The sequence below is a fragment of the Aegilops tauschii genome, chromosome 2 (genome assembly GCF_002575655.3).
Source record: "Aegilops tauschii subsp. strangulata cultivar AL8/78 chromosome 2, Aet v6.0, whole genome shotgun sequence".
NCBI lineage: Eukaryota > Viridiplantae > Streptophyta > Magnoliopsida > Poales > Poaceae > Aegilops > Aegilops tauschii.
The window spans coordinates 650,649,059-650,719,822 of record NC_053036.3 but is presented as its reverse complement, the minus strand read 5'-3'; the positions used below and the strand labels follow the sequence as shown (position 1 = coordinate 650,719,822).

At 48.6% G+C, this 70,764-nt stretch overlaps 6 protein-coding genes and 1 pseudogene across 6 annotated transcripts; 4 read left to right on the top strand and 3 right to left on the bottom strand.

Moving 5' to 3' along the window:
• Nucleotides 1-1,525: 1,525 nt before the first annotated feature.
• LOC141041454 (uncharacterized) lies at nt 1,526-3,121 on the bottom strand. Its single transcript, XM_073507605.1, has one exon. It carries the CDS (start codon nt 3,119-3,121, stop codon nt 1,526-1,528), a length of 1,596 nt encoding a protein of 531 aa, XP_073363706.1.
• A 13,759-nt stretch (nt 3,122-16,880) lies between these two features.
• Nucleotides 16,881-17,665, bottom strand: LOC109775199 (small ribosomal subunit protein uS17c). The gene has a single exon (XM_020333951.3). It carries the CDS (start codon nt 17,535-17,537, stop codon nt 17,103-17,105), a length of 435 nt encoding a protein of 144 aa, XP_020189540.1. The 5' UTR covers nt 17,538-17,665; the 3' UTR covers nt 16,881-17,102.
• A 13,892-nt stretch (nt 17,666-31,557) lies between these two features.
• Nucleotides 31,558-32,757, top strand: LOC109749597 (F-box protein At2g17036-like). The gene has a single exon (XM_020308544.1). The coding sequence runs from the start codon at nt 31,558-31,560 to the stop codon at nt 32,755-32,757; it is 1,200 nt and encodes a 399-aa protein (XP_020164133.1).
• Nucleotides 32,758-35,070: 2,313 nt separating this feature from the next.
• On the top strand, nt 35,071-41,309 carry LOC141041453 (putative disease resistance protein RGA3; annotated as a pseudogene).
• A 2,905-nt stretch (nt 41,310-44,214) lies between these two features.
• On the top strand, nt 44,215-45,399 carry LOC109749598 (uncharacterized). The gene has a single exon (XM_020308545.1). It carries the CDS (start codon nt 44,215-44,217, stop codon nt 45,397-45,399), a length of 1,185 nt encoding a protein of 394 aa, XP_020164134.1.
• A 2,192-nt stretch (nt 45,400-47,591) lies between these two features.
• LOC141041452 (uncharacterized) lies at nt 47,592-49,262 on the top strand. The gene is made up of 3 exons (XM_073507604.1): nt 47,592-47,650; nt 48,399-48,859; nt 48,919-49,262. The coding sequence occupies exons 1-3, from the start codon at nt 47,592-47,594 to the stop codon at nt 49,260-49,262; spliced, it is 864 nt and encodes a 287-aa protein (XP_073363705.1).
• A 3,345-nt stretch (nt 49,263-52,607) lies between these two features.
• Nucleotides 52,608-67,699, bottom strand: LOC109749599 (putative cysteine-rich receptor-like protein kinase 20). The gene is given in 9 exon segments (XM_073507603.1): nt 52,608-53,140; nt 53,569-53,725; nt 53,879-54,116; nt 54,215-54,425; nt 54,504-54,691; nt 54,787-54,897; nt 55,044-55,461; nt 56,788-57,229; nt 67,578-67,699. Coding segments are annotated over 9 exon segments (2,235 nt in total). The 3' UTR covers nt 52,608-52,792.
• Between the last annotated feature and the right edge of the window lie 3,065 nt (nt 67,700-70,764).

Sequence of the window (70,764 nt, the reverse complement as noted above, 5' to 3'; positions counted from 1 at the left end):
AAAAATTACATCCAGATCCGTATGTTTAAACGTGAATATGACAGTCTTGGCCCACTTGTCAGGTGCCACATTGGCATGCATGGAGACGGCGCGCACCTGATGACCGCTAGTCTTGTATCATAACCAAACACCATGTTCTGCTGTTCTGCAGCTAGCTGTTGGTGAAGTGTGATTTTCTCACAAAATAAGACATCAGGACGCTATCATAAACAAACATGCATAATCCTAATGTTGCATGCAAAGCCGTGTTTTTCTCTCCTGAATCAACTGCTTCCCTGAGATATAGATTGCGAGACACGTGCAGGACTTCTATACCCGAGCTGAGGTAACCTGGGGCATTTTGAAGCGCAAGAAAAGATCTGAACACAACGGAGTTGGTAATGCATCGAGACCCTTAAGCCTTCGCTTATAGGAGGTTATCCCAACATTTTCGGGAACTGGGGGAACAAGATAAACATCCGAGCATTTAACCCTGTGAGGCATAGATGTAAGCAATTTGTACTTTGTGCAGCCAGCCACATTCTGCCCATCTGAGATGTTCTGGGGTCAAGGCATCAGCAGGAAGGTAGGACGCAGTGACCAGAGGGAAATCACATGAGCTCCGTCCATTCTTCTGCAAAGTGATTTGTTAAGTGAAACTCTGGCAAACCAACTGTTGCGCTCAGGAAGGTAGGATGCGTGCAGTGACGGCATCCTCTCAAGTAAGCCTCCTCACTGACGCATACTTGAAAGGCCAACTGTCATTTCTGTTGAATTCCATATCGTTTTCGCGTGCCGACTTTAAATACTCAGCAGTGTGCTCTTGACATTCGGTCTTGATTTATTTCAGGGTTATGCATGGGAATGCTGGTTAACTGGTTAGCATTGTGTTTATCAGAGGAGAACTGGAGCAACTGTGCCGCAACCGGAGTCCCTTCTTCTTCGTGGTCGGTGCAGTTCATGTCTGGAATTCGAGCTTCTTCTGCTCTCTGCACCACGCACGCATGGTCATACAATACCAGTTGACGCAGGACCAAGTTAACCAGACACTTGAATCGGGCACAGCACTATCTATTTCTGTGAATACTAGGATGTACTGTGATGAACAAGCACAATTGTGCACTTAAATACTACTGTACGTCACGTATCACCATCCTTTTTCTCTTTCAAAGCGCTCTTGCGCACTTAAGATCACAAGGATGGCTCTTCTGGTATATGGAAGACACGAAACTACATCCATCGAACTCTTTGTAATATTAGCAGATGGGCAATTGTTTTTTTGCTGCTTGTCTGCTTGTGTGCTCGGGACAATAGTACTCAGAGAAAAATGCAATCAATTACACAATTATTTGTTATACAGTTAAATTCTTGCTGCATGATGCCGAAAAGGAAATAAATCCCAACGCAAATCCGGGTGATAGTATTGAATTTCATACAAACGGGAAGCAGAAGCATATTACAAGAAAGCAGCAAATGGGAAGGGAAAGCAGCAGCGGAGCATACATCATATGCTCGCTGCCGCGAAGGACATCACTGGCGATGGAGTTCATGGCTCCTGCAACTGATCAGATTCATGGTTGCTCACATGTTTGAGGACGTAACTTCTGAAGTACTCCACCACAAGGGCAGCCACGGTGAGGAGTTCGCCACCGTTGCTGAGCTGCTTGGCATGAGAATACCCGCTGCATCTGTACCCGGTATAGCATAACATCTCTGTCCACACTTCCGCGAGCATCTTCAGCACATCAGTGGGTTGGCCAAGCTTTGCAACACTCAGCTCGCGAGCAAGCTCACATGCTGCAGCCAGTGTTTCATTATCGCGAATGTGTTGCACCTTCTGACTATCCGCTATATTTACCATATTTACCGACGTAAAATAGTCTGGGCTCTGTTTGGTCGACAAGTCTAGCAATCTACTAGTCAATTCACGGGTTGTGCTGTATTTGAGACCGGTGAGACAATAGCACATTTCAACATACTTAGTGCGGCCGACGGAGTCCGGCAGCATGTGGGGGCGTGCTGCAAGTAGGAAAACTATGTAATCGGACATTGCCTTGATTGCCTCGGCAAGGCGACGGACATCATCATCTTTGGACCACAGATCTCTATGCGTACGGAGGTAGATGTCCGTGGCGATGTGCCACATGAGGATACTCTTATCCAAATCCCCCATGACCCGCTCCAGTTTGATGCCCAAATGCGGCCATTTAATTAAGGCCGCTCTGCCCCGTGAATTGGTGATATGATCCGGCCCCTCCTCCTTCGCCCTAGAGTAGCCGACTTCATAGGGGCTCGGCTTACTCTCGAGAACTTGTTTCACCACTAGGTCCTTGATGGTTGTGGAGACAGTGATGGAGCTTGAGTATACCATTTTGTTCCACCAGTCCTCGATCCACATCCAGCTTGCAATCCTGCTTCCTTGGCTGGCCCTGCTGTGAACACACAAATCAATTAGGTTGTGTTGTCCCATAGAGTTTGACCACCACCATCTTGAATCATCCCTCTTCGGAAGCACGAACCGACGGATAGACGCGATTGCATGGGCAAGCAAACCCCACATTTTCATTATTTCCCCCCTGACTTCATCATAGGACAACTTCCCTAGGATCACAGTTGGCCATCTCGACAACATGGCCCTTAGCACTGATACCATCTCCAGTGTAACAGCCCCACCTAAGAGAACATATGTGATGACAATGTCTGCTCTGCTATGGTGGTGGTCACCCGCAGATAAATCTGACCTATGGAATAGCACGAACGCAATGACTATAAACACAGACGAAATGACGCGTATGCAGAGCCCATACCATGTGTGCATCACCTCGGCCTTGCTGTACACAACATCGTGCATTAGGCTGAGCTGCATCTCCACCACCTTTAACAGTTTATCAGAGGGGATGGGATGTTTGTACTGACCTAGGTGTACCACTATTCTGGGCAATGGTCCCTGCAAGAGATCCTTCGGAATATCCAACAAGAGGTGGGCTATCCGCAGCAAACCCTCGGTGTCCCCCCAATCCGTAGGAGGTCCTTCTGAAGAATCTGTCCTGTTATCGAAGGTCTGGTACGTGTGTCCTGATGCGCTAGTGCCGGCACGCTTCAGCGCCCACACCCTCTCGCCGTACTTGATAACGCCCACCATAAATATGAGGGCTGCGGCATTCTAGATCCGTGCATGGGTGCCGACGACAACGGACTCATAGAGGACATAGGCGGCCGCAGCGACCTGCACGGCGAGTACCTGTAGGTGCCGCAACCAGAGCCGATTGTCCTCAATGGCGTATGCGGTGATGTTGTCCTGCCCACCAAGGTGTATTAGCAGGAATGGTGCCCAGAAAGCCATCAGCTCGTGGTCTTCTGACCTGCTCGTCACAGACAAGTGACCTAGGGTGTATATTGCTATTGAATCAGCCAAGATGAACGCTGACCAAATAAAGGCCCTTAGCACGCCAGAGTCTATGCGCCGACGGAACTCCGCCAGGACGAGAAGCACTAGCTGCATTGCGAAGCTCAGAAGCACTAGCTGCACGCCAGGATTTTGGAAGATGGTCGACCATGCATGTTTGGTCCATGACTTTAAGTACATGGCAACACTGTATGCCATCCTGCTCATTTTCTTGCAGATGCAACTCTATATTTCCTTATGCTCATCCACATCTACCCTGTATTCAGACCTATCAAATTCCTCACCCGGGAAAGGTTTCCACTCCTCTTTTGTTGGATCATAAATCCTCTTTAAAAAATACTGCCTCCCTTTAGCCAGGCCAGAGCATCTGTAGTATGTCTGGATCCGTAGCTCAGCTAGAATCTCTTGAAAATTTCATTCGTGTATATTTCACTTGCTTGTGTTTCATTTGGAAACCTTGTCACTCGTGAAGGTGTCTTTTCTTGTCAAGCGTAGCAAGGCTATTTTGCTGAATGATGTGATACGCAGCAACAAATCTTGTTATAGTGTCCTTGTGATCAACATAATTTTTCCACATCGAATTGGTACTTTCACTACATGTCGTTGTTACGAGAAAGGGTAGAAGCAGTCCTTGAAGTAGGCTGGCACCCAGAATGTTCGGAGTTCCCATAGGGTGTTCAAGTGTTTGTTACCTTCTGCCTTGTGCACACAAATTGCTCCTTTCCAACAACGCTCAAACTCCTCTGGATCTAGTGATTTTTTTACGATAAGAAACAGTTCATCAGACATCCCTGGGTGTTGCGCAAACACTGTTGCGTTATTTTCCTTCAAGTTCTTCCTGATATGCCACCAGCAGAACCTGTGCCTCGTTTTCGGGAGAGCTTCCTCTATTGCCGTCTTCATTGCCTTATCCTGGTATGTTATTATGTACATCGGTTCTTTACCTCCCATTGCATCAACAAATGTGCTTAGCAGCCACTTGAATGATCCTATTTTCTCGTCCTTTAGAAGGCCCATTCCAAACAGGACAGTCGACCCATGGTTGTCGACACCTATAATTGGTGCAAATGGTAAGCCATATATGTTTGTAACACGTGCCTTGAGAAGCCCCACGTCCGTGCCTCTAGTGTCTTTACGTCCCGTCCCTCCGGTGCCTGCGTCCATGTCTGAGCCTCTAGGAACTTCACAACCATGCCTCTGAGAGAGTGAGAATTCGAATCCATGCCACTGCTACCACACTCTTGTGCCTCTACAGACTTCACAACCCGTGCGTCCAGAGAGTCAACGCACGTGCCTCGAGAAGCCGCACGTTCGTGTCTGTCGTGACTTTACGTCCGTGCGTCCGTTGCTTGCGTCCACGTGCCTCACGTCACACAAGACCGGGCCTCTACTGAGTTCAAAACAGTGCCTCTCTAAGAGAGTATTCAGAGCCATTCCTCTGCTACCACACTTTTGTGCGTCTATAGGGTTTGCACCTGTGCTTCCAGAGGGTCGACACACGTTCCTTGAGAAGCCCCACGTCTGTGCCTGTAGTTGCTTTACGCCCCATGCCTCTGGTGCCTGCGTCCATGTCCGAGCCCCTAGGAACTTCACAACCATGCCTCTGAGAGAGTGAGAATTTGAATCCATGCCTCTGCTACCATACTCTTGTGCCTCTACGGACTTCACAACCCGTGCATCCAGAGAGTCGACGCACGTGCCTCAAGAAGCCGCACGTTCATGTCTGTCGTGACTTTACGTCCGTGCGTCCGTTGCCTGCATCCATGTGCCTCATGTCACACACGCCCGTGCCTCTACGCACTTTCACAACCATGCTTTTTCTAAGAGAGTATTCAGACCCATGCCTCTGCCACCATGCTTTTGTGCCTCTACAGGGTTCGCACCTGTGCGTCCATAGGGTCGACACATGTGCCTCGAGAAGCCCCATGTCCGTGCCTGCAATAGCTGTACATCCGTACGCCATGTCCGATCCTCCAGGAACTTCACAACCATGCCTCTGAGAGTGAGAATTCGAATCCATGCCTCTGCTACCACACTCATGTGCCTCTACGGACTTCACAATCCGTGCATCCAGAGAGTCGACACACGTACCTCGAGAAGACGCACGTTCGTGTCTGTCGTGACTTTATGTCCATGCGTCCGTTGCCTGCATCCACGTACCTCATGTCACACAGGACCGTGCCTCTACAGACTTCACAAGCGAGCCTCTCTAAGAGAGTATTCGGACCCATGCCTCTGCTACCACACTTTTGTGCGTCTACGGGGTTCGCACCTGTGCTTCTAGAGGGTCGACACACATGCCTTGAGAAGCCCCACGTCCGTGCCTGTAGTTGCTTTACGTCCCGTGCCTCCGGTGCCTACGTCCATGTCTGAGCCTCTAGGAACTTCACAACCATGCCTCTGAGAGAGTGAGAATTCGAATCCATGCCTCTGCTACCACACTCTTGTGCCTCTACGGACTTCACAACCCGTGCATCCAGAGAGTTGATGCACGTGCCTCAAGAAGCCCCATAAATGGAGGGGTTGTGATTTTCTAATATTATAAAATCCTACAAAAATCTGAAACAATTTACAACCCATAGATCTTCATAAACCAGCGTGTGATCCCATATCCTGTACACCAATGTCATGATCAATCTTACGATCTTATACCCCAATCACAATACATCCACTGCTCATAAAGAATCATAACCAAAAATAGTAAAATAAGAAAAATGAAGATGAAATGGCATTAGATGGTTTGGTAGCTACATAAATCTTAGTAGCATGTACTAAACATAGCACCAGCAGACCATCTGATTACTAGTGCTAAAGTCCCTGTATAGTAGCACTTCAGCCATTACAGCTAGCTGTAGCGTTTATACTCAAGTAACATTCTGCCATTTAAGATGGGAGGGGCGGGGGTGTCTAAATATGACCATATTCGCTACGTGCACTCAAACAACTGTCCACGGGTAGAGGAGCCGCTGTATACTCAGATCTGATACGAGTCACTGGTCACGTGCCCCATATATAGCTAGCTATGTTTTCTGCCACCCTCGTGCTTTTTTTAGGGGAAAGACAGTAGGAGAGGCTCCTACTGTTTTGTATATATATCACAAGGGTGTTTACACGTGTTACATCATTTGTATCACCCCCCCCATCACAACCATCTCATGTGTGTGGGGGGGGGGGCTGGCCTCAGCTAATAACTAGTTACAAAGGTGTGGGTCTTTAGACAGCGAGGCCTTAAACGAGGCTGTTACAGATGGTGGTAATACTTCCAGCTTGCTCCTCACGCACCCTATAACGCAGGAGATCAAAGTCCCCCAAGAACCTCTGTAGCCAGCTTGCTTGGGAGGGTGTGACCCCCCTGAAATGTTTATTATTCCTTTCTTTCCAAAGGCTCCAGGAGGCAGTGAAGAAGATTTCAACAAACAAAGGTCTGCGAGAGGTGTCTCGGGCACGGAGGACCACATCAAGGCGCGAGGGTAGAGCTGGCCAGTCAATATGAAGTTTGCTCCAGCAGGCTCGACTAAAGTGGCAGGTAAAAATCATATGGTCGATCGTCTCTTCGATGTTTTGCCCACAAAGTAGACAGCTGAGATCATCTCCAATGTTGTAGTGCCTTCGTTTGAGCATATTTCGAGTGTTTAGCCTGTCATGCAGAAGCAACCACCCAAACACTTTGATCTTCATGGTGCATTTTGAGCTCCAGAGTAGTCGGAATAAGGGGTGGGCTTGCAACTCCCGAAAGCAGAATTGTAGTAATCCGCAGCTTTGAAGTCAGGTTTCCCCCAGATATAGTGCCAGATGTCATTGCTGGTTGTCGAGGGCTGCAGTCTGGCGATCGTTTGGATGTCGCGCACCTCCTCATAGGCTTCTGGTGAGAGCGGAAGGTGGAAGGTTTCGTGCAGTGATGGGCTCTCCAAGAAGTTTTTCACAGAGGCATCTTCATGCAAAACGTAAGAGAACGCTCTGGGATGGGAGGTTTCGAGTGCCTCATCGAGCCATAAATCCTTCCAGGCAAGAGCTGTCGTACCATCGACTACCTGGACATGACTCACCCCTCGGTATTTAGGAGTGAGCTTGAGAACATCGTGCCACCAAAAGGACCCCACTGCGTCAGATGCATGTGGGATTTTATCAGAGTAGTAGGTGCTCCAGAGAAGCTGTACCCATGGGACATCTTTTTTATTGTAGAATTTGTGTAAGAATTTGAGGAGCAGGGCTTCGTTTTGGATGGAGAGATTGATCACTCCGAGACCACCTTGTTTTTTGGGTCTGCACACCAAATCCCAGGACGCCAGAGAGTTGCACTTGTCTCCTTGCTCGGTCTTCTTCGTCCAGAGACACCTTCATCTGATTTTGTCAATCATCTCCAAGATCTTTGGGTACACTTTGAGTGTACATAGGGCATAGATGAGCAAAGAGGTAACCAAAGCATTCAGCCAGGATAGTTTGCCTCCATACGACATCATGGAGATGGTGGCGGTGAGGTGTCGTTCAGTACTGCAGACAAGAGGCATGAGATCATCGACAGTGGGCTTAGAGATGCCCATGGGCAGACCCAGGTACGTAAAGGGCATAGAGCCGACGTTGCATCCAAAGATGTGGGCTAGATCAGTTGTCGTTGCGGGGTCAAGATTGATGGGAATCAAGGTGGACTTGTGGAAATTGACCTTAAGCCCAATGGAAGTAGCATAATCAGAGAGGATCTGCTTGATTAGAGCGGCTTGTCTGGGGCAGGCAGGCAAGGCTAGGATCGTGTCGTTGGCGTATTGTATGACGGGGTAATCAGTTTGACCCGTGCAAGGGAAAGGCAGTTCCATCAAACCCCGGCGGAAGGCGTCGTTAATTGCCGCTTGAAGTAGGTCAGCTGCCAGGACAAACAGAAGCGGGGAGAGGGGATCCCCCTGGCGGACTCCACACTTGCAGAGAAACTGTCGACCAGGGACACCGTTAAGTAAGACTGAAGAGCCGCCCGAGGAGAATATGCATTCAATCCAGTTGATCCATTTATCATTGAAGCCCATGCATCTCATTATGTTAATCATAGGCGTGTGTCCAATCGTGTCGAATGCTTTGGCAAAGTCAAGCTTCAGAAGAACTATTTGCTTCCGCGATGCTTGGCATTGGTGTATGTATTGATATGCCCAGGCCATGCAATCTTGGATGGTCTGGCCCTTGATGAAACCATATTGGTTACGATGGATGAGTTCCAGTATAACCTTTTGGAGGCGATCGGCCAATAGCTTAGTGATTAGCTTGAGACAGCAGTTAAGGAGGGTGATTGGGCGATAGTCGTTGACAGTTTCAGGTGAATTGACCTTCGGGATGAGTGTGATGAGCCCATCATTGATGCTTGTAAGATCTAGATCGCCAGCATGGAATTGGTCACAAAGGGCATAGAAATCATGCCTAATTATGGGCCAGCAAGCTTTAAGGAAAGCCCCGCTGAAGCCATCCGGGCCAGGTGCACGGTCAGAGGGCATCTCTTTCATTACCGCATCAATTTCTTCATGTGTGAAGGGTGCCGTTAGGTGATCCAAATTGTCAGCGCATTGAATGAGAGCAGGCAGATCAAATTTCATTTCAGTGGGTGATGTTGTCCCAAGACGAGTTTTATAAGTTTGGAACAAAAGCGCTTCTTTGCTTGGGTGATCATCAACTTGGGTACCATCACTGTCTTGAAAGCAAGCAGTGTTGTTCTTGCGGTAACGCTTAGTAGCAATTGCTTGAAAAAAATTCGTGTTTTCATCGCCAAATTTGACCCAACGAATTGTACACCGTTTTTTCCAGTATTGTTTCTGATATTGAAGAAGCCGGAGCAGGTGCTTCTTGAGTATGCGTCTGAAGTTGGATTCGGGAGTAGAAAGGGTTCTTTTATTTTCAAGTTCATCCACGTCAGCTAGGACTCTATTGCATTTATCAATGGCAACCGATAGGCAGGAGATTGATTTACTCCAAGTTTTGAGAGCATGCCTGAGTGCTTTGAACTTGCGGCAAAGAATTGTAGCAACATTTTGTGATCTCACCGGTTTGTCCCATGTATTTTTGACAATATCCATGAAGCCAGGGTGTTGTATCCAGTAAGACTCGAACCTGAATAATTTGCAGCGTGGAATCTTGGTCTCGATCGAGACAACGCAAGGGATGTGGTCCGAAACTGGTTTTCCAAGCGGCTTGACTAGAGTTTTAGGGTAAGCATTTGTCCAGTGGATCGACGTAAAGAACCAGTACAATTATTCTAAGAGCGGGTCATGTTGCATGTTGCTCCAGGTGTAGGTGCGTCCTTTAACAGGTAACTCAATGAGGTTTTCGTGTCGGATGATGTCATTAAATGTGAACATATCCTGAGTGCTACCGCCAGGTTTATTACGATTGTCAGGTGCTCTGATGTAGTTGAAATCGCCCAAAAGCAGCCAGTCTTGGTTATGTGGGATGTCCAGATCGTATAACCAATTAGTGTACGTGACACGATCGTCCCCTGTGCAAGGTCCGTAAATATTAGCTAGGGTCCACGACTGTGCTGATTTCGTACTGGAAAAGTATACTACAAGCGCATAAACGTCAGAGAACACAACAGTGCCAGTAAACATCGAACTTTTCCAGATGGTAATAAGACCCCCCGAGGCACCACGAGAAGGAACGTAAGCGAAACGATCAAATTGTCGCGGACAACAAGACTTAATAAACGCAAGATCAAAAGCAGTCTTCTTAGTCTCTTGCAAGCAAATAATAGAGCAACCACTAGAGAGCACGGCATTATGAAGCGCTAATTGTTTCGGTTCAGAGTTCAGACCTCGTATGTTCCAGGAGAGAACATTCCAGCTCCGCAAAAGAGTCATTTAAGGACGGGTGGCATTAAGCTGAAGGAGGAGTAGCGTCAACTCCTGCGTTCTCCTGCTGAGGGGCGCCTGAAGAAGGATTGCTGGAAGTAACCGGTGCCGCTAGAAGAGCATCTTCAGAAAGTTCAGCCACTGGGACCGCACACTGGTTTGCGCCAATATCTTGCAGCACATGGATGGGTGTAGGCGGAGGGATTGCAGTGTTATCAGTACCTGGCTGAATGACAGAGGAGGATGAACCCATGGAGGGAGTGATCCTGGGAAGAACCTTGGAGGTAGTTGTGCGTCTGTCAGAGTTGTGATTTACACGAAAACCATTGTACTTGTTGTTCCTTGTGCTACGCCTGACTTCGGTGGTTATAATGGGTGCAGCAGCTTTGGGACGACGGCCCCTAATCACCAGAGGGCCAGCAGAGCCAGAGATGGTCTCAACTGCAGCCAGACCCAGGCCCTCCTGAGGCAGGCCAGTAGCATGGCCAGACAAGTTGTCTGCACTTCTAGCAGGTGAGGTGAGAGCAGGCTGGTCAGGCTGAGTATCAGCAGAGAGGCTCATATCAGATGCAATGTCCAAAGTAGTGAGCCCAGTGGCAGCCAGAGAGCTTGGTAGAGAGTCCATCAGAGCTACTTCAAGTGTTGGAGCTAGAGGTGTATCAATTTCAGGTTGCAGCTCTTCAGTGATCACAGAGGAGGTTGGCTGGTGTGCAAAGTGGATTCCAGTGCTGTGAGAGGACACCAAAATAGAAATTTCTGCAGTGTTGTTCCTCATGCCATACCCACTGGACCAGGGGCCAATAGTGGAGATCTGAGGTCTCAGGGCCTCAAAGATAAACGTGTTTAAGCGCTGCCTGGGAATGGGGTCAGATATCAGCAGAGATAGAAGCTCATTTCCATCGGCCGACAGCCCAAACTGGATGCCTTTATGCATAGTGACTGAGACTGTCAGAGATTCATTAGGCATTGGGGGATCCATGTGTTGCACAGGCAGAGGTGACACAATAAGAACTGCAGTGTTATCAGAGCTGCTGTCATCAGCGGCAGAGAAAGAGTCATTCCAAGCTTGTGTGGGACTGTCAGAAATGTTGTCTTCAGGAACCAGACCGTGCTGAACCGTTAAACCTTGAGCAGCCAACCAAGCATGATAGTTGACCAGATACGGAGGGAGCACAGGTAACGGAGCAGCAGGGGGGCTTGCCAATCATCCCAGGCAGCTTGAGGAGGTCCATCGACGTCTGCATTGTCGCCATGAAAGCCAGCAGGAGGTGCAGCATTCTAGACTAGCCAATTGTGGACCTGCTGTTGGTAGAGCTGTTCTGCAGTAAGGTCCGGGCCAAAGATAGGGTGTGGGTTACCGTCTGGTGGTGGTGGTTCCTCACCAGGCGGCAGAACCTCAGGCAAAAGGCCATTCCAGTCATTGCTCCTGAGAATAGTAATCTATACAGTCCAGCAGTCCCTGGCTCCACCCAATTGCCAGACAACAAAGCTCTTTGGGATCAGCTTGAGGCGGATGACACGAGCTTTCAGAAGAATATAGCGTCTGTCTTGACGTGGGTTGTACCAGGAGACCAGAGAGCCGTAGCCACCAAGGGCTTTTGTGAGGTAATAATCCGTGTGATAATCATACGGAAATCCAAAAAACATAAGCCACACCTCAGGCCCAAAGGAAGTAGTGCGTCTATTCAGAGCCTCATTGTGGGGGACAAAAGAGATGAGCAGATCTTCATCCTCTAACTCGATGGGGGTGGCAACAGCGGTATCCCGCATGAACGAATCCATAAAACCAAAAATGCCAATGCCAAATGGATGATCGCTAACTTCAGTAGTTAAGAGCTGACATTCATGGAGCAGACCTACAATCGTGGTGCGGATAGCAGCTCGGCGATGAAGAGGAACATAGGCGCTCATCTCCGCGATGGCCAAGAAGTCATGGTTGAGCAGCGGGATTGGGCCAACCACCATGCCGCTGCGCACCAGCCGATCAGCAGGCCCAGGCTCGACAACGAACCCCGGTGGGAGGAACGGCACCGGATTCAGCGGGTAGTTCGCCATGGCTAGAGCGCTCGGGAGCGGTGTGGTTTGCTTAGAGAGCTGTAATGGCGATGGGACAGGACTGGGCGGCGTCTTTTGGGGAACTGGAGCGGGAGACGGAGCGTGAGGGGTAGGAAAGGAAAGCCCAGATGTCTTGGGAATCCATTTCCACTTTTGTGCATATCGCCTCTTGTGACAAGATTTAGCCACGTGTCCATAGAAGGCACAAACGGTGCATCGGACGGTGACCGTGGTCTTCCGCTGTCTACGATCATGGATGGAAGGAGCAGAAGATCTGGCCAATTTGATTTGACTGAGATTCGGCCGAGCCTCTTTAGAAATGGGCTGATGGTTGCCAAAATGTGTGCAGTTTGTTGCCTTATGATCTGGTCCCGAGCATTTAAGGCAAATTAGCCGGGCTTGGCACGTAGATTTGTTATGCCCCCATTGCAAGCATCTGGAACATAAAGTGGCCCATTGAGCAGATAATGAAATAATCTCGTCCAGAGAATAGTGGGCCTGGGCCAAATCTGCTTTCTGACGGGCCGTAAGCATGGGCGGCCAAACTGAGTGGGGGAGCATACCGGAAGGCCGATTTCAAAAAAGTCTGTGGCAGGGGCGGATAAGGCACATTTAACGGACATTTAAATCCTCCCAAATTAATGTAATTGTAAAGCTGTTGCTCCTCTAATTTTGCCCCGGACAAAAAAAGCTCCATCAAAGCAATACGATCAATGCTGTCAGGGGCGGAGTTAGGGGGATCATGGCTGCTTGAGTCACTAACCATTGGAGAAAAAGATCCAAACTGAATTTGAATATTCTTGGTGGAATCATGCACGATCAACTCCCCAGGCAAGGTGGAGGAAGAAGCCTCATGAGCATTGTTATCCGAGAAAATCATGGAGGAGATAGGTTTTAAACTACTCATAGTGCAGCTCGTGGACGAGGGAGGAATGGCCTTGGTATGATGTAAAAACCTCAAATCAGATTTGATAGCCAAGGGTTTACGGGCAGCAATATCAGTCAATTCCGTGTCTGCATGCCAACTAGTGGCCAGAATTGGAGCTTTAGCGAATCTCCCGTTAAACAGGTGGAAATGGCAAACAAAATCCGGCCAAATTCGGTCTTTGAGCTTGTAAATGAAATGTCCCACTTTGTTGTTTGCCACCGAAAACCGAAAAGAGCGAGAGTTGATTTGAACCACATTGAAACCCGAGCAAACACCCATTACAACATTGCAGAGCGATGCCAACAGAATCCACCGAGAGGGGGAAGGAGGCCGAAGAGAATGAGACCACCAAAAAGAACTCCTTGGCGTCTCTAGATGGTGAGAAATGAACTGTGGATCCAAACCTTCTTCTCACCTGATCTGCAAGGGCAATGCCCGGTGCAAAATCCCAATGTAGCAAGCCCTCCATGGGTGAGGGAGCTAGAGATCGCCATGGTTGGTGCGGTGGAGGGGGGAGAGGTGGAGGAGTGGGGAGCCATTTGATGATTGTTTTGAGATCCCACCCTCGTGCTTCGTCACTAGCCATTTCATTTCTTCCTCAACCTACTCACGGGGTACCGAGAAGGCTGGCAAGCGTGGCGACTCGATCGAGCTCGTCAAGCTCTTCTTCGCATGCACTGCGTTGTTCGGGGTGTAATTTGTGTGTGCGATTGAGATGTCTGTGTTGGCGCCTTACTCTCAGGTGCGAATAATCTAGGCCACATAGTGAGTAAAAAGAAATTAAATACTTATACTAAATTTCTATACTTTTATTATTTAATAGATGTTAATAACAATGTTATTTATGCCACATGTGTAATATATATAGTTTCAAAAAATCAAAAAATCCTATCCATGGTGCTAAATATGAACCATATATGTATTGAAAGTTATGTTACTTTTTATATTTTTGTTGACTTAAAATACATATTTGAACCAAATCCCCATAAATGTGAGAAAAATAAGAAAACATTAAATTGCATGCTTTCGTGGATAATTTGTGATACTCCACGAACATAGTGTATATATCTCTGTGTATCCTTAAATATGTCGGAAGAGCTCTTTAAAGAGTATGGACATAGAAATATCCTAACAGGGTTTCTAGTTCATGATTATTTGTATGCAGACTTTCTTTCCTCTCTCGTAAGGCGACTAGGGAAAGCGTTCCTCCCCTAGATCTCCACCACCGAGTCTGTGCATTCACCTCTCCACCGGCGCTTCTTCTTCGATTCAGTCCTCCAGACGCCGATCCTACTCAAGTTTGTCTATTGGGACGGATTAGACGGAGCTCTAGTGTATATTCCTCTGAGCTCCTCAGGGCGGCGAGGTTAGGGTTTCTTGCCGTGCGTATGCGATGGTGGTATTTTGTGTCAGGTTCTTCTAATCTATTCAAGGATTCAACAACGACAATAGCGGCTCCGGGGCGCTGGTCCTTTGGGGAACGTGCACGAAGACTTCCCGATTATCATCGACAAGGTCCGGCCGGCTCCGGTATGGGAGCGGCGGCGGCGGCTCGTTCTGGTGGCGGCATTGGTCGTTCGGTGATCCATGGACCTCGATGTAATTTTTCTTATGTTTGAGGTGTTTTGTACTTGAGGTGAATCTTTATAATAGATTGATCCTTTTTGCAAAAAAATATAAAAATGAAATAATAAATGTAGAGTATATAAAATTTACAAGGTGCCTGTGAGCGAATCATTAGCGGTGACGTTTTACCTATTTATTTGTCGTCAAATGTGTCTAGCATGTTAGGGAGGCTTCAACAATCCATTAATAAATGTACACGTACTATATTTGGAATTGAAATTGAATCACTCACATTTGTGGCTCATGCCCACTATATCACTATGTGGAGCTGCCTCACCACCACCTGCAAGGATGACCAACTATTTTGGCTAACAACTTGTGGCTAAACTTACTGCACGTACCATTACCAAGTTTTGCCCTCCACTGCTTTATTCATGGTGCTGCAAATGTTCTGGAGAGGGGAGAAACCCCTAAATCCATGCCCACTATATCACTATCGTCCGACTTGCTTGTCACGCACAAGCTAGCGGCTCAGGGTGTATATCGTTGTTGATCAAAACTTATGGAGCTTCATTTTTGAGAGAACCAATTGGCATTCTACTATAAAACAGAGGGGGTAACTAAAAGCGGGAGCTCTGCTGACCGATATATAAGAAATAAAGCCAAGTAGGAGGCCAGAAAGAATAAAGCAGTAACATTTGCCATGGATGTTCTTGCACATACTAACCAAACGAAGCAGCAACATTTTCCTACAAAAAATGCAGCAGCATCAGAGGAATATGTCACTAATGAATCAGAGGAGACAGTCATCCTGGAATGATCATTTGCAGTGTATGGAGACTCCCAGAAGCTGGAAGATACTCCACTGCAGAAACAGGGTAAACATTTCGGTGCCTTACTCTCCAAGACACACTATAGATGCAAGCAGTCTGTAGCGACATCCAAGATGCTTGAGCTGTAGGCACCAGCAAAAGTGAGATAGAGAGCACTTGCACTGGAGACTAACTGAGGCAAGTTCATGTCAGTATGGCATAGGAGGTTCTGCACTATTAGGATGTATGCATTGGACTGAATCCGAAGTAATGTTTCCGGATTACTATTAGGAAGGATGTACTACTGCAATGCAAGCAATCTTGGCCCATTTTGACATGGTTAATAGAAACTGTTGTTGATTTGTCAAGTTTATATTTCAACTTTGAACACACATATTTGGCAATACTCCATTGGACTGAATCCCAAGTAGTGTCTCCGTAAATTACTAGTAGGAAGAATGAGGATGTACTACTGCAATGCAAGCAATTCTCCACCATTCAAAGTCTGGTTCAACTCTGAACACACATACTATTTCACAGGAAAGTCTGTCATAAAAGACACATTGGAGCAACAGAGCATCCTTCAGAGACTGTAATGCTATCAAATGTGCAATCTGTTTGTTTGGTTGTTCATCAGTCATCATCGCTGTGCTAGTGATTACGACAACAGTAATACTCCAAAAACGCAATCAAGAACTCCTAGAAGATTAATTTTTGCTGCAGGAAGAAGAAAAATTTACAAATTTTGGAGCTAAGTGAAACATAACGGTATTGGAGTTCAGTCTACAGGGGAGCAAGAACAGTAATAGCGAAGGGAGCGGGAGCGGCAATTAATCAACAGAAACCTTGTATTTTCTGAAGAGATATTGGGAATGTGGTATTTGGAACCTGTATGCACTAATTAATACCGGTTAAATTAAATAAAAGCGGGAGCTCTGCTGATCAATGTAAAAGGAAGAAAGAAAGCCAAGGCAGGAGGCCAAAAGGAACAAAGCAGGAGCTCCTAGCATCGTTCAGATGAATGCTGTTTCTATCATGGATGTCCAGACAAACAAGTTCATGTATGTCCCCCGGAATGCTCATTAGCTGCGCCGTAAAAGATGTTTGAGCTGGAGGCATCAGATGCGAGCTACAACAAACTGCAGTTGAAACAAACTGAAGCAAGTTCATGTCAGTCTCGCATTGGAGCTTCCTTCCGCTGGTACTGCTAAGGATGTATGCATTGGAGCAACAGAGCATTCTTCAGATACTCTGTGACAAAAGCAAGTGTGCAATCTTTTGTTTGTTCATCAATCACATCACTCTGCTGGGGATTATAACAACAAATAATACTCCAAAAATGCAACCAAGTATAGTATACAATAAATTCTTGCTGCAGGAAGAAGAAGAAAAAGTACAAGTTTCAGAGCCGAGTGGTACCGAATAATATCGCCGTTCATTCAGTCTACAGGGGAGCAAGAACAACAGCAATAGCAAAGGGAACGACGATTAATTAACAGAGAAGAGAATGGGGGAAACAAAAGCAAGAAGCATCACTAGGCAGCAGCGGTCTCTTCGGCGGCGGCGGAGTCGTCGCCGGACTGGGACTCGAGCGGGGGGAGGAGCTGGGCCTTGCGGCGGGTGTCGCGGGGCGGGACGGGGACGGCGAGGAAGTGCTTGGTCTTGGAGATGGGGCGGGAGCGGACGAGCTCGACGAAGTCGCCGACCTTGAACTGGTTGTTGGGGTCGTGCGCCTGGTACTTCTTCTTGATCTTCTCCCGGCGGTGGTACTTGGGGTGCTGCTTCAGCCGCGCCACCTCCACCCCCACCGTCTTGTTCGCCTTGGTCGTCACCACCCGCCCCGTCAGCTGCTTCGCCGCCTCGATCCTCAGCACCAGCCCCGCCGCCGGCCGCGCCGTCGACCCCGCATTGGGGCCCGGCGAGAGGTGGAGCTGGGTGAACGGGGACGCGAAGGAGGAGCCCAGCAGCATCTTCTTCGTCTTCCTTCTCTCGCTCGCGGAGGTGGGATTGGGGACGGGATAGGATAAAGATAAGGTTTTTTTTGCTCGGGGTTTCTTTCCAGGCCTGGCCTAGCTGCTAGCTCTCCACTCTACTTATATTTGCGCCTCCGGTACACGTGTACAAGACAGATGAAGTGTTTTATTTGTGGTCTATTTTTTGTTTTATTTTTTTTCTTGCTGCTGTATTATATATTTGAAGGAGTTTAGATGTGACATTCTTAAAAAACATCTAGATGTAAATTAGACAAACTGATAACAAAAATCAGCGAAAAAAGAAGAAAACAGGAGTTCTAAGAGCAACTCCAACGGGCCGACCCAAACGAACGACGATTTTGTCCCTTTTTTGTCCATTTGGGTCGGCCCGGCGGACAGCAACGTTCGATTCCGCGTTTGGGTCGGCGCATGCGCCCAACGCTGGCCCGACCCATTTTGACGGCGTGAGAAAAAAATATTTAAAAATTAAAACAATCATTAATTAAACATTAAAACCAGCCATGAAGGTTGGCGAGAGTCCATGCGTCGACATTACATTAATTCAACATTAAAAGAAACTTAAAACAACGAGGCGGCGCGCTGCCCTAGGCGTCCTCATCGTCGACGTCGGGGCCGGTGAGGTCGTTGAGCATCGGTGCAGGGCCGGCCCAGGGGAACGCCGTGTTCCAGACGGCGGCGATGTCGGCCGCGGGCTGTGCCGCCGCGGCCTGTCGCGCCTCCTCAGCCTCGCGCTCCTCCTCCTCGGCCCCGTGCTCGAGCAGCTCGAGGTGCTTGCCAGCGCTCCTCAGCCATCCGTCGCTGGCGCCAGTTCTCGAGGTAGGCCGCCTCCTACTCCTTCGTCGCCCCGAGCCAAATCGGCGGCGCGCTCACCCACGCACGCACTACTCCGGTCCAAGAGTAGCGCTCGACGGGGGCCGGCTCCTCCTCGGCCTTGACTGTGGATGGGGGCGCCACCGGCGGCACGACGCAGTCGCCTGCCGCAGACAGCGCCATGGCCTCCGCCACGGCGGCCTCGTACGCCGCCTCCTGCTCCTCGTCGCCCCGAGCCAGATCAGCGGCGCGCTCACCCACTCGCGCAATACTCCGGTCCAAGAGTAGCGCTCGACGCGGGCCGGCTCCTCCTCGGCCTTGACTATGGACGCGGGGGGGGGGGGGGGGGGTACCGGCGGCAGGACGCAGTCGCCCGCGGCGGACAGTGTCATGGCCTCCCCCATGGCCGCCTCGTACGCCGCCTCCTCTTCCAGCCCACGCCGCTCCTCTTCCTCGCTCTCCCGGAGGACAGCCGCCATGGGTCGCCTGGTAGGCGACCTCTGCTTCCTGGTCCTCATGATGGACGACGAGGGGGGCGGTGGCGAGCTGCGGGCGACTTCGCGGACGCCGCGCCGCCTGGCCTCCTTGTGCTCGAAGGCAAACCAACGAGCTCAGTTGGGCGAGTCGAGGGCGTACGTGGCGTTGCTGCGCTGCTCCGGCGTTAGCATGGCCCGCCGCCACCGCACCTCCTCGGCGTGCGCCCTAGCCGACCTTGACACGGCCGGCACCGGGATCCTCTCCGGATCCAGATGCCAGTCGTGCGGCCGGGTGGCATCGGGGTACGTGAGAGGGAAGCGGTGGTGCTAGTGCCACTCCGCCTGGTGCACTGGCACGTTGACGCGCTGCCTCGGCCGGCTAGGTGGTGCTTGCGGAGGCGGGGGGGAGGGGGGAGGGTGGCAGGGGCCTTGCCCTTGGCTTTGCCAGCGCTGGAGCCGGAGAAGAACTCCATCTTTGCTTGGCTAGAGGTGGCTTGGGTTGCCGCCGACGGGGGTGCAGAGGATGGCGAGATGGGGACAAGGGGGCTTATGGAAATGGATGAGGACGGCCTCCCCGCACGCTCGGCTTAAAAAAGGATGACCACCGTCGCTGACGCGTGGGGACCGAGGTAGGCGGTCGTCATAAATAAAACTGACCAAACTAGCCGCGGGGTAGTTGGACGGCCGCCAGATGAGGACACGACGGACATCGAAAAGGCGCGCGAGGCGTCCGCTTCGCGTCCGCGCCGACACATTCGAATGCAGACGGACGTTTTGGTTCGCTGCGCTGGAGTTACTCTAAACAAGAGCAATTTTTATGAGAGGTTGACGACATAATTACACCAACATTCCTTGTACTGTCCAGCATGTAACAACTTGGTCCTGGAACTCACGTAGTGCTCCACTACGGTCCTGCCTATGTCTCCCGCTACTTCATGTACTTCCTCTGTTTAGGTGTGTAAGTCATCTTACGTTGTGCACCGCGACCAAGGCGGAGAGGAAAACGAGAAAACTTAATGTCTTTTTGCTAATTAATAGCATTGCATGCAATGAACTAACCACTGCATGTCATGTTTGGTAGTCTCAAGTCATTGAAATCATGCACGGCATTATTGGTTGATATGGTCACAAAACAAGAAACAAGGAGGGAGTTAATATACCGTGCCTAAGTGTTTTGGGATTATTTGGTTTTCGTAAGGTGACTTACACACCTAGACGGAGGGAGTAATAAAACCAATTGATGGTGGTGCAAATGGCGATCGCTGGCGACGGACACCTCATCACATGCACACTATTTGAGGGGCCAATCGGGATCGAGCCTGGAGAGGAAAAGATCTCTCGTTTCCTTCCCCACGAAGGTTTCCAACAGACGCGACCCCTCTCTCTCTTTCCTTTCCTCTCCTCGAAAGAAGTCCACATAACCCCCTGAGGTTTCCGAAACCGGCTAATCCACCCCCTCAACTCTAAAACCGGTTAATTAGCCCCCTGACGTCTCTAATACCAGCCAGGACACCCCCTAATCCCAATTAGAGTGATTTTTTGCCGGTGGTTTTGCTTGCGTGGCCCTGAACCATTGCCACGTCGGCTTGGTGGAAGGCGCGAAGAGATACGAGGACGCGCGTGAAGTTTTACTCAATCCCCAATCCGGTATGCGCAATCCCTAGTTCCCCTCTTCCTTCTCCCCTGTTCGCCGCCATGGCCGCCAGATGAGTCTCGTCCTCCTCTGTTCTGTAGTTCCTTCCTTTTCCTGTGTGTCTCCATGGCCGCCCCACCTACGTAATTCCTGCTCCCTCGATCCCCCATTCTCCAGCGCCCTGGACGAGGACCGCCCTCGTCATGGCTCAATGGAGCAGCGGCTGCTTGTCTTGGAGTTCCTGTTTGACTCGTCGTCTAGCCGTAGCGGGCCGCCGATCCCCTATAGTTCTTGTTCATCTCTTCCTGTTCTTCAGGTAAGAAGTGGATGCTGGTTTCGTGAGAAAAGAAAAATGGATGTTGGTGTATAGGTTATCTTTTTACCCAGAATATGTACCGATTATTATCAATTTGCCAACACAATTGATTCTTTGATTCACTTGCTGTTGCTATTGCACGTAGCTTAGCATCAGACTGAATTTTTAGTATAGCCAAGACAACTTCAGAGCTCCAATCTGAATATCGTTGTGAAGTAATACTCGCAAGTTAATATAAATTTCTCATTCACCCAGTTAATTTCGCATTCCTAACCTATTCTATTATATATTTTGGGACATGCTAATGACTTAATTTTGTATTGGTGCATATGAATTTTTTCTGACTTCGATCGGAGGCTCTAAGCACCAAACTTGCAGGAGGCACTACATTTGCGAACGACGACACCAGGTTAATGAAGTTCTTCCTTCTCATTCGGTATTTATTTTGCTGCTTGTTAATGTGGTGTCTTTCTGCATTTTTTGGGACTAGAGGAATGAACAACTTCATCATCTTATAAGAGCATTGGAGCAAGAGAGAGCAATGCACAAGAAAGAGCATGATAGATCAATGTTGCAGTTGCATCAGAGATTGTCAGCTGTATATGAAGATATGAAAGTGAAGAAAAAAAAGGGACATGTGCCTTTATCATGATATTGTGGGTTGTTTCTTTAGTTTTAGATTTTGTTGCTGGTATGGTCGTCTCAGTCTAGTTGAGAAGAGAGAATTCAGATAATGCAATTTTTTAAGGGAATGTACTTGTAGCTCTGCAATCTGTTGCATACGCAAGGATATATGTAATCTGAAAGCAAGCTTTTCTTGCTGTCATGAATGAAAGCTTTTATTAACTGAAAGTACTATGTTATTGCAACTATCATGGTTGCAAATTTGCAGCATTTTGTTTACATTCAGCATCACTCTTACAAATTGGCAATAGCATAATTAAGAAACAAGACATGCCCAGAATTCTCTGTACAGTTTCAGCTTAACTTCAAAGGAACACATTTTTCTGAACGCAATAAGGAACATATCACAGAATACCCAGTCATGCCCCACATCAGAAAACAGTACATGTATCAGATAATAGGGAAGAAGTACTAGCTTTACATAATATAGCATGAACCAGAAAATGCATAACAGTCAACCATGCACCACAAGTTTATTTATATCTCATTGTAGCTAAATAACTAGAAGTTTAGTTATTGCCATGTAACCACCACTGGAATCTTGATTGGTTTGGCATTGGCTGAGATGTCGCCCTAGGTGCTGGTTGATAAGAAGATGAAAGAACATGCGGTGCCCCCATGTTTGGTTTTGGTAATTGATGACAATCTCTATGGACTAATGGTTGCCTTGAGTTATATTTGAAGGATTTGTCCATAGGCATTTCTTGAAGTCCATGTGTTGGTTTCAAGGAGTTTATCCAAAGATTGGTCATGTGAGAGTTGAGCTTATTGCAAGCATGTCTTGAAGAAGAAGATTGTGTGATCATTCATGTTTACCTTCAAGACATCATCCAAATGAAGAGAGTTGGAAAGAGTCAATGCTGATTAAGACTAAGTCAAGAGTGAATCAAGTTGATCAACACACAAAGCGCACAAGATGTACCGAGGGATCAAGCGATCCCATGGTATGGTAAGCATTGTCAATTACGCTTTGTGTACTAACCCATGGTCTTCGTGAGAGTTCTTTGTGGGGTTAGGTTGCGGTGTGCAAGTTCAAGTGAAGCGGGCAAGTTCAAGTAAAGCATCACGAAGAGATCAAATGCTTGAAGCCATTGTGGTGACAATGGACTTGTGAAGATGTGCGGAAGGGTGGCTCACCCATAGTGGAATATGGGGGAGCAATCAACTAGTCTTTATCGAGCCAACGCAATCAAGAAAGGTGGTCCATCTTGAGGGAGTCAAGATCGTCATCATCTAGCTCAAGTGGACCATGTGCAAGGCAAAGGTTTGCTCTTGATAGGTTTTCTATTTTACCGATCTCATGATGGTAGTTGGGAGACCGGGTTATAGGATCGATTGCCGTACTATCAAGGGGGGCTCTCGATGAGTAGCTTGCTTGTATCGTTCATAGAGAGCTCAAACCATTGCATCCTCGCATCATCTTTATTGGTTCTTGTTTGGTTATTCTCTTTGTGAGTTTTGGAGCTTATGGTCATCTTGATGACAAGCTCGAGTTCATCGAAAACGGAGTTCACTCGCATCTTCTATGATGTTTTCGATGTTGGAAGGTTATGCCGGTTCTTCTCGGTTGGAGGTTTTACTCCTGTTTTGATGCTACTCGTCGTCTTGTATCCAACAAGCTTGAGTTTGCTCAATTCGGAGCTCATATGCAGAAGTTATGGCAGTTTTGGTTTCCCGTGGAGTATTCTTGTTTTCGTGGAAGTGGCTTTAGGATGGTCCCAGCGGTAGTACCGCGGTACCCAACGGTAGTACCGCTTAGGGGTCACAAGCGGCAGTACCGCTGGTGGGTCCTCAGCAGTAGTACCGCTACGGTACCAGGCCCCTACCGCGTCGACTCAAGGGGTCATTTTTCGTGTCGGATAGTGCGGTACTTCGCAGCGGCAGTAGGGCGGCAGTACCGCTCACGAGCGGTAGTACCGCCCAACCACCGCGGCAGTACCGCTCGGGTCTGTCACTCTCCTGCCCTCCAGACTCCACGGTAGTACCGCCCGGGGGAGCGGTAGTACCGCTGTGATCAGCGGTAGTACCGCTGCCTCCTGCAGTAGTACCGCCCTCTGCGGGGCTGTTTCGGGGGTAACGGTTGGATTGTTCCCCCCACTATATAAGGGGTCTTCTTCCCCATTCTACCTTATCTTTTGAGCTCATGTTCTTCCCCCATTGTTGACCTTCTTCGAGCTTGCTAACACTCAATCCCTCCATGGATTCTTGCTAGTTTTTGAGGGAAAAGAGAGAGGAGATCTAGATCCACATTTCCACCAATCACTTTCTCCTCTATGTGAGGGGAACCCCTTGGATCTAGATCTTGGAGTTCTTGGTGTTCTCCTTCTTGTTCTTCCTCTCATTTTCCTCCCTAGCATTAGTTGCTTTGGTGGGATTTGAGAGAGAAGGACTTGGGCACTCCGTGTGCCCTTGCCATTGCATTTGGTGCATCGGTTTGAGTTCTCCACGGTGATACGTGGAAGTTACAAGTTGAGAAGCTTATTACTCTTGGGTGCTTGGTACCCTTGAGCTTGTTCCTTTTGGGTGCTTGGGCGCCCTAGACGGTTGGTGGTGTTCGGAGCTCAATCATTGTGGTGTAAAGCTCCGGGCAAGCGTCGGGGTCTCCAATTAGGTTGTGGAGATCGCCCCGAGCAATTTGACGGGTTCCGGTGACCGCCCCCAAGGGTTGCCAAAGTGTACGGGTTCGGTGACCACCCCCAAGGGTTGCCATTTGTACGGGTTCGGTGACCGCCCTCAAGGGTCCCTTAGTGGAATCACGGCATCTTGCATTGTGTGAGGGCGTGAGGAGATTACGGTGGCCCTAGTGGCTTCTTGGGGAGCATTGTGCCTCCACACCGCTCCAAACGGAGATTAGCATCCGCAAGGGTGTGAACTTCGGGATACATCATCGTCTCCGCGTGCCTCGGTTATCTCTTACCCGAGCCCTTTACTTATGCACTTTACTTTGTGATAGCCTTATTGTTTCTTGTCATATATCTTGCTATCACCTAGTTGTTTATCTTGCTTAGCATAAGTTGTTGGTGCACATAGGTGAGCCTAGTTGTTGTAGGTTTTTTGCTTGACAAATTAACCGCTAGGTTTATTCCGCATTTGTTCAAGCCTAAACCGTAATTATTTTAAATCGCCTATTCACCCCCCCCCCTTAGGCGACATCCACGATCTTTCAAAAGATGTTCCAGATGTTGGTTGAGATGATTGTGTCGGTGATTTCCTTCTGTTCTTTGCTCTCTCATAGAAAGGTGAAGTGGAAGGACTATTTTGCGCACCAGAGGCCTTCTTCTTCCTCTTTGGTGTCTTAGATGCTGGAGGAACTTCTTGTGTTGATGGGCCAGGAGCCGAACTTTGTTGTGTTGATGGAACATGAGCTTGCTGTATTGAAAAACAGTTAAGATTAGAAAATTTGCACATGTCAGGAAAAAATATGCAAGAAAAAGAAGATAGAAAGGGGCACCTCTGTTCTTGCTTGCTTGGCCTTTCTCCTTGTAGCTGCTCTTGTGAAGTTGGCATGCTCTTTATTACCAGTAGTATTGTTATTCATACATTTTCTTTTGTTGTGACCCTGAGTTCCACAACTTGAATATGTCACCTGAGTGCCTGCTCTTGACATTTTTGATGGGTTCCTAGGTTTCTCTCCTTCCTCCTGCCTTCTCTTTGTCTGGGGCCTGCCAGTCTGGTGTTCTTTTCTTAGGTGGAAGAGGTCTAGGTTTTTCAGAAATTGGCCAATCTTCTGGTCCATTGACAGGCTGAAGAACATGATCATAAATTCTGTTGTACTCAACAATAGAGTAGCAAGGTGAAATGTAGAGATCCAAATCTCTAGGCTTGGCACTAGGCTCTTTTGGCATGTTAGCATAAAGATCTATAACACCAACATCAGTTACACGTTTGACCATTTGAAGGACTGATTCTTCATCATCCATAATAACCAGAGCACCTTTGCCATGTAAAGGAAACATCCAATGCAAAGTTGTGGCATTTAGTACCTCATCAGAACAAGAAACATGATCTGCAAGGTGTTTCTTCAAATCTTGTAGACACAATTTGTCATACTCAATTGTGGACATTCCTGACCTTCCATCCAAATATTTCCACTGAATTCCATCATGATGTAATTCGCCTCGGAAATGAAACCGAACGGATAGGTAATTGAGTGGTTTCATATCTGAAAAACAATAACAAAAAAACATATATAAGCGATCTGCACATATATAAGATTGAATCTCTATGCAATCAAACCATCACAAACTAGGATTTGCTTCTGAATGTTTACAAATTTCTGAACTCACATAACAATGTTAATATGAAGAGTTCATTATATTTAAAATTTTAAAATGCCCAGGTCCTGTTAACGCTAAAGGTATGCAACCTGGAATACACATGACATTTAGCAAAAGTTGTTTAGTTCCAGCAGGTGTCCGAAAGGGCCCTACTGATTGTGGTGCAGCTAATTAATGGCTACTGCACTCTAAAAAAAATTAATGGCTACTGTAGTCGGCAGGCCAGTTGTTTAATTATGATGATCACACAAGTAAAAGAAAGCTAGGATGTAATACTACGACTAGTGCTGCGGGTAAGCTGTATTGACATCCTAGCTGTATTCTTACTCCAATCAAAATCGTTGGATTTCAGTTCGATCTTCTGAATTTGACTAGAACTACTAAAAAAATCTTTACAACCTGGACTGTTCAAACGTATAAGGATAACACCATACGCACGGTATTCACATTAACTGAACAGCCACTTGTCCGGTGCAGGTATGGTGCGTTAGTACTAATAATGGTCGGCCTGTTTCAATGAGTAAGTGCAATCGTGCTGCTCGTCAGTCAAAAGGAAGGAAAAGTGCATCATTGCAGCGCAGGTGTGCAAGCTTCAACACATGGTCCTCATAGAGAAGGACGTGTGTACTGCCATGGACGAGCAGAGCGCCTCACCTGGAGTAATCGGGGAGATTGGTATTCACCTGCTTGTCGTCAAGCCGCCTCCTGCAAGCGTGATCACCCTAACAAACAAGAACAAAGGACCTCAAACCCAGCACCAAACCCCTCTCCGATCTTACAAAAAACCCGACTTTGACACACAAGCACTAGAGTCGTCGAAAGGGACTGACCTGCTCGTCACCCGCCGCCTCCCGTCAAGCGCCGAACATAACGTCTTGCCCTGCCGCCGCGTCGTCGAAAGGAAAGAACGGAGAATGAGGCCAAAACAATAGGACGGGCAGTTAAGTCTGAGACCCACGCCACCAAGCCGACGTGGCAATGGTCCAGGGCCACGCAAGCAAAACCACCGGCAAAAACCACTCTAATTGGGATTAGGGGGTGTCCTGGCTGGTATTAGAGACCTCAGGGGGCTAATTAACCGGTTTTAGAGTTGAGGGGGTGGATTAGCCGGTTTCGGAAACCTCAGGGGGTTATGTGGACTTCTTTCCCTCTCCTCCAACCCCCGCCTCTTCCCTGCTGCTCCGCCGCCGCCTCTTTCTCCGCCAAATATACCGCGTGCCGCCGCTCATGCCCGTGCCCTCTTCATATCCCGTCCCGAGCTCCACCTCGTCCTGCCTCATATCCCCCGGATCTCGGGAGCACACGAGAGGGAGGCGAGGTGCCTGTTGCTGGGAGAGGGGCGATGAGGAGTCTCGACCCTTGGATCTTTCCGTCTCGCGGGGCCAGGCCTCCCGTCCGCGCCGCGACGCCGCCGGCATGGAGGCTATGGCTCGGACAGCTGTCGCAGTGTCGGGTGCGCCGGCGAGGTATCTGGGTACGCGCGATGGGCGTGACCTCTCTCGGCTCCCCGCCCTCGTCCGTGACAACGAGGACCAAGATGCATTTACGGTGCTGTCTGGTGCGTCCTCGGGTTTGGTTGATCGAGGCTAGGTATGCTCCTGAGGCTGATGGATGGATGGATGTGTGCACGCATGTATTTAGTATGTACTACGCACGCATGGAATATCAGGGTCATGTTGCTGAGTGGGCAAAGACCAGGGGTACAACCTCCTTTTCGGTAAAAAATGAGGGGCGATAATGATGACTCTGGCTGAAATAAGCATGGCTTGAGCAATCAAGACTGCTGTAGCCTGTTCAACTCATCGGTGATGTTGGATGTTCTGCACCTCGGATGGTCATTCTGACGAGTATAACCAGGGCAGTTCGTCTACATTGCGATGGGTATGTTATGCAGCAAGAGATGTGAGTGTTGGGCTTGAAGATCAAAGACAAAACTGAGCCCTCTTTTGCTATGCTACAAATACATAAATTTTCCTCATCTATTATACAGTCTTCTTCTTTCTTTTCTATTCCTCTGTTGTGTTGATGTGAGTGAAGATCCATGCATCTGAACTTGGGATTTATGTCCTTTTTTGGTGATGAACACAGCCACCCTAAGCTTACATGAATTGATTCATTTTCCATGACGCCGCCGGCGGCAACGCCACGGCTTCCGCTTCTCACCCTACAAATGTCGTGCCAAAAGGGAAGTTATTTTCATCTGTGTCTGTTGAAGCATAATAGACTGATAACCCACCGTCCGAACTAAAGCCTTGGATCCAGCCTGCTGCTACTGTCGGCCGGCCCCGACCACCGCAAGTACCTCGTGGCAGCACCCTGCGGGCGGCTGATGGCCGTGCTCAAGGAGACCGCGGGTGACCGGATGTTGCCGTCCTTCATGGTGCAGGTCCTCGGCGCGGGCGCACAGGAGTGGAAGGAGACGGACGACATCAGCGACGCTGCGATGTTCGTCGGGACGAAGGGTTTGTTGTGTGTGTCGACGAGTGAGCACCCGGAGCTCAGGGCGGGCTGCATTTACTACAACTACACCGCCGACAGCCACGTCGTGGTGTTGAGCCTCAAGGGGGGCACGGTGGAGCAAGTCGAGGGCCTTGGGACGCACCGGAGCTGGCCGCCGCTGGAGTGGTTCACGCCTTGGCCTTGCATCCCACGATAGGTAGATGACATGATTGATTCCATAGCTTTTTGGGGTGGGTTAAATTGCAAGGTTGAAATTTATGTGCATTACAGATTTACTGTACAGTACAGATGATTCAGAATATTGGCAGCTTCTTTTTTGCCTTCAAATTGCAAGATAGCAAAGGTGGCCATTTTAGGTTACTTTTAAAGTCTCTGAATTAATTTGATGTTTTTTTCTAACCATGCAGGAGAGCTGCATGTACTTTATTAATAAAGGTATCAAAAAGTACATATCTCGAGCGATACAATAAAATAACACGATGAATCCCCACAAAAGTACAGCCCCAATTTAATTACACTAAACTGAAACAACCCAAACTCGCTTCTACCCACCGCACATCCTAGCAATGATTTTGATGATTCCAATATTTCTGAGACCATGCAAGTACACGCTGCGTATCTTAATTTGCAAAGAGAACTTAGGAAAGAACACAGATTTTTGTAATGGACAAATGGTGTACTCAACTTGTGTGCATGCGTGTGATTCTTGTGCATTCACAAATGACGAACCAGATATTATTGGCAACTGGAAGCATGTTCGGTACGTTGAAATTTCCAGAGCTTGTCCTTTGAAGAGGATTCTTTGGACTTTCCGTTGGCTTATCATCTGCAGATTTTATATGCCACGAAATGCAACCTAGAAAGCTTGTTTCCTGTCCCGCTTTTACTTTTCTGTTGTTCGAAATTCCCTATGGACTGTAAATTAGTCATGTATTATATGTAGCAACAATCCCACTTAAATCAATATAGGTAAAGTACGCTGGACTTACTGATTGAAGACACCTACATGCATGCATTGTATATCTTGTTTGTGCTGGTTAGTGCCAATGTTTAGTCCGTATAGAATCTTGATCTATTCATATTTCCCAAAAATAAATTTGTGATGCTTACAATAGTTCTATGCAGGCGACATTTTCAAATAAAAAAGCGCCCCTCCTCTAAACAAACTTTTGCCTGCAAATGAACAATACATTTTTAAACAAAATTTGTGATGCTTACAATAGTACTCCCTCTGTTCCAAATTACTCGTCGTAGAAATGGATGTATCTAGAGCTAAAATACATCTAGATACATCCATACGTGCGACAAGTAATTCGGAACGGAGGGAGTACTATACATGGACGAATGATACAAGGAGATAGGGTGGCCCTCAAACAACACCGATCCCAGGAAAACCAGATCACACAGGACGCACGCGACTACACTACTGACATAGAATACATGATGATCTAAGAACAACCCCACGATAAGCCCTATAACACCTAAGCTCCACGACAACACCCCTAGGAGGGAGAATGGCGCTAAGCATCGCCATTGTTGAGTTCGCACAAGACAGAGATTTTCACCCGAAATCAGAGAGTGAGCACCATGACGATGTCTTCAAGCAGATAACAGCGCGCGCGAGCGTCGCCGTCATCGGTGACAGAGCACGGAAATTTCGATCGGCAGCTCCCCCGCGTCCCCACGAGGTATCCAGGGCCAGCGCGAGGAGAACATAAATCCATATATGAATGGGGGCATCGACACCGTTAGAGATAGAGAGCACGCGCGAGCCACCCGCTGCACCACCCATCGTCGCCCACATGACTAAGAGGGAAGGCCTTCACCGCCGCCAAGGTGCCCGCCGGAGAGCCAACCATGCGGACCACCATTGGGGGCAGTCACCCCGGTATCCATGTTCAAGACTCCAACAACCGCCCACAACACGGTGCACCAGCCCCGGTAGGAGGAGTAAAAGGTGGCAACTTTCGCTCCTAGCCCCGACATCAGCCACAGAGTCTGGGTTGACGCCTTCACGGTAGGAGGCATCATGGCCTGCGTCTCCAGCCGGTACCGATAGACCAGGGGAGTCACTACCGACGACGGCCGTCGTCGAGCACGCTTGCACGACGCCATGATCGCGACCCTTGACGCCGATCTTCCCGATAGTGTAATGGAGTCCCCACCACCACCAACGCCCACCATACCCACGAGTAGAGGAACCTTAATGCCCACGACACCTCCCGGATCAAGCCAAAGCGTACCTACCCGGACTACGAACTCCGACTCGCCTCGGACCCTGTCCAGATACGCCCGAGCACAAGCCTTGACTCGCAGCCACGCCGCCAGTCTAGAACCAGGTGAAGTAGGCCTGCTGCACCTCCACCCAGGCCACCGGCGGGGGCACGACACCCAACTGCAAACGCCGCCGCCCCATCGATCTGCACCACCCGCACCCCCGTACGAGGTCGCCACAGCTGCAGACGCAGCCGGGCCACCCCACCAAGGCACACGCCCCCACGCCAGCTACCTCCAGTAGCCAAGACCACCAGCGATGGCCGGCCCACGCCACCCACGGGCAGCTGTCCACAGGAGCCAACGAGCCAGATCCAGGCCGGGAAACCCACCGTTGTGACCCCGCGCAGGCACGCTCCGCCGCACCCCCGACGTGCAGCCACCCGCGCCGCCGCACTAGAACACCATCGCCTGGCCGCCCCGGTCACAGTCGCGCCGTGCCGCCCTGCGAAACCGCGCGCCTCCGCTCGATGCTGCTGTCCCGCGCCAACCCACCGCGATGAGGTCATTTGTTAAGCAAGCAACTGTTCCGACTACTCTCCTCTTTTGTTAAGCAAAAACACTTGTACCCCTTGATTATCGAAAGGAATCATGTTGATGACATTCCCGATTTCTATTGCTACTCGAGTACCACTCTTAGGGCACATTTCTCTGCAGGAGATTTCAGAACTAAATGAACCCAACAGTTTTGATTTGCAACTTCCTTCTTGCCTTTAAAATTACTACTCCCTAAAGTTCCATAATTATTGTCGTGGTTTTAGTTCGTATTGAGTTGCATTCAATAATGTCGGCATTCTTTCTAAATTGGTAGTGGTACGTTTCAAATTTACAGTGTGTTAGTACGAAATTAACAGTGTATATTGTTGTGAAAAAATCCCATAATTTGTTTTTGTTTGCAGGAAAGCTTATATTTACAGCATAAGTTGGTTTGCAGGGTCCAGACTTGGCCGTGGTCGCAGTTTCAGTTTCAAGGGAGTCGTTAAAAAAAGGTCGGTGCTTTTGGGTTTTTCTTCTTCATAACGATAACGAGGAGAGGCGATCCGATCTGATCCGATCCCTGCGGGCAATGCAGTGCGGCGAAACCAATCAGCAATGCCCGCCGCCGCCGCCAGGCGCCAGCCTCCCGCCGGACATGCTGGCCAACATTCACGGCCGGCTGAGCCTCCTCGACCGCCTGTCCTTCGCCGCCGTCTTCCACACCTCGCGCGCCGCGTTCAGGCCGGAGGCGCCGTGGCTCGTCCTGCCCGGCGACACCCGAGAGACCGCCACACTCTTCTCCCTCTCTGACCGCGGTGCCGCCACCGCGCGCGCGCAGTGGGCCGACCACGTCGTCCTGGGATCCACCTCCCGCTGCTGGCTCGTCACCGCCGACGACGAGGCCCGGCTACGCCTCGTCAACCCGGTCACCGGGGAGCGGTGCGCGCTCCCGGCCATCACCACCATCCCCGGCCTCATCGAGAAGTGGGGTGGCTTCACGATGGTCGATCAAAAAGAGTTCCTCAGGGGTCCCCCATACCCCGGCGGGGGCGACCGCCGGCCAGTTGGGACGTATACGATTCGTGCCGACCTGATGCGTCACTTTTTCTATCGAAAGGTCGTTGTCTCTGATTGCGCCGCCATGCTGATCACCACACCGCAACTCGGCGTCCCGGCCTTCGCCACGGCGGAGGGCGGCGAGTGGAGGCTGGCGCCCTCGCGCGACGGCGTCGAGGACGCCATACACTACAACGGCAAGTTCTACTCCATCACCTACAAGAGCGGCGTGGAGGTGTGGGAGCAAAGCCCCGATGCCACCGGCATGTTCACCAGCGCGGTGGTCGCGCCAAGGCTGCCCAATGCGGATGGTGATCCGTGGTCATGCCGCAAGTACCTCGTCGCGGCGCCGGGCGGGAGGCTGATGGTGGTGCTCGAGGACTCCAAGGAGATCAGGGACGAATACTACGGTCGTCTTATTAGGACATGCTCCTTCAAGGTGCAGATCCTTGATGCCGACGGCGAGCAGTGGAAGGAAACGGATGACATCGGCGATGCTGCTCTGTTCGTCGGGGTGAACAGTTCGATGTGCGTGTCGACGAGGGAGCACCCAGAGATCAGGGCCGGCTGCGTCTACTACACCAAGAACGATGTGGGGCCGTGCAATGACGCGTATGATCAGAGTGGCGTCGGGGTGTTCAACCTCAAGGATGGCAGGGCGGAGAAGGTCCAGGGCCTCGGGCAGCACCGGAACTGGCCACCGCCGGCATGGTTCATTCCTTCCATCCAATGATAAAAAGATATGATGATTGATTTGGTAGGTTGGCTACAGATTACAGAAGTACAGATGCGGTGAAACGGATTGAGAATTAAGGAAACAGTTTGGTTTGCACCTTTTCTTCTTTTTTTTCGTGTTTCAAATGGCCGAACAGCAAATAATTAGGTGGCCCTTTTAGGTTGTTTTCAAGTTTTCTGAGGAAGCATTTTAATTAGTTGGCAGGACTTGGATTTGATTGCATGCTGTATATGGTTTTTAATTAATTATTGCATTGTGAGGTTTCTAAATTAACAGGTTTAATTCAGAATTAAACGAAGAGAACAGTGGTTATAATTATCTATTCCAAACTGCAGCCAAGCTAACAAGCTGCACTTGTTTTCTAGGATGGATAGGTTATTTTGAAGGGAGTTCATTGCATTCTGCAGCAGAGATAGCTAAGGTAGTGTACTTTATTTACCTCGCTAATACAGCATATACTTTCTGATGTTGATGTGGTGATGTTAGTGCTGGTGCTTGTGTAACATCCCATGCATATATAGTGTATTGAAGCAGGGTTCAGACTAGTAATATTTTGTGTTTGTGTTTTGCCTTTTGATTGTTTCAAACTGCAACCATGCTAAGCCTCACATTGCATGATCATTGATCACAGCACTGCATCTGCATGATTAACATATTAAGGTTAGTTTGAAGTTCGAGAGAGTACATTTTGCCTTGTTAAGAAAGCATTTGATGCCTTTGATTATTAATGGGAATCGAGCTGTTGTTTTTACCCATTTTTGTTGCTGCTTGCTGCTGGAGAAGCATCCTCTGCTTTCTTTTACCAACAGATCACCACTCTCGCTGCACTTTCCTCAAGATATATACATACTTTACTACAGAGAAAACTTTGGTAAACGAAATATAGCTTAAGAATGCAACAAGGAGCAGGTAGCATCTTAAATTTAAGATAAGTTGGACAAAGCTGTGAAGTCACTCAGGACCTCTTCCTGGAAGTACCCCAGAAGCTCTGAGGGTGGACTGCTGTAGATTCTTTTTTTACTATGTTTTTTTCTTGACTATGTGGACTGCTATAGATTATTAGGCTCCCCTCAACTCAAATAAATTTTCCATTAAGCATCGTGTCTATCAACTCAAATAAATTTTCCATTAAGCATAATGTCTTCTCTGTAGCAATCTGAATTTGTCTTCTTTTGCTTATTCATTGTAAAAACAGTAAATTTGCCATGCTATTTGAATAAATAGACTGCCATGGGACGTTAAACAAATTTGACATGGTCTACATGGTAGGGTCATGGCAAGGTCACTACCTAATATGTCATGTTTGAGTAAGGAACTTTTATGAATTTTGCCATGATAATGTGTCAGACTTGTGCCGTGTCACTTTACAAAAATGTCATGTCCGCAAATGCAATTTTTTCTAAAAAATTCCATGTTTGAGTAGACAAAAAATTCTGAATTGCCAGGTTATTTAGAACATTTTTCTTAATTTTTAAATAGTCTTTTTTTGAAAAGGAGGATTACCCCCGGCTTCTGCATCTGGACGATGCATCCAGCCGTTTTATTAATTATTCACAAAGACCTTACAAAGCAGTACATCAGGTAGTCTGAAGCCACCATCTTAGCAACATCTGTCGCTACTCCGATCCACTTGATGAAGGGGTGCCGATAGTTCAAGCCTAATACCAAACAGACATCACACCAAAGCCTAACATCTAAATCCGGAGGCCCCAACCAAGCCACATACCGGGATTGGGGCGCAAACCGGTCCGACGCACGCTCACATGTCGTCGCCGCCGTCTTTCATCGATCAAACTTCAGAGCAATACTGATGCACCGACCTTGCCAGACCTTTCTGCCATCGACGTCACCATGAGACCAGACAACGTCCTCCTCATGCACGAGTCCATCTCCGTGCATCAGACGCCGGGTCTTCATTGCGCCATGCCGCCGAGATCCGCCGCCATCAATATGTAAGATGAAGCACCGCTCCACCAAAGAAGCCTTGCACTGGTCCCTTGGCCCGTGTACACCTCCAAGAATGATGCCCCCAAGAGGGAAACGGCACCAAAGCGCCACCGTCATCTGATCAACTGATCTAGGGTTTCCCCCGAAGGTAGCAGAGACTAGCCTTGAACTTCACCACGGCGATGCCTTCAAGAAAGGAATGACGCAGACATCGCCGCCACCGCCGGCCTTGCAGCAAGCCGAGAGCAGGTTTTCACCCAGATCTGTTCGAAGAGCCTCCCTCAAGCATCTCATGCACGGACTGTTGCCATCTCTGCCGGGGACTGGACCAAAGGGATCCAGGCCGCTGCTGCCTCACAGGCCATGGCACCACCACGGTGCCTACTGCCGCCGCCGCCAGGCCCACCACACTCGCCTGTAGATGCACACCGGCACTGCCGGCCTGCCCAAGCCCATCTGGGCAAGGCGAGACCCGCGATCCCGGCCGCCGCCACAGGGGCGCCTCCGCCACGGGGAGGTCGCGCCTTCGCTGTCGCCACCGTCACGCACGCCGTAGGGATCCCGCCGCTCCTTGCCGCCGGATCTCCGCCGTGCCATGCGCCGCCGCCCGGAGATCTCGCCACCACCATGCGAGGGAGAGGGCCCCGCTGCCGCCATCATGGGCCAGACTTCGCCCGCGAGACCTCAGGCGGCGGCAGGAGGAAGGAGGTGAGGGGGGAGGCCTAGGGCCGTCTGCGCGATCGCCCCCCGTGTCACCTAGGGTTGGCGATGGGGTGGGGGTACTCAAGCTCCAGATCGGGCATGTATAAATGGAAACAAAACAAAGTTTACTAGGCTTCGCGATGTGGGATGAGTGGACACTCGATCACATACATAACAAAAGGATTGCTAGAAAAAAATAACAACTGCAGGACGCAGGAAGGCAAATGAAAATAAAGGAAGTACATAAGACAAATAATAGGGAATGTAGACTCATTCTTATATTCACTGATTCCGTCCCCCTCTCTCCCGTCGGCGCTTCTTGTCCACCTCTCCCCTTAGCGCAGCTCAGCCACCTGGGATGAAACAAATAAAGATGAATTGATTATTGCCTTGTGAGGGTTTGCTGGATTAACATGTTTAATGCATAAGTAAACTGAAGAGAAGTGTAATTATAATTATTGCAAACAGCAACCAAGTTAACAAGCTGCAATTGTTTTCCGGGATGTTTTTTTTAAAGGAATTGGATGCAATCAACAGCGAAGCTATGTTGAGGCCGAGGCCAGTGGAGGAGGTACAGTAGCAAACCTAGGCGGGCCGGTACAAAGGAAGACCCATCTCCACTATAATTGCTATGAACTAGGCGGGCCATGGCCGATTTTACCAACACGTAGCTCCGCCAGTGGCCGAGGGGGCACTGCCCCCCCCCCCCCCCCCCCCCCCCCAACAAATGTCCCCAAATGTTTTTTGTCTACCACTTTCGCTCTGCCACTGACCCATTTAATGTAGTGCAGTTTAGCTCACTATATGCATGTGCTGCTGATGTTGCTGCCTCAAAGAGACTTGAGGGAGGCTCTGCTTACTGCACTTCTTTTTAAAATAGTGCTTGGGTTACAGAAGTAAGGCAGAGTTCAGAGTTGAGACTACTCTTTTGTGTTTGTTTCAAGTTTGAGAAGGAAATACTAGCTAGTTTAATGTACTACTCCCTCCGTCCATAATGTAAGACGTTTTTTGACTCTACACTAGAGTCAAAAAACGTCTTACATTATGGGACGGAGGGAGTAGTTTTCAGTCTGCTGCACAGAGTGAATCTCTAAGTTGCAAGAATCTGTCACTGTTGATTATTGCCTTGCAAGGTTTAATTCAGAACTAAACAAAAGAGAAGAGTAATTATGATTTTTTTTTCCAACTGCAACCAAGCTAACAAGCTGCACGTATTTTGCAGGAGGTAGTGTACTTTTTCTATCTCACTAACATAGTATATGCATGTAATATATGTAGATGTTGGTGTTGGTGATTTTGTGACTTGCATTGATAGCCTGAGCATAGAGAATCCTGTTTGGTCTGCAAGGTTCAGAATAGTATTTTGTGTTTATGGTTTGCCTTTTGATTGTTTCAAGCTGCAAATATGTTGTTACAGCATGCTTCATAAGCCAACTCTGGAATACGTTTACCTACCATACATGAATCTTCCTACCTGTTTAACTACCTGTTGAATATGTTTGAACAATATTAATGAACGGGCAGATTTGAGGTGTAGGTGTTGAGAGAGTACATTAATTACCAGCCAAACTGGTGGCGTCTGATTTTCCTTGCTAAGCAAAGCATCTGTCCCCTTCCTTAATTATTCTTTTACCAGCAGAGGATGCCTCTTACTTGTACTTTTCTCAAGATATATACATACTGATCTTCAGTAACAACTAAAGAGAACAGTTGGGAACAAAATATAGTTTAAGATATGCAACAAGGAGCAGGTAGCATCTTAAATTTAAGATATGAAATAATGGATTACACCACGGTGCACCGGCAAGCAGACAAAGCTGTGAGCTCACCCGGCACCATCGTTAGTTGCGTCTTCCTGGAAGTTCCTCAGGAGCTGTGATAGGCTCCCCCCACCCCTCGGTCTCATCCAACATTGTTAGGTGTTCATTGTTCTCTTCCTCTTCCTCATCCCGCGCATTTGACAGCAAGCACTCGTTAACGGCAAGCGGCACCGATCCAGGTGAGCACATACGGCTTTCTTCTACCAGATTCACAGCTTGATTTCTTTCCCACATATGAAGTTCATTGGGTGACCATGATACCCTATTTTTTCTTTTATGTTCCTATATGTAAAAGGAGAGTCCAACAAACCATTTTAGCTTCTTAGCGCAAACCAATTTTTTAGAAAAGGAAATCAAGAGAAATTTCAGCAAGCCAAAACAAAAACTAGAGAAGGCACAGCGCTCTGTTATTAGGATGTGGCTAAGAGAGAGAATATACTTGGTCTTCTTCAAGGTAGTCAGAGTCGGGATTCAGAGTTGGATCGATTTTCTTTGATTTTCTTGCTACTATATAGTATGTAGGTGAATACTTAATTACTAATATTTTCAATTGAAGTTGATCATCAGACTCATTCAATTAGCTGCCATATTATCTCAAATTTATCCTAGTTTGTGACCATGTCATCAAAGTGGATCTTCAAGGATCAATGGGTCAACACTATTAACGACGAATGACATTTGATTACTTTACGGAGAAAAAAAGATCCCCTTATCAGTGTTATGAATCTTATTAATTTGTTTGACACACTTTGCACTAAAGAAATGAGTCAGACATGCACATCTCTGCACATCTTAACTCGTTCCTGTAGGTTCTCTATGTTTCTTGTGCCGCCCCACTTCTATCTATTTTGGTGTCCGCATCATCAGTTACAGCAATATTATCCACCGGGTTGCCATTCCAGGCTTTGACTATGCTCATTTTTGGGTTTAAAATTTGGTTTAGTTGTAAACGTGCAGGGCAGGAACAATGCGAGGTTAGGTGCGTCTCCTTTATGGACGACAGCAGCGACTCGGCCGCACTAATGCAGTGAATATAATGCAAGATGCAGTACTGAGAAGTCAGATGGATGTAAGTAAGTATAGTTATAGCTACTGATTATGCACGGGTAACTGTTTGGCCAAGGAGGAAAAGTTAGCTGCATGTACAGTACTAGGAAAATAAAAATGACACGACCCAAGGATGTTTAGTTTTTGCATTGCCCATCTCATTTAGCAATGTACTTTAAACTGTTACAGTATTCTTTTTTGCAAGCAATTTTTTGGTTCAAACAACACTAACTGTATGTTGTTGAAAAAGTAGCCTACCTATTAGTATGGTAATCACTTACGTGAAATACTGAACCATGTCCCTTGAAAAATATATTTATTTGTTAAATAGATTTTCAGCATACTAATATCACTTCCTTAGGATTTCAGATTAATTCAGAGTTCAGATTCAGTATACTTATTTAAAATGAGATAAACAATTTGAGCCAGATACCAGCGTATGAATAATGATTTATTGATGACTGGCAGCCGATCTACAGTGTGTTTTGTAAGCAGAACTTAATTTTGTTTCCCCAGTTCACCAAGGGTGTTATTGGCTCGTGCAGGTTACAGTTTGTCAACCAATCAAATTTGATGTCAGTATACATATATTTGGTCTTCTAAATTACCAACCATATGCTGAATCTGCAGTTTACAAACACTTGATATATAATCTTTGTACAGAGCTACCATGGTGCTCCTTTGAGTTTCTACTGCTTTAACCAGTTTTTTTCTGCCATACGTTACTCATCTCATTTATTTGTTGTTGTAGATTGCCAAGAACTGATGATGCTTGGGTCAGATGTTGATGGCAATGTCGAGAATGTGGCCACTATTAGATAATTAGAATGTCAAATTTAGGGTCAACGTTTCAACCATTGTAGTTTATTGCAAGGTTGACAATTGGGCTACTACTAGATTGTTTCACATCTTGTAATCTTTGGAATGTGTTCTTTTGTAATGCAACACAATTGATTTAATACATGAGACCTTCTGTTCATTATATTGCGACTCATATTTGCCCACTCATAATTCTTGATGGCAATATATAAACTATCATTAACTGTTCATGCTGTCTAACAAAGCTTCTATTCGTTGCAATGATCTCCCAGGTCCATATGAAAATCCTTTTGTGGGGGCATCCACCAACGCATATGAAATGTTGTTAAGCTCTAACTCTATGTGTTGCTCTCTTACAACGCTTCTACACGCTGTTTACCAACGCATGTATATACGTTGTTGTAGACCCTTGCAACGGCACCAACGGCAACACATACTAATCCGTTGGTGTAGACCATAGCAACACACATATGGACATAGACAACACATCGATGCGTTGCTGAAGGGGGGTTCCTGTTGTAGTGGGGGATTCGCTGACTTACACAATGCTTTGACAAATTAGTTAGGCCGGAGACCACCTCTTTGCCAAATGAAACAAAAATATTTGGCCCTGAGAAGGATCTAGAGAAGGTTTTGGGATTTCTCAATGTGCCTACACTCTCAAAGCGCAAGAGAGCAACTAGTTCATTCAATGCTTCAACAAGCACTGCAGCAAGCAACCAAGTTAGTAATGAATCAAGAATACCTAGTCTTCCTATTTTGCCATTAGTTGGAATTGGTGGTGTTGGAAAGACTAATTTGGCCCAACATGTATGCAACCATCAACGAGCAAAGTCTCATTTTGAGCTCATAATCTGGATTTCTGTTTCGGTCCTTTCGGATGACTTTGATGTAAAGAGGTTAACTAAAGAGGTCATACAATCTTGTACTGGAAAGGAGGCAACAATACACAATTTGTATTCTCTTCAACGTGCTCTTTCTAACCATGTGGACAATAAGAGGTTATTGATAGTCCTTGATAACATGTGGGGTGGCGCCTTGAAGGAAAATGGGCAATGTTGGAAGAGGTTTTGTGCACCTTTTAGAAGTGTCCAAGAATGAAGTGCGGTGTTGGTGACCATGAGATGTCCAAATGTTACCAAAAGGGTGCACACATTGGGGTCCATTATAGTTGAAGGTCTAAAGGATGAAGTCTTCTGGAATTTCTTTAAATTGTGTGTGTTTGGATCTCAGGGTCCCAACAATGCTCTTGAGTTAGATTCCATTGGTAGAAGTACACTTCCTAAATTGAAGGGTTCTTCTTTGGCCACCAAAACTCTAGGACGTATGTTAAGCATGGACCTTCAAGCATCGCACTGGAATTCTATACTCGCGAGTGAACTGTGAGAGCTGAAACAAGATGAGACTAAGATTTTGCCTGCTCTTCGGAGCTACATGTATGTACCATTCTATTTAAAGCAATGCTTTGCTTTCTTTGCTGTGTACTCCAAAGCTCGTAAATTCCAGATGAGCTGCTTAGTTGAAATTTGGGTATCAGAAGTCTTTGTGGAACCTCAAGGTCGCTTCACAATTCATGATATTGGTTGTCTGTATTTTGTAGACCTTGTAGCACGGCCATTCTTTCAAAAAGTTAGTGGTGGATACGTAATCCATGATTTGATGCATGACATGGCACAAAAAGTTTCGGAGCACAACTCCTTCATCCTAAGAAATAAGAATGACTTTGATAAAGTTCCACAGAATGTTCATCATCTCTACATACTCCCTAGCGGTGACTTTGACAATTCCAGCTTGTTGAGATTATGCAAGTACACGAAGCTAAATACCCTAATTTGCAAGAAGGATTTTAACAAGAATAATGGATTTTTCATGGACCAGTGGTGTACTAAACTTATTCGTATGCGTATGATTTCTTTTGCCTTCGCTACTGAGTTACCAGATAGTATTGGCAACTCGAAACATCTTCGGTATCTTGAAATCTCCAATGATTGTCCTTTCAAGATGATTACTTCAACTTTCTGTCAGCTATATAATCTGCAGTTCTTATATGCCAAGAAATTCAAGCTAATAAGTTTTGCCTCAGCCCGTGGTTCAATCCAACGAAAAGACATTACATGCCTGCCTTGTAGCCCGCCGGCGTCTTCAACGTACACGCTCACTAACCGGCAGAAACTGCTTGTGAGCACACTTTGTGAGTGGAATAGGCCAATATGATAGGTCTATGCATTGCCTTGTGAGCACGTTTTGGTCGTCCTGTGCCTGGCACAGCACATTGATTAGCTGTATCTGGTAATGTCACGCGGTAGTTCTTGTTAGTTGTACCGGAACAGCTCGGAACATACATGTACCTGGAGATGAACATTTAGTGTATCAGGAACATATGAAGTCTCAAGTTTTTTTAATGGTGATACTCACTTACGTCTGGATGCATTCCCGGCTGCTTGTGTTATAGCAATAAAGGTGTTTCAAACAAAGGTGGCCCTTTTAGTGTGAGCAATTTGGAAACAATTTAATTATAGTTTTTTTTTCTAAATTTCAGTGACTTTGTATTAAGTCAAATTTTGAGGTCATTGGATCTGGATAAACGCACATCTCAGCGTGCAATGCATCTGTCATTCTTTTTCGAGGTTTCTATTCGTGGTTGACGGGCGGGATAAACAGATTGGCCGGCGAGACGAGCGGAGTGGTCGGCGCCGTTTCGTGTAATCTTTCAGCAGGGTTGGATGTTTTTTTTACGAAAGGGAGGAAGACCCTGTTCTCTGCATCATCATGATCCACACAGCCAACCAGCAGGGTTGGATATGTTGGTAATCGTCGCGGTTGACGTTTGTGTTGGTGTGTGGAGAGCAGGGCATTGCGGAAATCGGTAGGGAGTTGTTGTCTACAGGTGTTCTCTACCTGTATGTTGATGACCTAGCTAGCTCTGTGTGTTCTCATCGATTTGAGTCAAGTACTATGCTGAACTTGGACATTCTGTATGTTCGTCTAAATTTTGACTTGAACAAGATGCATGCAGTGGTCTGGTTTCCCATCATAGATTGCTTGATGTGGTCAGGTTTTCAAAAATGCATTTGGGATCTTAGCCAGTTAACTTTAGCCAATTATTATCATACAAGCTTATCTTTGTTTTTTGTTTTTTTGTGGGGATACAAGCTTATCTTTGTTGAGAAACCACAAGCGGTGCATGATTACAGAATTTTGCATGTCATTATACGCTACTGTTTTCCTTTAAGTGTGGTCATTTCCTAATTGGATACCCAAATTTGTATGTGGATGCTAATAGTCCAAAATTTGTGTTTTTGAGTGTTTTTAGTCATCCCAGTTATCTTATCTTTGTGGGTCATTCAGTTTCATGTAGTCGATAGGTCCATATTGTCTTTTTTTCACTAATATCATTTTTAATTCTTATTTCTTCCATTTTATTTTCTGTTTGTTTGTTGGAGAAGTACAACTTTATCTCGTAGCACATAACAAACAAGTACATTCGCCCACAGTTTAGTTTTCTTATTTATCAGTGTTTGGACCTTCAATCCTTTCAGTTATATTTGACCTTAGTTTCATTTTGTATTTTCATCGGTCTATTGTCTCTCACCAATCTTTTGATCACCTTGAATCGTGTCCATTTCGTTCATTAGGTTCAGTCATGCTATCATATTTCTGTTTGAGACAGTGGTTGGGGTTTCAGAAGTAAGGAAAGGAATTTGGTTTGCAGGGTTCATTCAGACTGCTCATTGGTGTTCGTTCTGCCACCTTGTCATTGTTTAGAACTGGAGTAAATTGCAAAAAAACACCACAATTGGGGACCCTAATTGAGGAAGCCACCACCTTTCAAAAAAATCAAAAAACCGCCACTATTGTGTTCATAGTTTTCCGAAAACGTTGATCGATCAATTAGATGCGTTTGACGCCGAATTTGACGGGTAGGTCCAATTGTCAGGTCGACGTGTCATGGGGCAAATAGAGTGAGGAGACGGACGTGAGCTAACCGGTCAACCCCTCTGCCTCTTTGTGCAATTTCTACACACACCTAGTAGGTCGGTTGCCCAACTCGCAAGTGGCAAGAGCACAACGCCGCCGCCGGTTGTGCAGGAACGCGGCGTGGGTGACCGAGTGTGAGGTGGCGCGGCCGAGCGATGGAGGTCCCGCAAAGATGCGGCACCGGACCAGGGCACCCACCGGGTAGTCAGGGCGCGGGTCGGAGCTCGAAGCCGTGCTCTTGGCAATCACACCCAGGAGGTCGCAAGCAAGGGCGGAAGAGGGGAAATAACATGGATACTTGTATTCAATACATGTGAAAAGCAAAATGACCAAGACAAAGGTGAAAACCAAGATCGATTAAGGAATTTTAATTTAGTCATTTGTCGGGTCTGGGTGTGTGGTGAATGACCAGGTGATCGACCCGGTCAATTTGTTTTTTTACTGTTTCTAATATCTCTGCTAACTGCATTAAGATTTGTTCGTTGCGTTAGCACCTAAAGGTTTGCCATGTGACCATCACGTATTTTGCAAAAAACTTGCATGTCTGGTATAAAAAAAAATCATAACCTTGCCTTGTCACCATTTTCCCGTTTTTCTTAATTTGCCATGATTTAGGAAATCTAGTTGTCCAAATTTACCACATTTTTTTCTTTCTAAACTTGCCTGGATTTGTGATTTATTTTATTTTATGATCAGTCTTGTCACACTATAAACATTTTTCCAGATTTTGCCATGCTCTTGAAGGACGAGATCGCTACATTTGTCATGTGACCAAATACAACATTTTTCTCTAAATTTGCCATGATCTAAGACACAAGAATTCTCTACTTGTCATGTGATTCTATAATTTTGCCATGATCTTATGACCCCAAAATTTCTCAGTTAGGCCATGGATGGTAACTATTTGACGCAACAATGGCAAGTTCATTGTGTCGATGCCAACCTTTTTGTATGTTTTTTTTTAGCTATTTTTAAAGTTAGGTGCAAATCCCAGTTTTTGGGCCTACTGGCGTGTCACAGGAAATCTTATTGTGGCCCAACTGGGCGCCTGATTGATGTGGGCTGGGTTTACATATACGGAAGATCATTGATCGTATAATTTCGTTGATCGATTCCACCTCCCGTGGGGAACGATCGTTCGATGGATCCCGGCGGCGGCGCTGGGGCCAGCGCCGCCAACCTCCCTGTGGACATGCTAGCCAACATCCACGGCCGCCTGAGCCTCCTAGACTTCGCCGCAGCCTTCCGCTCCTCGCGCGGCGCATTCCGGCCGGAGGCGCCGTGCCTCGTCCTTCCCGGCGACACCCCGGATACGGTCACGCTCTTCTCCCTCTCTGGACGCCACGCCATCTCCGTGCGCGCCCCGGAACCCACGCTGCTCGACCACATCATCATGGGCTCCTCACCCTCCCGCGGGTGGCTCGTCACCGCCGACGACCGGGCCCGGCTCCGCCTCCTCAACCCTGTCACCGGCGAGCGGCGCTCGCTCCCGGCCATCACCACCATCCCCTGCCTCCACGCCACGACCGGCGGGGAGAACCCCTGCTTGACGCTCGACCTGAAGTGGTTCTTCAGGGGCCCCCCGCTGCGCTCCTACGGCCCTGTGACGATGACCGCCGATACATTGCGCCGCTGCCTCTACCGCAAGGTCGTCCTCTCTGACTCCGGCGCCATAGCCATGCTGATCACGGGGCTGGGGTACGGTGCCGTCGCCTTTGCGACGGCGGGGGGCGGCTCGTGGAGGCTTGCACCCCCGCGCGACGGCGTCGAGCCCATCGCCTCGCCGAAAGCCGACCCGTGGAGTCTGGGACCCTCGCCTGACGGTGTCGAGGATGCTGTCCACCACGAGGGCAGGTTCTACTCGATCACATGCTCGGGCAAGATGGAGGAGTCGCGGCAGCAGGATGCCGACATCATGTTCGCGAGCACGGTGGTCGAGCCAGCGCTTCGGCTGGTGCCGGCCGACACGAACAACTGCAAGTACCTCCTGGTGACGCCGGGCGGACGGCTGATGGTCGTGCTCAAGACCAAGGAGACCACGGGTTGGCGGACACCATTGTCCTTCAAGGTGCAGGTCCTCGGCGCGGGCGCCAAGGAGTGGAAGGAGACGGACGACATTGGCGACCCAGCGCTGTTCGTTGGGACGAAGGGTTCGTTGTGTGTGTCGACGAGGGAGCACCCGGAGCTCAGGGCCGGCTGTGTCTACTATGCCGCCCACGGCGGCGTCGTGGTGTTGAGCCTCAAGGGCGGCACGGTGAAGGAGGTCGATGGCCTCTGGACGGACCACAGCTGGCTGGAGTGGTTCACGCCGTGCATTTCACGATAGGTTGATATCATGATTGATTCCCTTGCTTGTTGGGTGGGTTAAATTGCAAGGTTGAAGCTAAAATTAAATAGTTTATGCGCATTATACACTACATATGTTTTTTGCTGGAGTGCTTAGAAAGCAATTTTGGATGCTTCCTTTTGCCATCAAATTGCAACACAGCAAAAAGTGCCCATTGTAGGTTTGGTTTTAAATTCTTTGAGGGAGACGTTAAATTATTTGACTTCATGTAACAAATATATAACAATAGAGAAGAGCTGCATGTATTTGGCAGCTAGGGATTTTTTTTTTCGGGAAAGGGATATTAAAGTCTTGCCGCAATGCCCCTTATGCAAGCAAGGTGCTGAAGATATTCGCCATTTGATGTTCACCTGCAGCCGAGCTTGGGAAGTTTGGCAAGCTTTAGGTCTGCGTGACATTATTGATCAAGCTTTGGCGGTGGACAGGTCGGGCTTGATTTTGCTCGCAGAAATTCCCAAGAATCTGATTAAAAAATCACCATCGCTTGGCCAGTTCGACTCTAAGAGACGGTCGATGTGGATGTGTGGTTCATATTCGGCAGTGACGGCGTGTCAAGATGGCAACGGGGACGAAACCCACCAGGTATTGCGCTCTGGCGCTGTTTCTTTGGGCCGCTTGATTCAAGATTGATCAATGTCATGCTAAAAAAATGTATTTTGACGGTATTGTCGGGTTTCGAGTTAGGTACTACTGAAACGGTTTAAATCTGTGTAACATGGCGGGTTTTATAATGTACCCACCAGCAACCCCACGGGGATAGAAAGACGCCTATCCGTGTCCCCTAATAGGGTAAAAACCCACGGGGCGGGTTTCAGGACCCATTGCCATCTTGAGCGACGTGCGGCATGTGCTCATTGAGCTCTGCTACTGATGATCTGCGTTTGCAATTGTAAATCTTGAGACATCTCTCCCTCCCGATTCACAGGTATGTATGCGCGAGCACAGAATGTATGAATTTGCAACCGCAGGCACACCACCAACTCTGATGAATCATAATATCTCAATGAAAAAACTGATGAATCAATCACTTCTAGTTGCACCATTCAGTTCCAACAACATCCTGTAGATTGTCCAAAGAACAACTAAGCCTGATCACCACATGCAGGGGGGCGGGGGGAGGGGGGAATGCTGTGTTCTCATCATGCATGGCATGGCAAAATATGAGCCTTACAAGCTCCTGAAAAATTTAGGCTACAACACTTCTCGACTTCTGAATCTTGACCACTCAACTTGGTTGAAGTTTGAAACAAACACAAAATTAAGGTGTAATCTGCTTACTTCTGATCCCCCAATGTGTCTTAAAAAGCTTGCATAGTAAGTAGATTAGGTCAGGGAAACCATCTGTAATATGGTACCCCAAACTAGCTAACATTTCCGCACTTCTGAAACTTGAAACCATCTTCCTGCATGTTCATTATTCACGGTAGCTAATATTATTTTTCTCGAACACACCAAAGTGTGCGTCATTTGTATTTGGGAGAAAACACCGAGACAGCGACACATGTCTTCTTACAAGCCAAGAACCATGGAAAAGGGAGAAACCAACAAGGAAATAAAGCAGAAGCAGAAGCCGCAAACTCCTGAAGCTTGCCATCGGAGTGTTGCAAAAAGACCTAAATTTTCCATGTTTGGAAGACAAAAAATGTTAAGAATTTCCCATGTGAAAACATAGAAATATTTCTAAGTTTGTCATGGGCAGAAACATGATTATAATGATTTCTAAACATGACTCCATTTTTTACACATTGTTGCCATGAATTAAATTAGCCCATGAGTAGAATTTTTTTCTTTTTTCTGGATGCTAGGAAAAATCTTTTTTAAAAAATTGCTGGAGAAAATCTTTTTTCGACATCATGAGAAAATTTTAGGGGGTGTTTGGTTCAGAAGTCCTAGGACTTTTTCTAGTCCCAGGGACTAATCAAAAAAGACTCTCTAGTAGAGTCTTTTTCTAGTCCCTGTAGAAAAAGTCCCTCCCGTTTGGTTCCTAGGGACTTTTTAGGGACTTTTTCTAGTCTCTGGGATTAAAAAGTCCCTGAACCAAACACCCCCTTAGTGTGACGGAGGCCAATATATAGTAGGAACGGAGGGATTGTCATAAAAAACAAAAATTAGACATCATCAGAAATCGATCAAAGGCCGCCGTCGCCGGCGCCGCCGACCTCCCGCCGGACATGCTGGCCAACATCCACGGCCGCCTGAGCCCCCTGGACCGCCTCGCCTTCGCGGCCTTGTTAGCGTCCAACTTGATCTAGCCCACACTCTACTTACGTTTATGCGCACATGGGCCAACATTCAGCAGAGAGCCCACTCCATCTCAAAAGCCCGGACTGAAGTGAGGAAGGAATCTCTCCCTTATAAGATGGTCATGGCCTCCTCCCGCAAGCGAGGTGGGACTAAACCGAGCCAGCCTCACCGGCCTACAGCAGCCCTAACATCCCATCCCCCTGAGAAGCCCCTCAGGAAGGCATGGCGATGCTGGCTCTGATACCAGATGTTAGCGTTGAACTTGATCTAGCCCACACTCTACTTACATTCTGGACGTTTATGCGCACATGGGCCAACATTCAGTAGAGAGCCCACTCCATCTCAAAAGCCCGAACTGAAGTGAGGAAGGAATCTCTCCCTTATAAGATGGTCATGGCCTCCTCCCTCAAGCGAGGTGGGACTAAACCCTACAGCAGCCCTAACATCTCATCCCCCTGAGAATGGCGATGCTGGCTCTGATACCAGATGTTAGCGTCCAACTTGATCTAGCCCACACTCTACTTACGTTCTGGACGTTTATGCGCACATGGGCCAACATTCAGCAGAGAGCCCACTCCATCTCAAAAGCTCTGACTGAAATGAGGAAGGAATCTCTCCTTTATAAGATGGTCATGGCCTCCTTCCGCAAGCGAGGTGGGACTAAACCGAGCCAGCCTCATCGGCCTACAGCAGCCCTAACAGGCCTCCTTCCCCGCCTCGTGCGGCGCGTTCAGGCCAGAGGCGCCGTGGCTCGTCCTGCCCGGCGGCGACAACCCGGACACCTCGACGCTCTTCTCACTCTCCGACCGCATTGCCATCACCTTACGCGCCCTGCAGTCCGCGATGTGCGGCCAAGTCTTCCTGGGCTCCTCCTCCTCCGGCGGCTGGCTCGTCATCGCCGACGACCGGGCCCGGATCCGCCTCGTCAACCCGGTCAACGGCAAGCAGCGCGCGCTCCCGGCCATCACCACCATCCTGGGCCTCTTGGAGAAGTGGGGCGGCTTCAGCTTCATGATGCTCCAGCCGAAAGATTTCCTCAGGGGTCCCCCGTACCACGGCGGCGACCGCCCGCCGCAGGGGACGTTCACGATGGGTACCGAGCTGATGCGTCGCTTCTTTTATCGCAAGGTCGTCCTCTCCGACTCCGACCCGCCGGGCCCCGCCGCCGCCATACTGATCACGGGACCGCGATTCGGTGTCCCGGCCTTCGCCACGGCAGAGGCGGCGGGTGGAGGCTGGCTCCCTCGCATGAAGGTGTGGAGGACGCCGTCCACTACAACGGCAAGTTCCACTCCATCACCTACGCCGGCGCCGTGGAGATGTGGGAGCAGGATGGCAATGCCGGCGGCGTGTTCACGAGCATGGTGGTCGCGCCAAGGCTGCCCAATGCGGACGGCGATTCATCGTTGTGCTGCCGCAAGTACCTCGTGGCGGCGGCGGGCCGTCGGCTGATGGTGGTGCTCAAGGAGTTCAAGGAGGAGACCACGGATAAGTACTCCCGCCCTCGGAGGACGTGCTCCTTCAAGGTGCAGGCCTTGACGGCGAACAGTGGAGGGAAACGGACGATATCGGGGACGCCGCACTGTTTGTGGGGGTGAACAGTTCGCTGTGCATGTCGACGAGGGAGCACCCGGAGCTCAGGGCCGGCTGCATCTACTACACAGAGAACGATCAGGGACCGTGCAAGGACGATGAAGACAACGGAGCCGGGGTGTTCAGCCTCAAGGAGGGCAGGGCGGAGAAGGTCGAGGGCCTCGGGCGGCACAGGAGCTGGCCGCCTCTGGCATGGTTCATCCCTTCAATCCCATGATGATGGATATAATCGTTGATACAAGTAATTGATAGCCTGGGTTAGTGTTTCATTTCAGCAAAAAAGGCTTGACAACTAAGAAAACAGTTTAGTTTCCAGCTTCGTCTTCAGGAAACAGTGTTTTATTAGTCCACAGGGATCAGACTCAATTTTAGTTCTTAGTATGAAGTTACTAACTGATTATTACCTTGTGAGGTTTCTGGATGAACAGGTTTTATGTACTCAATAAGATATAAGAGTAATTATGAATATTTGTTCCAGACTACAAATAAGCTACAACAATTGATAGCCTGGTTTGTAGATTGTTTCAAAAGTAGGGAATTTGTTGCAGTGTGCAGCATAGCTAGCTAAGGCAGTGAGTGCATGCATGTGCTTAGCTCATGACTTGAGAGCCTGAAAGCCTCTGCTTGCCTTACTGCACTTTTTTTAAGATCAGGTTTCAGAAGTACTATGCTACAACAATTTGGTTTGCAGCAGGTTTAAGACTCTCAAGTCTTTTGTGTTTGTTTCAAGTTTCTGAAGTAACGGAGCACTAGCTAGTTTAATGTAGTAGTTTTGCAGGCCTCAGATTTCGACGCCTCCGATGTGTTTTTTTTGTCTGCTGCACACCGTTGAATCTCCAAGTCACAAGACTATGTCAGTGTTGATCAGTAGTTTTGGTGAGTTAGTGCCCCTGCCAGGTGAAAGGCTTGAGAATTTTCCTTATCTGAAATATCTGGTGGTTTGTGGGTCCCAAAATCTCAACTGACAAATGGATTGGTGCTGTTATCATCTCTTCAAGACCGAGAGACACGCACAACTTTTTAGGGTTTCCTTGCCGCCGCCAACAACACGCTGCTGGCCCACCATTCTCACCACTCCACCTCGAGTCTGTTCTCCTCCTCCTCGCGACCGTCACCGACGGACTCGACGACCATGGCGACGATTTCAGGACGAATTAAACCGATTCCTTGCGCGGGGAAGGAGATCTTAAGGTGGTAGAGCTCATGGACATGGTGATTTGTTGTGGAGAGGTCGATGGCGGCGTATGAGAATAGGGGGCGCGGCGGCGGGGGCGGGGGCGAGAGCTCTGGTGTGTGACCTGGTGCGTTTTTTTGTTCTTTTTTTCTTTTAGCGAAACATTTTTTTGAGACAATTCGCAAAGCTTTATTACATCGTCACCAGTTGGACCGGGACGAAAGAGAGGTTCCTGGGGTGACCTAACCACACACGGCGGCCGACCCCAAGTTTCAATGCATGCTTTGCTAAATTGTGAGCCTCCACATTGTTGCTCCTAAACTCATGAACGAAATTACAAGAATTAAATCTACTAGAGTAGTCTATGATTTCATGCACGATCGCTCCGTATTTTGCTCTGTTCTTCTCCTTAATACTGTCTATCACCTCCTTGCAGTCGGAGGCTACATGGATCGACCGTAGTTGGAGATCTTCCGACAGTGCCAACGCCTCCCCCACTGCGAAAGTTTCTAAGGTTGTAGGGTTGGTGATCGCTGTGAAGCCCAGCGTTGACGCCCCCAAGAACGCTCCTGACTCATCTCTGGCTACTGCTGCAATGGTTCCCACTCCCTGCCTCTCTGCAACTGCTGCATCCACATTGATGTTCGACATATTATGCGGCGGCTTCAGCCATTGCTTCGGTCTCTGTGGCTGGTCGGGCGTTCTCATCGTCGAAACCTTTGTCTGGGTCTGGAACTCAGCGATATACCGTTGAATGAATAGATGTGTAGACAAAGGAGATCGGTGGATATCCTCATAGACCGCTTTCCTCTTTACACTCCAAACAGCCCAAAGTGTGACTGCCATCAACATAAATTGCTGCGAGTTCAGTGCTGCGAGTGTTTTGGTGGGCTTGGTCAGAAACAGGAGCCTCGGACGGGCTGGGCCTCGTCTGCATTATTCAGAAAATGAAAAAAAAACATTCGGTCCAACCGAGTGGACCGAGCCAAAACAGAGAGCTATTAGTTGATGAGTGCTTCTTCGGGAGCCTCACAACGATCATCACCACTTCGCGCCCTCTTAGCCACCCGCCACGTGTGGCACTCCCTCCGGATTTTATTTTTTTATTTTTTCGCACGTGTTTTAGGCTTTTTAAACGGGTTCTTTCGACGTTTCGGTTTTCCACCGGTCTTCCATAGCTTTTGGAATAAAAAATTGGGAATTTTTGTTTGCGTGAAGAAATGCGTTTTCTTTTTTTCTTTCACGAGAGGCACAGTTTTGCTTTCGTGAGAGGCACAACCATGACTCTCAGAAACGGAGAAAAAACAAGTTTTTTGTTTTTTTTCTTTCGTGAGAGTCACGGTTTTGCTTCCGCCAGAGGCACGGTTTTTGCTTTCCCGAGGGGCACGACCAAGACTCTCATAAATGAAAAAAAAGGTGTTTTCTGTTTTTTTCTTCCGCTAGAGTCACAGTTTTGTTTCTGCGAGAGGCACGGTTTTGCTTTCGCGAGAGGCACGACCGTGCCTCTCGGAAACGAAAAAAGACGCATTTTCTGTTTTTTTTTCTTTCGCGAGAGGCACGGTTTTGTTCCCGCGAGAGGCATGGTTGTGCTTTCGCGAGAGACACGGCCGTGCCTTCTCAGAAACGGAAAATTGTTTTTTTTTGTTTTTTCTCCTTTCGCGAGAGGCACGGTTGTGATTTTGCGAGAGGCACGGTCGTGCCTCTTTCGGAAAGGGAAAAAACCGTGCTCCCGGTTTAGTTTTTCTGAATGTTTTTTTGTGTGACAAAAGATTCGTCAAAACCTATTAATATGGGATCTAGTTTTGAATATCTCGACGCGAGGAATCCAACGATTAAAACGGTACAACATTTCGAAGCACGGTTTAAGAGATAAAATGTTTTGCATAAACAGATCAGCGAAAAAAGGAAAACTACCAGGTTGCAACAAGTGGCACATATGCAGCGCGCCATTTGTCACAACTTGAGAAGGAGGGAGTGATCTTTGCGAGGAGTACTCAATCATTGAGTTCGGCCAAAACAGGACCGGACCGGACCTCTTTTCGGGCATCTTTTTACAAACCGGACAGGTTTTTTTTTCAATCGGTCCTCCAATTTCGGTCCGGTTCGGGCGGTCCAGAAGCTGGCTTTTTGGCCCGCTCGGTACGTCCAGCCTCAGCCAGAAGTATAGTTCGTACAATTTTACGGCTCATCTTGTGCCATGCAATATATAGCGTATAATCTGTACAACAACGGTGATGACACCGTCGACAGCCTGGCCGGAAACATCTCAAACCTACACAATCCGTCTGCCTTTCAACATACACAGACACTGAGACAGACACACGTGGTTCTTCCCTCAGCATCTGGAATAGGAGAAAGCAATCACCTCCCTTCTTGGATGGTGCTGATGGTCATGTCGTTGGTGCTGCACGATCCGGTGAAGTGCGTCGACCGTGTCCGCACCCCTGACCTGCCCGCACGGTCCTCTTCATCGTCGCTGGTGACCCTGAGGTGGAAATGCGGCGGCCATCTCGGGTCCGGCAAGGGCACCCCGTCGTGGCCCAGCATCGCCGTCACGTCTGACATCGTCGGCCGATCCATGGCGTTGTCCTGCACGCAAAGCAGCGCCACCTTGACGCACCGCATCATGTCCGTCACCTGCTCGTTGCAGTGGCCCAGCGTCGGGTCGACCAGCTCCAACGCTCTCCCATCCTTCCACAGCTGCCATGCCTGTCGTCCAAAAATAGAATCGTACGCCACATTAATTAATTAATGACATCTAATTTCCGTCAATGGCTTAGGTTGCTGATGTGAACACTAAATACGACGTTTTTGACCTTATGGTAACTGATAAGCCGCTCATTTTTGAATTCAGTTTTGCTAAATCTCAGTCGACTTAAACTTCACGAAGTCTCAGTTGATGCTATATTTCTTTGATTTTGCAGTACAAAATTTATCTTTTCAATTTTCCTTTTTCCTTGTTATATACTACATCATTTTAAGTGTCAGTCGACTGAGACCTAGACACATCCTTTCATATTTTGTCTAGTCTAAGAACAAGAAGAGCTAGGGTTTGGGAGATGTCCAAGTTGGTCGGAAGCGTGTGCTATATATGTTCTTGTTAACTCATGAAACTAAAAACTTCAGCACAAGCTTACGTAGCTGAGGAGGTTGACAAATTCTCCGTAGTGCTGGCCGTGGCCGCTGCCGTTCCTCTTTCCGCTCACTATCTCCAGCAGCAACACACCAAAGCTGAAGACGTCAGACTTGACCGAGAAGAGGCCCTCCGAAGCATACTCAGGTGCCATATAACCGCTAGACAGAGTACAACACAAAACTTGAAGCGGCAGGCGCGGTGAGCAATCTTCAAATCATTCAAAAAGGGGTAAAATGCTTCTCTTACGAGGTGCCGCTGTATTATTCATCACAGTTTGCGTCTCAAAGAAGGGGTAAAAATGCTTCTCTTACTAGGTGCCGACGACCCTGTTGGTGTTGACCTCCACCACGTTTGAGCCGAAGATCCTGGCCATGCCGAAGTCGGAGATCCTGGGGTTGAGATCTTTGTCCAGCAATATGTTGCTGGCCTTCATGTCCCGGTGAATGATGCGCACCCGCGAGTGCTTGTGCAGGTACAGGAGCCCCTGCGTGATCCCTTCGATTATGTGTTGCCGTTTCTTCCAGTCCAACAAGGGCCCCCGCTCTTGGTCTACATTGCACAAAGTGGCTACCATATCAGGAATTCCATTCATGGGAAGAACTGAAGATGGTCTTAAGAAAAGTTCTTGCACGTAGTTAGTAATGTACCGAAGATAAAGAAGTCTAGGCTTCCGTTAGGCATGTACTCATACACCAGCATCTTCTCCTCCTCCTGCACGCAGCAACCCACGAGCTTGACGAGGTTGGTATGCTGCAGCTTGGCAATGAGCTGGATCTCGTTCTTGAACTCAACAAGGCCCTGCCCAGACTGCGCCGCGAGCATCTTCACCGCCACCTCGGTTCCATCAGAAAACATTCCCTGAAAAGAAACACAATGGTAACAAAAAGAATAGCGTTCGATCGATCACATTACATGGTAAATGGCATATCCACTTGCCTTGTACACCGGACCGAAGCCGCCTTGTCCGAGCTTCTTCTCTTCGGAGAAATTATCCGTGGCAGCAGCGAGCTCAGGGAAGTCGTACAACGTGAATTCTGAGCTGCTCTCTTCGATCTTCCAGAGCTTCAGTGCCTCCTCTGTCTTGGAGTTGTTCCTCTTATGTGCTTGTTCTAATTTCGTCTTTCCTGAATTGGATATTTAATTGCAGGTAATGAGTTAAATGACGTCGAGAAAAAGCACGAAATTTTCTTGAAATTGCAATGTGTTGTCTTCTCCTTACCAGCTCCTTTTCTTAGCCTTCTCATGAGTAGAAGGCAGCAAACCAACATAGAACAGAACACCGTAATGGACACGCATAGAATGATGATTAGGGTCTTTCTGTGCTTGCTTCCTGCATGATACAAAAATAAATACTACTATGCAACAATAGTATAACTAGAAAACCTAAAATAGTTCAACAAATTAAGTACCACCAGTTGCTCATGTTTCTATGGCCCTTCATAAAAAAAAGGAGGTACACAGTACACTGTCCCTTACCATTGCTTTCTGTTGGTGAAGATGAGCCACCCTGTAAGCCGATCCTGACGTCGGCCGTGCCGTCGTAGAACTGGTAGCTTTCATAGCGAATATTGCACCGGACGCCGACGATGCGGCCGCCCTCACGGCCGTCGTACCACTGGCGCGTCTGCTCCTGGAGGCCCTGGAAGCAGTGCCAGCACTGCCCCGGGGAGAGGTCCGGCGTGCACTGCGCTAGGCCGTACACCGTCGGCAGCTGCGGGTTGACGTACATAACGGCGCTGGCAAACCGGCGCACCGTGGAATTATACGAGCCGTACATCGCCATCTCCCCGAATAGAGTGCCAACCAGGGACAGGAAGAAGCTCCGGGACGTCGCGTTCCCGCTGTCCCACGCAGCAAACGTCGACCCGTTCACGTCCAGATCAGTATATGGTTACTGAGTCGTCGTTAGTTCCCAGGACTCCTCCGCCCCGACTCCTCCCGTGTCGCCCCTGCGCGGCGACCGGGAGGAACCCTAGCGCCACCGCGTCCTCGTCCCTCCCCTCCCCCGACCTCTCCTCCTCGCCGCTGCCGGGGCGCGCCACCGGGCAAAGCCCGGTCGGCGTCGGCGGCGGCGGGATCTCTTCTCCCATGACTTGCTGGATCTGGCGCTGGAGGTGGGGCGCGCCGGTGCGGGCTTGGGGGCGACGGCAGGGCTCACGCTCGCGTTTTCCCCCGGTGTGCGTGGGAGTCCGCTCGGGGCGCGCGGTGGCGGCCCTCGGCAAGCGGTGGCGGGCGCTGGGCTCTCGGCGGCGCTTCGGCGTGTGCAGGCGGCGGCGGTCCCTGTGCGCGGTCAGCGGCTCCGTCTCTGACCCAGACGACGCGGGGGATGGCGGCGGCCCGGCGTGGCCGGCGATCTGGATGCGGTGGTGCCGGTGGCTCGCTGATCTGCCGATGCTCCAGGGTTCTGCCTGGTGGTGCTGGTGGTGATGGCGGCCCGTGCACTAGAGTTGAATCCCTTCGAATTGATCTGGGTGAAAACTTGCCTTCGGCGTCTGCTAAGGCCGGTGGTGGCGGCGCTATCTGCGTCGTGCCCTTCTTGAAGGCATCGCCGTGGAGAAGTTCAAGGCCACTCTCTGCTACCTCCGGGGGAAACCCTAGATCGGATGATCGGATGACGGCGGCGCTCTGGTGTCGTTCCTCCCTTGGGGGCGTCATTCTTGGAGGGACACACGTGATCGAGGGACCAGAGGACGGATTCTTTGGTGGAGCGGTGATGCATCCTACACACTGATGGCGACGGATCTTGACAGCGTGGCGCAGTGCAGATTCGGAGTTCGCTGTGGGAGGATGGGCTCGCGCAGGAGGACGACGCTGTCGGGCGTCGTGGTGGCGTGGATGGCAGAGAGACCTGGCACGGTACATGCAACAGTACAACTCTAAAGATGGATTGGTGGCAGGTGGCTGCGGCGGCCTCATACCAGGCAGGCGTCCTGGTTGAGGAGTGCACCGGACTGGTAGGTGCCCCATACCCGACAGGCGTCCTGGTTGGGACCTTAGATCTTAGATGTTTAGGTTTGGCTGCGATGTCTGTTTGGTATTAGGCCCAGACTATCTGCGCCACTTCATCAATTGGATAGGTGTAGCGACAGTTGTTGCTTAGACGGTGGCTTTAGTTTTGCTGTTGTATGGCTTTGTAAGGTCTTGTGAGAATAATTAATAAAGTGGCCGTATGCATCGCCCAGATGCAGAGGCCGGGGGTCATCCTCCTTTTATAAAAAACGTCCATGGCGTTTATGACCGGGTTGTTATCTTCCGGCCGCCCCAGGAAATCCTCGCCGGAGTAGCGGAGGGTGCAGAGGTCGTGGTAGAACGTCGCATCCCTCTCGCCAGCGCATAGCGCCCGTAGCTGCTGGAACGCGTTGTGGAGGTAGCCGGAGCACGTGCTGGCGACCGTGATGTCGCCGCGGCAGAGCGCGAGAGCGGAGACTTTTTCCGAGGAGGTGCCGATGGCCGCCGAGGCGTAAAGGGATGGAGAGGTGGAGGCGTTGGTGGGGAGCTTGGCAGTGAGGCGCGCGAGTTTAGCCCCGAAGGCGTCGCTCGCCGTGTAGTTGCCGGTGGTGCCATTGCACGAGTACTCCGAATAGGCGGCGGCGATGGCACGCGGCTCTAGGAAGAGAAGAAGGAGTGTTGTAGGGTGAAACCCTAGAGGGGGTCTTTTCACACTTGGAGAGGGAAAAGGAGGAAGAACACTCAAGAACACAAGGCACAAATCACTCAAACAAACCCAAATATCACATCCACTAGAGTAGCATACATGAGATCCACAAGATTACAAGATGAATCCAAGGAAACAAGCACAAGGTAAGGTTCTTCCCACTCCTAGAGGAGGTGAGGTCTTGATGATGATCTACTCCCTTGCGAGGTCTTGCAATCCACAAGGATTCTTCCCAAAGAGGGGTCTTGATCTCCAAAAGGAGGAGGATACAAGGAGCAAAGCTCTCTTTGGTGTTCTAAAATACTTTGCTAACCCTACCAATGACCTAGGAGGTGCCCTTAAATAGTCTAGGGACGAAACAAGTTGAGAGAGGGGGGTACAAAGGCCAAAAGGCCAAATACACGCGGCTGGACCGGAGGGGACCGGGCACCCGAGCAACTTGGGCCGGGCACCCGGCCTGCTCAGGGGGCGGCGGGCGGGAGGCCGGGCACCCGGGGGCCCAAGACCCGGGCACCCGGGGAGCGCTGGAGGTCGCCAGGTGGGGTGGCCGGGCACCCGGGGCAGCGTCCAGCGGTTGGAGGTGCGGGGGCCGGGCACCCGTGTTGGGGAACGTAGCAGAAATTCAAAATTTTCTACGCATCACCAAGATCAATCTATGGAGTGCTCTAGCAACGAGGGGAAGGGGAGTGCATCTACATACCCTTGTATACCGCGATGCGGAAGCGTTGCAAGAACGAGGATGAAGGAGTCGTACTCGTAGCGATTCAGATCGCGGTTGATTCCGATCTAAGCACCGAAGAACGGTGCCTCCGCGTTCAACACACGTGCAGCCCGGTGACGTCTCCCAGGCCTTGATCCAGCAAGGAGAGAGGGAGAGGTTGGGGAAGACTCCGTCCAGCAGCAGCACGACGGCGTGGTGGTGATGGAGGAGTGTGGCAATCCTGCAGGGCTTCGCCAAGCACCGCGGGAGAAGAGGAGGAAGAGGGGTAGGGCTGCGCCAAGAGAGAGACCATCTCGTATGTTTGCAGCCCCAAATACCTCAAGTATATATAGGGGAAGGGGAGGGGCTGCGCCCCCATCTAGGGTTCCCTCCCCAGGGGTGGCGGCAGCCCCCAAACCCATCTAGGGTGCGGCCAAGGGGAGGAGAGAGGGGGGGCGCCACTAGGGTGGGCCTTAAGGCCCATCTGGACCTAGGGTTTGCCCCCTCCCACTATCCCTGCGCCTTGGGCCTTGGTGGGGGGGCGCACCAGCCCACCTGGAGCTGGTCCCCTCCCACACTTGGCCCACGCAGCCTTCTAGGGCTGGTGGCCCCACCTGGTGGACCCTTGGGACCCTCCCGGTGGTCCCGGTACGTTACCGATAGCACCTGAAACTTTTCCGGTGACCAAAACAGGACTTCCCATATATAAATCTTTACCTCCGGACCATTCCGGAACTCCTCGTGACGTCCGGGATCTCATCCGGGACTCCGAACAACATTCGGTAACCACGTATATCTATTCCCTATAACCCTAGCGTCATCGAACCTTAAGTGTGTAGACCCTACGGGTTCGGGAACCATGCAGACATGACCGAGACGTTCTCCGGTCAATAACCAACAGCGGGATCTGGATACCCATGTTGGCTCCCACATGTTCCACGATGATCTCATCGGATGAACCACGATGTCGGGGATTCAATCAATCCCGTATACAATTCCCTTTGTCCATCGGTATGTTACTTGCCCGAGATTCGATCGTCGGTATCCCGATACCTTGTTCAATCTCGTTACCGGCAAGTCTCTTTACTCGTTCCGTAACTCACATCATCCCGTGATCAACTCCTTGGTCACATTGTGCACATTATGATGATGCCCTACCGAGTGGGCCCAGAGATACCTCTCCGTTTACACGGAGTGACAAATCCCAGTATCGATTCGTGCCAACCCAACAGACACTTTCGGAGATACCTGTAGTGCAACTTTATAGTCACCCAGTTACGTTGTGACGTTTGGTACACCCAAAGCGTTCTTATGGTATCCGGGAGTTTCACAATCTCATGGTCTAAGGAAATGATACTTGACATTAGAAAAGCTCTGAGCAAACGAACTACACGATCTTGTGCTAGGCTTAGGATTGGGTCTTGTCCATCACATCATTCTCCTAATGATGTGATCCCGTTATCAACGACATCCAATGTCCATGGTCAGGAAACCGTAACCATCTATTGATCAACGAGCTAGTCAACTAGAGGCTTACTAGGGACATGGTGTTGTCTATGTATCCACACATGTATCTGAGTTTCCTATCAATACAATTCTAACATGGATAATAAACGATTATCATGAACAAGGAAATATAATAATAACCAATTTATTATTGCCTCTAGGGCATATTTCCAATAGTCTCCCACTTGCACTAGAGTCAATAATCTAGTTCACATCACCATGTGATGAACACTGACAGGTCACATCACCATGTGACCAACATCCAAAGAGTTTACTAGAGTCAACAATCTAGTTCACATCACTATGTGATTAATACTCAGTGAGTTCTGGTTTGATCATGTTATGCTTGTGAGAGAGGTTATTAGTCAACGGGTCTGAACCTTTCAGATTCGTGTGTGCTTTACGAATATCTATGTCATCTTGTGGATGCTACCACGCGCTACTTGGAGCCATTTCAAATAACTGCTCTACTATACGAATCCGGTTTACTGCTCAGAGTCATCCGGATTAGTGTCAAAGTTCGCATCGACGTAACCCTTTACGACGAACTCCTTCTCACCTCCATAATCGAGAAAATTCCTTAGTCCACTAGATACTAAGGATAAGTTCGAGCGCTGTCATGTGATCCATTCCCGGATCACTATTGTACCCCTTGACCAACTCATGGCAAGGCACACTTCATGTGCGGTACACAACATAGCATTCTGTAGAGCCTACGTCTAAAGCATAGGGGACGACCTTCGTCCTTTCTCTCTCTTCTGCTGTGGTCAGGTCTTGAGTCTTACTCAATACTCACACCTTGTAACACAGCCAAGAACTCCTTCTTTGCTGATCTATTTTGAACTCTTTCAAAATCATGTCAAGGTGTGCATTCTTTGAAAGTATCATCAGGCGTCTTGATCTATCTCTATAGATCTTGATGCCCAATATGTAAGCAGCTTTATCCAGGTCTTCCTTTGAAAAACTCCTTTCAAACAACCCTTTATGCTTTCCAGAAATTTTACATCATTTCGGATCAACAATATGTCATTCACATATACTTATCAGAAATGTTGTAGCGCTCCCACTCACTTTATTGTAAATACAAGTTTCTAACAAACTTTGTATAAACCCAAAAACTTTGATCACTCCATCAAAGCGTATATTCTGACTCCGAGATGCTTGCTCTAATCCATGGAAGGATCGCTGGAGCTAGCATACCTTTTAGCATCCTTAGGATCGACAAAACCTTTCTGATTGTATCACATACAACCTTTCCTTACGAAAACTGGTAAGGAGACTTGTTTTGACATCCATCTGCCAGATTTCATAAATGCAGCTAATGCTAACATGATTCTGACGGACTTAAGCATCGCTACGGATGAGAAAATCTCATCGTAGTCAACTCCTTGAACTTGTGAAAATACTCTTTGCCACAAGTCGAGCTTCATAGACGGTAACATTACCGTCCATGTCCGTCTTCATCTTAAAGATCCATTTATGTTAATGGCTTGCCGATCATCGGGCAAGTTCACCAAAGTCCATGCTTTGTTCTGATACATGGATCCTATCTCGGATTTCATGGATTCTAACCATTTGTCGGAATATGGGCCCACCGTCGCTTCTCCATAGCTCGTAGGTTCATTGTTGTCTAGCAACATGACTTCCAAGACAGGATCACGCATTACTCTGAAGTAGTACGCATCCTCGTCGTCCTACGAGGTTTGGTAGTGACTTGATCCGAAGTTTCATGATCACTATCATAAGCTTCCACTTCAATTGGTGTAGGTGCCACAGGAACAACTTCCTGTGCCCTGCTACACACTAGTTGAAGTGACGGTTCAATAACCTTATCAAGTCTCCACCATCCTCCCACTCAATTCTTTCGAGACAAACTTTTCCTCGAGAAAGGACTCGTTTCTAGAAGCAATTACTTTTGCTTCCAGATCTGAAATAGGAGGTATACCCAACTGTTTTGGGTATTCTATGAAGATGCGTTTATCCGCTTTGGGTTCGAGCTTATCAGCCTGGAACTTTTTTCACATAAGCATCGCAGCCCCAAACTTTTAAGAAACGACAACTTAGGTTTCTCTAAACGGTGTCGTCTCAACGGAATTGCGTGGTGCCCCTTTTAAAGTGAATGCGGTTGTCTCTAATGCCTAACCCATTAACGATAGTGGTAATTCGATAAGAGACATCATGGTATGCACCATATCCAATAGGGTGCAGTTATGATGTTCGGACACACCATCACACTGTGGTGTTCCAGGCGGTATTGATTGTGAAACACTTTCCACAATGTCTTAATTGTGTGCCAAACTCGTAACTCAGATACTCATCTCTATGATCATATCACAGACATTTTATCCTCTTGTCACGACGATCTTCAACTTCACTCTGAAATTACTTGAACCTTTCAATAATTCAGACTTGTGTTTTATCAAGTAAATACACTCAGCATCTACTCAAATCATCTGCGAAGTAAGAACATAACGATATCCACTGCATGCCTCAGCACTCATTGGACTGCATCCATCAAAATGTATTACTTCCAATAAGTTGCTCTCTTGTTCCATCTTACTAAAAACGAGGCCTTTCAGTCATCTTGCCCATGTGGTATGATTTGTATGTCTCAAGTGATTCAAAATCAAGTGAGTCCAAACGATCCATCTGCATGGAGTTTCTTCATGCATATATACCAATAGACATGGTTCGCATGTCTCAATCTTTTCAAAAATGACTGAGTCCAAAGATCCATCTACATGGAGCTTCTTCATGCGTTCTATACCAATATGACTCAAATGGCAATGCCACAAGTATGTGGTACTATTTTATTTCTTTTGGCACGAACATGTGTATTACTACGATCGAGATTCATTTTAGGTGCAAGACCATTGAAGGTATTATTCAAATAAACAAAGTAACCATTGTTCTCCTTAAATGAATAACAGTATTGCGATAAACATAATCCAATCATGTTTATGCTCAACGCAAACACCAATCTCGATGGTAGAGGGAGCATGCGATGCTTGATCACATCAACCTTGGAAACACTTCCAACACACATCGTCATCTCACCTTTAGCTAGTCTCCATTTATTCCGCAGCTTTTATTTCGAGTTACTAACACTTAGCAACCCAACCGGTATCTAATACCCCGGTGCTGCTAGGAGTACTAGTAAAGTACACATTCATATAATGTATATCCAATATACTTCTGTCGACCTTGCCTGCCTTCTCATCTACCAAGTATCTAGGGTAGTTCTGCTTTAGTGACCGTTCCCCTCATTACAGAAGCACTTAGTCTCGGGTTTGGGTTTAACCTTGGGATTCTTCACTAGAGCAGCAAATGATTTCTGTTTCATGAAGTATCCCTTTTGCCCTTGCCCTTCTAGAAACTAGTGGTTTTATTAACCATCAACAATTGATGCTCCTTCTTGATTTCTACTTTCGCGGTGTCAAACATCGCGAGTTGCTCAAGGATCATCATATCTATCCCTGATATGTTATAGTTCATCACGAAGCTCTAATAGCTTGGTGGCAGTGACTATGGAGAACCATCACTATCTTATCTGGAAGATTAACTCCCACTCGATTCAAGTGATTGTAGTACTCAGACAATCTGAGCACATGCTCAACTATTGAGCTTTTCTCCCTTAGTTTGCAGGCTTAAGAAACTTGTCAGAGGTCTCATACCTCTTGACGTGGGCACTAGTCTGAAATCCCAATTTCAGTCTTCGGAACATCTCATATGTTCCGCGACGTTTCAAAAACCGTCTTTGGTGCCACAATTCAAAACCGTTAGCATTACGCACTGAACTATCACGTAGTTATCAAAACGTGTATGTCAGATGTTCCGCAACATCTACAGACGACGCTGAGGTTCAGCACACCAAGCGGTGCATTAAGGACATAAGCCTTCTGTGCAGCAATGAGGACAATCCTCAGTTTACGGACCCAGTCCGCATAATTGCTACTATCAACTTTCAACTAAATTTTCTCTAGGAACATATCTTAAACAGTAGAACTAAAGCGCAAGCTATGACATAATTTGCAAAGACCTTTTGACTATGTTCATGATAATGAAGTTCATCTGATTATTGAACTCCCACTCAGATAGACATCCCTCTAGTCATCTAAGTGATACATGATCCGAGTCAAACTAGGCCGTGTCCGATCATCACGTGAGACGGACTAGTCATCATCGGTGAACATCTCCATGTAGATCGCATCTACTATACGACTCATGTTCGACCTTTCGGTCTCTTGTGTTCCGAGGCCATGTCTGTACATGCTAGGCTCGTCAAGTCAACCTAAGTGTTTCGCATGTGTTCCGAGCCCATGTCTGTACATGCTAGGCTCGTCAACACCCGTTGTATTCGAACGTTAGAATCTATCACACCCGATCATCACGTGGTGCTTCGAAACAACGAACCTTCGCAACGGTGCATAGTTAGGGGGAACACGTCTCTTGAAATTTTAGTGAGGGATCATCTTACTTACTACCGTCGTTCTAAGCAAATAAGATGCAAAACATGATAAACATCACATGCAATCAAATAGTGACATGATATGGCCAATATCATTTTGCTCCTTTGATCTCCATCTTCGGGGCACCATGATCATCTTCGTCACCGGCATGACACCATGATCTCCATCATCATGATCCCCATCATTGTGTCTTTATGAAGTTGTCACGCCAACGATTACTTCTACTTCTATGGCTAACGCGCTTAGCAATAAAGTAAAGTAATTTACATGGCGTTATTCAATGACACGCAGGTCATACAAAAAATAAAGACAACTCCTATGGCTCCTGCTGGTTGTCATACTCATCGACATGCAAGTCGTGATCCCTATTACAAGAATATGATCAATCTCATACATCACATATATCATTCATCATATCTTCTGGCCATATCACATCACATAGCACATGCTGCAAAAACAAGTTAGACGTCCTCTAATTGTTGTTGCAAGCTTTTACGTGGCTTGTATAGGTTTCTAGCAAGAACGTTTCTTACCTACGTAAAACCACAACGTGATATGCCAATTTCTATTTACTCTTCATAAGGACCCTTTTCATCGAATCCGTTCCGACTAAAGTGGGAGAGACAGACACCCGCTAGCCACCTTATGCAACTAGTGCATGTCAGTCGGTGGAACCTGTCTCACGTAAGCGTACGTGTAAGGTCGGTCCGGGCCGCTTCATCCCACAATGCCGCCGAAACAAGATAAGACTAGTAGCGGCAAGAAGAATTGGCAACATCTACGCCCACAACTGCTTTGTGTTCTACTCGTGCATAGAAACTACGCATAGACCTAGCTCATGATGCCACTGTTGGGGAACGTAGCAGAAATTCAAAATTTTCTACGCATCACCAAGATCAATCTATGGAGTGCTCTAGCAACGAGGGGAAGGGGAGTGCATCTACATACCCTTGTAGATCGCGATGCGGAAGCGTTGCAAGAACACGGATGAAGGAGTCGTACTCGTAGCGATTCAGATCGCGGTTGATTCCGATCTAAGCACCGAAGAACGGTGCCTCCGCGTTCAACACACGTGCAGCCCGGTGACGTCTCCCACGCCTTGATCCAGCAAGGAGAGAGGGAGAGGTTGGGGAAGACTCCGTCCAGCAGCAGCACGACGGCGTGGTGGTGATGGAGGAGTGTGGCAATCCTGCAGGGCTTCGCCAAGCACCGCGGGAGAGGAGGAGGAAGAGGGGTAGGGCTGCGCCAAGAGAGAGACCATCTCGTATGTTTGCAGCCCCAAATACCTCAAGTATATATAGGGGAAGGGGAGGGGCTGCGCCCCCATCTAGGGTTCCCTCCCCAGGGGTGGCGGCAGCCCCCAAACCCATCTAGGGTGCGGCCAAGGGGAGGAGAGATGGGGGGGGGCGCCACAAGGGTGGGCCTTAAGGCCCATCTGGACCTAGGGTTTGCCCCCTCCCACTATCCCTGTGCGTTGGGCCTTGGTGGGGGGGGGGGGGGGCGCACCAGCCCACCTGGAGCTGGTCCCCTCCCACACTTGGCCCACGCAGCCTTCTGGGGCTGGTGGCCCCACCTGGTGGACCCCCGGGACCCTCCCGGTGGTCCTGGTACGTTACCGATAGCACCCGAAACTTTTCCGATGACCAAAACAGGACTTCCCATTTATAAATCTTTACCTCCGGACCATTCCGGAACTCCTCGTGACGTCCGGGATCTCATCCGGGACTCCGAACAACATTCGCTAACCACGTATATCTATTCCCTATAACCCTAGTGTCATCAAACCTTAAGTGTGTAGACCCTACGGGTTCGGGAACCATGCAGACATGACCAAGACGTTCTCCGGTCAATAACCAATAGCGGGATCTGGATACCCATGTTGGCTCCCACATGTTCCACGATGATCTCATCGGATGAACCACGATGTCGGGGATTCAATCAATCCCGTATACAATTCCCTTTGTCCATCGGTATGTTACTTGCCCGAGATTCGATCGTCGGTATCCCGATACCTTGTTCAATCTCGTTACCGGCAAGTCTCTTTACTCGTTCCGTAACTCACATCATCCCGTGATCAACTCCTTGGTCACATTGTGCACATTATGATGATGCCCTACCGAGTGGGCCCAGAGATACCTCTCCGTTTACACGGAGTGACAAATCCCAGTATCGATTCGTGCCAACCCAACAGACACTTTCGGAGATACCTGTAGTGCAACTTTATAGTCACCCAGTTACGTTGTGACGTTTGGTACACCCAAAGCGTTCTTATGGTATCCGGGAGTTTCACAATCTCATGGTCTAAGGAAATGATACTTGACATTAGAAAAGCTCTGAGCAAACGAACTACACGATCTTGTGCTAGGCTTAGGATTGGGTCTTGTCCATCACATCATTCTCCTAATGATGTGATCCCGTTATCAACGACATCCAATGTCCATGGTCAGGAAACCGTAACCATCTATTGATCAACGAGCTAGTCAACTAGAGGCTTACTAGGGACATGGTGTTGTCTATGTATCCACACATGTATCTGAGTTTCCTATCAATACAATTCTAGCATGGATAATAAACGATTATCATGAACAAGGAAATATAATAATAACCAATTTATTATTGCCTCTAGGGCATATTTCCAACAACCCGGCCGGCCAAGGCCCGGGCACCCTGGGGCGCGGCTGGAGGCTGGCAGGAGCCCGGGCACCCGGGGGCTGCAGGTGCCGGGCACCCGGGGTGTCCAGGGGTTTTGCCCCTCCTCCTCCTTCACTCTTCTCGATCTCTCCTTCCTTCTCTTGCTCCATGGATGCTCGCAGCTTCACCTACTCCTTCTCACGATCATCTCCTTGGTACCCTAGAATGCATAACATGTCTTTATGAGGTAGAACCCAATTCTCACGCGATTCCGAACGAAACTCGAAGAGGAGAGAATCAACCTCGTTCTCGATGGCGCGTGCACGTGCTCTTGTCATCGGTCCTCGCGGTGCTTGCGGTGGTGAAGTAGTGTCGGTGCGGGTAGATCATTGTTCGCTTGTTGGTGCATTCGAAGGACTTTTGTCCTCGGCCACCACATGTGAAACACTTGAATGAACTTGTCTTGACGGTGTCGTTTGGTGGCGCCGAAGATGAGGAAGACTTGGACTTGTAGGTGCTTGCCGGAGGACGAGTCGAGGAGGGAGTAGCTTGCTTGGAACTTGACTTGTCGCCGGTACTTGGTGATGCTCTAGTTGAGGTAGGAGGTGCTGAAGTCGCGGGAACTTGAGAGTAGGAGCCCTAGGTCTTGGACGAGTACTTGGCGTATTTGAAGTCATCTTGAACTTGTCGCTCGGCCTTGGTCGCTTGATGAACTAGCTCGAGAAGGTTTGAGTATGGTTGGAAGTCGGCAATCCGCTTGATTGGGTGGTTGAGGCCGTTCAAGAAGCGTGCCATTGTTTGCTCGTCGTCTTCCTTGACATTGGTTCGTATCATGGCAATCTCCATTTCTTGGTAGTATTCTTCCACCGTCTTCGTGCCTTGTTTGAGGAGTTGCAACTTCTTGAAGAGATCACGGGTGTAGTGTGTAGGCACGAAGCGAGCTCTCATGACATCCTTCATTTCCGTCCAAGTTGTGATTGGTGGTTCGCCTCTTGTATGTCGTCGCTCGATCACTTGTTCCCACCAAATGAGGACGTAGTCTTTGAAACTCGAGGGAGGCCATGGCGATCTTCTTTTCCTCGTCGTAGTTGTGAAGACGGAATATCTTGTCCGCCTTCAAGGCCCTTGAGAGATACTCTTCGGGGTCATTGCTCCCGGAGAACTTGGGCATGGTGAACTGAGCTTGCCATAGCGGAGTTCTTCATCGAAGTAGCGGTTTTGATGTCGCTCTTGTCATGGAGGGAGGTCCTCAAATGCTAGTTCCTCGAGAGGTCGCTCTTGGCGTGGAGGAGGGTCTTGAAGCACATGTTCCCCTTGATGTCGTTCTTGCCGTGGAAGAGGACGAGGGATATGCTCTTGGTTGCGCCTTTCTTATTGTTCTTCGCGATGCACGACTTCTTCTTGTATCTCCCAGCGAAGAGCTTCTTCTTGTTCTCGCACTTGGCGGTTTCGTTCTTCAACGGCTCTAGTGGCGTCGCGGAGTGCGCGTTGTGCTTCGAGTTCTTGAGCTTCACGGCGTCCTTGAGCTTGACGGATTGCATCATCGGTTTGAGGTTCTTGACGAGGCACTTGGTGAGGTATTTGCTCTTTCTCCATTGCTTCTTGCGCTTGTTGTCGCACTCTTTCACGTGCTCGGACTCGGTCTTGTAAGCCATTGCCATGGAATGGATTTTCTTGAGCTTGGCGATCTTGAGGTGCTTGACGTCGAGGGGCTTGAGCTCGGGGAGGACTTGTATCATAGGCGGAGTAGTCCGAAGAGTGTCGACTTTAGCGGTGGCTTGAGTGGCGCCGTCTTGTTGAAGTAGACGAGGAAGGCGGGCGTCGCACGATCATGTTGCAGAGCTCTTCCATTTGTGTAGTGAACTTGTCGTCGATGTAGTCGCGGTTCCTTGCTTCCGCTTGACGAACGTCGGCGGTGAGTCGGTCAAGGCGTTCACCCAAGGCCTCATTTTCTTGATGGAGAGCTCTTTGCGCGATGAAGAAGTGGTTCTTGGTGACGTAGCCGTTATCATCATCTTGCTCCACGAAAAGTGGGTTCGCCGACGAACTTGGCCTATCCATCATAACCAAATGGGGTGAGTAGGAAAGTGAGAGAACAATACCGACGTTACCTTTTCCGAAGATTGAGGATGTAACAAGTGTCACTCAATGTAATGCCACAATAGTAGAATTGGAACCGGGTTTGTTTCTCACACCTACAAGTAAGAGGCTTATGGAGTAGCTCGGTTAGGATGGTGGCAAAAATTTGAAGCAAAGTGTTATTCAAGATATCGATAAGGTTGAGAAGGTTCACAAAAATGCAAGTAAAGCAAATAGATCAAAGCCAAGGATATCACTAGGAACACACACACGGAAGATAGATGGGATCCGCACAACCAAGGGGTGAGCTCAAAATGTGCAACCACGGAGAATGCTCTTGTTGTGCGAATGCTAGAGAGACGCTAGCTCGATTGCTCAAATGGGCGAGATACGCATGTGCACCAACCTGTAAGAGAAACGTGCCGTCTTCAATCCCAACTATGCTATGTATGCCGTGACCAAGATGATATGCAAAATGGCTCAATGCTATTGCTTATAAGCTCTTTGTTTCTCCTCTTTTGCTTAAAAGCTTTTCTTTCTTTTCTTTTTTTCCACTACGCTTGATGCTCGAGCCAAGTACGATATGAGACAAGTATGTAAGATATGCACGGGAGAGACTTATGGCACTAAGATGATAACAAGATCACTACGGTGCACAATAGCGTGGCCCGGCAATTCTCAACTCGCTAGTCTCGATGGGTAAGCAACGCAAAAGGCTCGGGCTATCAATGCAAAAGCAAAGGTAAGTGTCGTCGAGGTTACTGTCCTTTCTTACGGTTAGCGGTGAAGATGACTCCGAGGCGATAATGTCGATGTCACACGCTCCTAAGTAGCCGAAACACCTTAGGAAACGCAAATCGCAACTCAAAATCGGTCAAATGCGGAAGGTGGGTGTTTTTGTGTTGATTTTTTGGGTGGAGGCTAATGGTGGTGGTAATGATATATGTGGATGGTGGTGTCAAGAGCTTCCAAACAAGCTAAAGAACACAAAAAAGGACTTGGGAGGTGGAAGTTATGGCCAAAACGGTGTTGGAAGGGGGCGGATTTGGGGGGTGCGGGCACCCGGGCGTGGGAGGTGCGGGTGCCCGGGGTGTTCAGGGGAAAATGGCCCGGGGGTGCGGGTGCCCGGTGGTTCGAGGTGCGGGTACCCGGTAGTGGCCGATTTGGGCGGAAATCTTTGGGGAAAGGCCAAATTCGGTGGATTTCGTGGTGGGAAGAGTGGGGATTGTTGGGGAGGGGCTAGATCCACTTGCCAAACATCAAATCGATGGACCAAAACAACCAAATCTCACAAGATCCAACAAATTGCAAGAAAATTTTTTGGGGCTATTTTTTGTGGGGAATTTTCAAATTTGGACGAAAAACAACAAAATCAAGCTAGCAAATGGGGGGATGGGACTCCAAGATGTGAATCAACCTTGCTCATGATGCCAAGATATTGTAGGGTGAAACCCTAGAGGGGATCTTTTCACACTTAGCGGGGGAAAAGGAGGAAGAACACTCAAGAACACAAGGCACAAATCACTCAAACAAGACCCAAATATCACATCCACTAGAGTAGCATACATGAGATCCACAATATTACAAGATCAATCCAAGGAAACAAGCACAAGGTAAAGTTCTTCCCACTCCTAGAGGAGGTGAGGTCTTGATGATGATCTACTCCCTTGGGAGGTTTGCAATCCACAAGGATTCTTCCCAAAGAGGGGTCTTGATCTCCAACAGGAGGAGGATACAAGGAGCAAAGCTCTCTTTGGTGTTCTAAAATACTTTGCTAACCCTACCAATGACCTAGGAGGTGCCCTTAAATAGTCTAGGGACGAAACAAGTTGAGAGAAGGGGTTACAAAGGCCAAAAGGCCAAATACACGCGGCTGGACCGGAGGGGACCGTGCACCCGGGCAACTTGGGCCGGGCACCCGACCTGCTCAGGGGGCGGCGGGCGGGAGGCCGGGCACCCGGGGGCCCAAGACCCGGGCACCCGGGGGAGCGCTGGAGGTCGCCAGGTGGGGTGGCCGGGCACCCGGGGCCTCAAGCCCGGGCACCCGGGGCAGCGTCCAGCGGCTGGAGGTGCGGGGGCCGGGCACCCGGCCGGCCAAGGCCCGGGCACCCTGGGGCGCGGCTGGAGGCTGGCAGGAGCCCGGGCACCCGGGGGCTG

What these genes read in the sequence shown, in the direction of transcription:
- LOC141041454 (XM_073507605.1), bottom strand. Translation starts at nt 3,121, where the DNA reads ATGGTGGGCGTTATCAAGTACGGCGAGAGGGTGTGGGCGCTGAAGCGT.
- LOC109775199 (XM_020333951.3), bottom strand. Translation starts at nt 17,537, where the DNA reads ATGCTGCTGGGCTCCTCCTTCGCGTCCCCGTTCACCCAGCTCCACCTC.
- LOC109749597 (XM_020308544.1), top strand. Translation starts at nt 31,558, where the DNA reads ATGCAGTGCGGCGAAACCAATCAGCAATGCCCGCCGCCGCCGCCAGGC.
- LOC109749598 (XM_020308545.1), top strand. Translation starts at nt 44,215, where the DNA reads ATGGATCCCGGCGGCGGCGCTGGGGCCAGCGCCGCCAACCTCCCTGTG.
- LOC141041452 (XM_073507604.1), top strand. Translation starts at nt 47,592, where the DNA reads ATGCTGGCCAACATCCACGGCCGCCTGAGCCCCCTGGACCGCCTCGCC. An exon ending in CGCCTCGCCTTCGCGGCCTT is followed by an intron (nt 47,651 to 48,398) that starts GTTAGCGTCCAA and finishes CGGCGCGTTCAG; the next exon opens with GCCAGAGGCGCCGTGGCTCG. An exon ending in GATCACGGGACCGCGATTCG is followed by an intron (nt 48,860 to 48,918) that starts GTGTCCCGGCCT and finishes CCTCGCATGAAG; the next exon opens with GTGTGGAGGACGCCGTCCAC.